This window comes from Bidens hawaiensis, unplaced genomic scaffold (assembly GCF_021521415.1).
Source record: "Bidens hawaiensis isolate Kalapana, Puna unplaced genomic scaffold, B.hawaiensis_p1.1 tig00020892_1, whole genome shotgun sequence".
NCBI lineage: Eukaryota > Viridiplantae > Streptophyta > Magnoliopsida > Asterales > Asteraceae > Bidens > Bidens hawaiensis.
Window position 1 is genome coordinate 278,380 of NW_027493217.1, and position 72,089 is coordinate 350,468.

The following is a 72,089-nucleotide window of genomic DNA, read 5'->3' on the forward strand; positions in this document are numbered from 1 at the left end:
GCCTCGTCTTGTCCGGAAACCCTCTGTAGAAGCAGCTTCCAACACCGGAGACGAAGGAGGCGCAACTGGAAGAAACCCGAGCAACAACGAAGGACATCAACTTGACCCTGCTGTTTTAGCTGCCATTGCCCAAGCTGTGGCAACTACTATGAAGAATGGGAATCCCGAAGGATCTGCTGGACAAACTGCTGAAGGATCAGGAGAGAATGGTAGGAAGGTTGGTGATGGAGGGAAGGGTGACTCAAGTGAAGCTGGACCTATCAAGGTTGATGATGGAAAGAGAGGTCGGGGTGTGTGTAACTACAAGTCCTTCAAAGGATGCGACCCGCCGAAGCTGACCGGTCTAGGAGACGCAGTCGCTTCTCACCAATGGATAACCACTATGGACAAGATTATCCGAATTAGCGAGTGCCGTCCCGACCAAGCAGTGGGCTATGCAACTAAGTCATTTGAAGATGAGGCCATGTACTGGTGGGAAACTGTGGAACAAATGAAGACCCGAGAAGAGATTAGGGCAATGAGGTGGAATGACCTGAAGGAGTTAGTGCTGAAAAGATTCTGTGCTGATGCTGAGGTTGAGAGAACCGAGATGAAGTTTCTGAATCTGAAGGCGGGCAAGATGACACACCGCGAGTACACCACCGAATTCAATCGCATGTCTAGGCTGGTTCCTGACATGGTGAACACCGAGGCGAAACGGATCAAGTGCTACGTCAGAGGACTTCCCCAGAAGGTCCACATGTTAGTCAGGGCCAACAAACCTGTTACCTTTGAGTCTGCGATCGAGTTGGCGGAGATGGTTTATGTTGATGTGGAAGTGGAAGATGAGGAAGAAGGGAAAGGAACCAAAAGAGCTGCGGATGTCGTGGAGCGTGCAGGAAGAAAGACACAGAAGATGGCAGGAAAGGAAGCATGTAAGGTGTGCAGGAAGATGCACTTGGGGGAATGCAAGGCTGGTCCAAATTAGTTCTACCGATGTGGGAGGAAGGGGCACATCTCCCGTGAATGCACCGAGGACCAGAAGTGTTACAAGTGTGGTAAGTCAGGTCACATATCTAGGGAGTGTGGAGAAGCCGTGGCAGTGGGGGAAGGAAGAGGAGATGCGTGAAAGGATGGTCTATTAGTTGCTGAGGAGGTTGCAGGAGAATAAGTGGCATGTCACAGTTGTTTTATGTTTAGTAGTTAAAGAGTTTTTTTGTTACAGTTGAACCTATGTTTGTTTAGCAAGCTTGAATGATTTCCTTTTACGTTATAAAGTACTCGTGACTTCTTGTGATTTTGTATGAACGACCTATGAATTTATCTTGAATGCGTGTTGGTTATGATAAATAGTTGTGTGATGGTAAAGCATCGCCTTAGGAGTTAGCGTTATTATATAAAACAAGGTTCCTCGGGAAGGCGAAACGAGACTTGGTACATCGAGGGCCTCATGGACAAGCTACCTTAATAGCTAAAACACATGATCACCGCTCGATGACTACAAGTCAGGAGTAAGAAGGATAATCCAGAAAGCAAAGGCGATCCAATAAAGTGTGTGAATATAAGAAGTGTTCCTTTTACAAGGAATAAGTTAGGTTTCGGGGACGAAACCTCTTTAAGGTGGGAATACTTGTAACATCCCGAAATTTCCAAAATAATATTAAATATATTATTTAATAATAGAGGAAAAGTTTACTCGGGTTATCGGGAAATAAATATATAGAGTAGGAGTTGGTATGGGCCGGGCTAGTGTTGGGTAATGGATATGAGTTATGGACTTGGGTTATGAAGGAAAGAGGGAAGGACCATGGGCCTAAGCCCATGATCCATAATTATATAAACCTTAAATCACCAATTATCATTCATTTCTTATACTCCATACACCACCAAAACACACACTTAGCTCTCTCTCTCATCTTACTCTCTCTCTCTAAGCCGAAACCAAGAAGAAGAAGAACGAGAACCGAGTTCCGACCCGAGGTAATGTTAGTATGATATTGTAGAGGTCCAAAACCGTTAGATCTAGTTTCGAAACGAGGAGCCGAAACAGTTAAACCGTTAAAGTCACGAGATCCGGTGGAATCGGGTATAAACCGAACCTAAGATGAGCTTAGGGGTCACCCTAGCTCACATCTAGATCGAACGGGACGAAAAACGGTGAAAACGGTGCTGGAATACGTTTTTTCGGCGAATCCGCGGTTTTCCGGCGGCGGCGCCGGAAAAGTTAATACGAGGTAAGGTATGTCAGGGAATGTTCTGACATTCCCTGACCTAACCCTAGTTCGCTAACGGAAGACTAACGAACCAGAGGTGATTCGCTAACTAGTTCGCCTGAGGGAGCGTAACGAATTAGCTCTAGTTCGTGTCTGTTTCGTTAGGGGAAAAGGTAACGAATTAACCTTGATTCGTTATAGCCAGTTCGTTAGAGAAGATAACAAATTAGATGGGCGATTCGTTAGAGGGACTGTTTCGTTATGGACTGATTCGTTAAGGCCCAATTCGTTATGGAAGATGACGAACTAGATTAACGAATCAGCTAAGAATGGATAACGAATCAGAATGTGATCTGGATAGCGAATTAGAGTGTGATCTGATAACGAATTACACTTAATTCGTTATAGAGAATGAGATGGTGAATAAAATAATAATTTCAAATCCTAGTGGAAAACGTGATAAGACAGTTAATAGAAATAAAATTTTTCTAAGCTGACCTGGCAGCTCGACCCCAGCCAGGGGCTCTGCCCCTTGGACCCTGCTAGGGGCTGCCGCCCCTAGAGACCCGCTGTCAGGGGTGCTTCCCCCGGACCCCCGTCCGTTGAGGGTTATAGTTAAACTAGAAGTTTAGCATAATGACAGAATGGTCCCTGTACTTAGAAAGGAATGAGATAATTACATAGTAGCCCTTGGACTTTGATAATTTATGAAAGATGCCATTAAAGGATTAACGAGTAACGATTAACTAACCGGGTAATGATTCAATGAAGTAAAATCGGCTTAGACACGTAAGACTAATTAAGTAGTAATGAGAATGGCTAGAGTAGTATTTGATATTTAATTATTAAACAGTTAGACACGCACAGCTCGAGAAGGAATAACCAGTAGCAGAAGAAGTAACCAAATTCAGGTGAGTTTCTAGCCCCATTTTCCTTGTTATATTTTCGGGGCTGTGTGCATACTCGATGTGAAGTGTGAATACACTTACCTTAAGTGGTAAGTGTATGCTATAGATGTTATACGAGGTAGCTATTATATAATGCGTGTTGGTGCGTGAACGATCTTCGGATATTGCACGTATCGCCAAGGATAGTGATTGCCAAGTGGTTTTTAGTGTGTATGAATGCTATGATGTGACTTGCTTATTATTTAAATGATATGAAGCGTGTTGTAGACAAGTAGAGGTAGATTGTGTTAGAAGTGGCAAGAGTCTAGTAAGAGTGTTAGTGGCATGACTATAGTACGTGGTAGGGTAAGCCTATACGTGACTACGTTATTAAAGTGGCAAAGTGGCATAACGTTAAACGTTATTAAAGTGGCATAACGTTATACGTTATAAAAGTGGCAAAGTGGTAGGTGTAAATAAGAGGCTAAGTGGTAAGGTGAGCAGGTTAGATAGTGGACGACGTGTCTTCGGATACGTATATGTTGTATGTAGTGGTTGTATAAAAATTTCTTGATTAACTAGAACTCACTCAGCGTAGCTGAATTTTAGTATGCACGTAGGTGATCAGGCTGAAGAGTTAGCATGAGGATGGCACATGGCATGGATTGAACGGCTGGCATATGAAGATTGAAGAAAAGATGTTTTAAATATAATGTTTGTGTTATGGTATCAAAGAAAATATTAAATGTTTTGTAACAAATGGTAAAAGTTTTATATTCCACGAAATTTTTAATAAACTCTGATTTGTAGAACTGTGTTTATGAGTAAATCCGACGCTAAAGTAGGGCTACCGGGAACGGGGCCTTACAATACGGTCGAGTGACAAGTAACTTTCGGTAATTTGTAAGCAGGAAGGTGTAAAAACATCTTAATGTTGTAACTGTATAATGTGTCATTTACAAATGAATGTACTCACCAGTATTTGATCAAATATTTTAAACATGTTTCAGGTGACTTTTTAGATACAAAGGAATGATGCATGCGGGCTTCCAGCTTAAATAAGTGGCTTGTCACCAGAATAAAAAAACGTGTTTTGTAAATTAGGGTTAACCCTATAAAACTTATGTTTGTATCAAAAGAGATTAAATTCCCGGTTTATCATAATAATAATAATAATGGTGTTTTTTATAACTCTGATCATTTTTCCTAACTACGGTTCTGATGAAATATTCCACTGCAAAATAATTTAATAAACATCGATAGCACCACTAACGATTGGGGGTCGTTCATGGCTTCCCTCCCAGGGGTATAGGGGTCGGGGGCTGTGACAAGATTTGAATTTCAAAACAAAGAAAAGAAAAAGAATGTTTGTGAAAAGAATTCGCATTGAGAAAATTAATGTTTGGAAAAACATTTCATTAAACACAGGGATATTGGTTTTTAAGACTCCTAGCATTTACTCATTGATTAATAACACTCCCAACTAACGATTTGTCTCCCACCACTCCCAACTTGTAATGTGTTTTCTTTTATCACACCCGAACTTAACGGACCCTAACTCCGTTAGTTTTTTTTTTTCTGACATGGCATGTTTTTGCTTATGTGACATGCTACGTGGAAGATATCATATTTAAAAAAAAACTAAAACAACAACCAAGCAACTCATTTTAACCCATCGCCCATCTTGAACTAACTCTCCTGTTTTGCCAACCTTACTTTAGACCCATTTGATGTAATGTAGCTTGTCATTCCAATAAAATCCACCAAAATTAAATAGAAACTTACGGACTCACAACTTGATTTCGATATCTTATCTTAAAAACAATTTTGCATGATACATGGTGAAATTTTTGTTGCTTCCGCTTAACTACTTGTATCAGTTACCTTGACCTGCAAAATTGGCTTTTACTAATACAAACATGTATTAAGAATAAAGACAATATGTTTAAAACCTGTTAAAAAATTATAGGAGATCGAGACATTGGGTAAATTGACACCCATAATGCACAAAAATATATCTGCTATGATGTGAAATTGAATCTGTAATGCGAACTTACAAGTTACATTGTTAGCAAAAAAATCCAATATACCTTCACATATAAACCAACTCAAGTTGCAGCTTCATTTACACTGAAAAAAGATTAAAAAAAATAAAAATAACCCAAGTGGTATGAAGTAGAGGTGTTATGGATATCCGAATTTTCGAATTAGGATTCGGATTCCGATATTTCGGATATCCGTTTTCCGAAATTTTACATATAATTATTTTTATGTATTGATTATGTTGAAGTATATATCACTTTTAAAAAACCCTAAATCTCATTTACACGCCGCTAACTGTTAAATCTGTATCATATTCAACCACACTTTTGAGAACTCTAAATTATGGTCTCAATTCTTCTACATACTTCTACGACCACCATCTTCCAGCCACCACTACACCATCTTTGATCATCACATATTCACAGCGAAGGGATAGAACAAAGATCTAATGTTTGACCTTCATCTAAAATATAGACGGAGCGCCGGTGGTTCATGGTTGACAGTTGTTCATGGAGAAAACATTTTTTCTTTAAATTTCGAGATGCATATCAAGAGAGAAAAACATATACTTGGTACAAAGATGCTTATTGCAAACACAAACAATTTCTTTTACTTGGTTTCATAAACCAATTAAATTTTAGGAACTTTTTTTTCAATTTCCGATATTTGTTTCACTATCCGAATGGATATCCGGAACTCCGGATATCCGACTTTGAACACCCCTAGTATGAAGTGTTGAAGCCACATGATGTATGAAAAATCCAATTTATATATATTAAAAGGAAATCAAATTCAATCATTCCAGTAATGTTAGCTTCCAAGTTACAATTTCACTATATAGATTAAAAATATTCATTTTATATGGAACAATATTTAACTTGTAGCAATTTCATCCTGGAAGAAGTCAATCACAATTAGTCGATTAAACCCTATACCCTAAATTATTTAAAGCCCACAGTCCATTTTAGAGCACTAAATTGAACTTCTAGCAATATCCAACTTCTCCATTTTAGAACTCTAAATCATTTAAAACCTACTGTTGATTAAACTTAAATTGATGAAGATATTGATTATCTAACAACAGAATAAATTATATATCGTTTAGATATGATAATACCTGAAATATGTGTGAGATTTCACATCCAATCAAAACACACAAAGAATGAATAGATGTAGCATTGATTGAAACTGTGTGACGATAGAATGGTGGAAGATGATAGAGTGTAATGGACGAAATAAAGAAGGAGTAGTTAAAGTTTTGTGTAAATTAATATTGAAATTGCTCTTCCAATTGAAATGGTGAAGAGAGTGTATATCTATTTCAAAATTGGAATTTTTTTATTTTTGATTTATTATAATAGATAGAAATTTTATAGATGAATGATATTTTTGGAAAATAGTCAATTGAACCAATAGAAAGGTGCCTTGTGGACATAAAAAGTCTTGCTTTAATAGTCTAAGTAGATTGGTTCATGATTAATTGGATTTGTTTTTGAATTATTTAATTGGAAAGGAAATCAAAGAAGTGGTTGTTATATATGGAAGAAATAGGGTTGGCCATAAACTTTATTGATTTAATAGTATAGGTAGACTAGCTTTAGAACTCGTGTGATACACGTGGTGCTTAAAAGATATATCATTAAGATATAAAAATTAAATGATTAAATTAAAAAAAAACTATATTTTATCAAATAAAATTGTTTTATAAGTTTTATATTTTCTAATGGAATGTTCATAAAATACGTGGTGTATTCTCATGCAATTTCTCCATAATCACGAAAAAAATACATCTAGAGATTTTATAAGTTGTAATTAACATGAATAAAACACGCTCTTGTATTAGAGTTTCGAAATAGATGGATGAAAACTCCATGGATCCATGGTGGTTTAATGAACATATAAGAGTATAAAATTTTTATTCATTCATAATTTCTTCCTGGCTTTATCATGTTAGACCCATAACTATCGTTCATTGAATTTTACCATATTCATCTCCTACACTCAAACATGTATATAAACTGATTTAATATAAAAAGTAGATCTAATTTAATAAAAGATATAAATAATTGATTATATTGACATAAATAACCGCATATTTTAATTCATATAATTCAGATAATTAGTTATTTAATTGAATAGTTGATTGATATGTTTTGATTAAACTGAAATAAATATGTTTTCATTAAAAATAAAAGATTGTTTGAGCAGAATATTTAGGCTAGGGATGAATCTCCAAGTGATACGTGTCCCTAATTATTTTCTTTTATTAGAATAGGTAGATAGTAGATTTAACTGATTTATTTTTTTACTATCTTTAGAAACTCGTGTATTACACTAAATAAATTAATATATAAATTACAATGAATAATTCAATACAAATAAAAATATATAATTAAGTCTCTTTATATTATGTAAAAAATTTATTACAAATATAGTCGTTTTATATCATCAAATGTATTTGATTTTTAAATAGAGAATGGGTCGTTCTACCATCGGTACACAGCAATGAAGCAATGTCATTGGAAGCAACATTTAAAACAATGAGGCATTTCGATGTGTGTGAAATATGAAGCTAAAGTTTTTCACAAAATTGTTATACATTCCATACCCGGCCATAAACAAAAAAGGACACAATATTTTTTTTATTAAAAAGCTTTCATGTTGTCCTTATAAACACACTATTGTTCAACTATCACAATAGTCTTATAATAAATATAAAAATGATAAATTTGTCTATGATTTTTAAGATCTGAATATTTGTAAAAAAAATTAAAAAAAAATATTATAGTTTTCTTCAATATGAAGATGTCTCAAAAAATTGAATATTAATGTACTCTTTAAATATAAACGTTTTTATATATACATTTCAATTTAAAGAAAATATATTTATGACATTAATTTTATATTAATATTTTTTATATTAAGTATGGTTAGAATATAATTTATGTCATTAATAATTCAATCAATGAGGCAATGGATGAATTTCCAAGTGATACGTGTCCCTAATTATTTTCTTTTATTAGAATAGGTAGATAGTAGATTTAATTGATTTATTTTTTTTACTATCTTTAAAAACCCGTGTATTACACTGAATAAATTAATATATAAATTACAATGAATAATTCAATACAAATAAAAAAATATAATTAAGTCTCTTTATATTATGAAAAAAATGTATTACAAATATAGTCGTTTTATATCATCAAATGTATTTGAATTTTAAATCGAGAATAGGTCGTTCTACCATCGATATACAATAATGAAGCAATGTCACTGGAAGCAACATTTAAAACAATGAGGCATTTCGATGTGAGTGAAATATGAAGCTAAAGTTTTTCATAAAATTGTTATACATTCCATACCCGGCCTTAAAAAAAAGGACACAAGATTTTCCTTTTTAAACAGCTTTCATGTTGTCCTTATAAAAACACTGTTATTCAACTATCACAACAGTCTTATAATAAATATAAAAATGAAAAATTTGTCTATGATTTTTAAGATCTAAATATTTGTAAAAAAATTAAAAAAAATATATCATAGTTTTCTTCAATATGAAGATGTCTCAAAAAACTGAATATTAATGTACTTTTTAAACATAAACTTTTTTATATATACATTTCAATTTTAAAGAAAATATATTTATGACATTAAATTTATATTAATATTTTTTTATATTAGGTATGGTTAGAATACAGTTTATGCCATTAATAATTCAATAAATGGAGATTGACCAATTAATACGGTATGTTGAATTTATAATCAATATTATATTTAGAACCAAGATTTTTTTTCTTTTCCATCAATAGAAGATAAGTGATTTTGACGGAAATTTGATGGTGAAAATTAACTTCAAAATGTCATGTGTCCAGAATTATTTTCTTTTATTAGTATAGGTAGATAATGCTTAAGTTAAATTTATTTAAATTAATGTTGGCCAAAAATAATATTAATATGCAAAGTTACAAATAATTAAAAGGGTAATTTTATTTCAAAAGTCTTTTGTTTATATTTTGGTATTCATAACTTTTAGAATCATCTCCATATATCAAACAAGTAAAGATGTTGATTAACAACCAAACTCTAGTTTTGGTCATTGTTTTTAGCCTCTTTGCCATATGTAAGCTCCCTATCTCTTAATTCTTTGAAAGATTATTGTGTACCGATAGTTTAGTTAAGTCTATGTGCTTAATTTGTGTCGAAGGTACTTGTGGAAACAACGACTACAAAAAAATGGATCTTGCATCAACAAATCTCGATACTCTTAAAGCAAATCAACCAACATCTATAAGTAATCCAGATTATGGTAGTAGTAAGTTTGGTGTATGTTTCCCCAGAATTAACTGTGGAAAGTTCAAAGTTTGCTATTGTTGCATAGGACCACATTTTTTTTGTGTACCGGGCTTTAAATGGTGTGAAACCTTATGTAATCGAGATTAACTATATATGTAAAAGTTTTATCGTACTTAAATAAAAGAATAAAAGGTCTATCTTTGTATGAGGTTTGTTTTTTTTTTCTTTTTGGAAGGGTTGTTTTATGTTAATTATGGTTTCAGGGTCAAATACAAATACTTCTTAACATGAAGATAGTGAAAACCAATTTAATGTAATTAGTAGATTTGTTGTTTAAGTATTTGGTGTTATTTTTTGTTCGCATTTGCTTATTTCCGATCATGAGACGTTATAAGTATTTACTGATTTGTAATTTGTTGTTATTATTCCATTTTTTTTCTTTGTTATTATAAACATTTCTTATGTAGATTGGTAGTGTAGTTTGGTATTGTTTCTCAGTGTCTCATGTTTGATAGATTGGTATTGTTTCCAACGTTCTCATGTTAAGATAATTTTATACATAAACCCTCCCTGCTAATTGTATGCAAATGTTATTCTTTAATTTTATTTTATGGTCTTCTTATTTTATTAATGTCCTTTATCAAAAAGAATATAGATATTTAAATTATCTTTAGCAGAATGGCATAACGTATAGATATTTAAAACCGACGGGTTCATCGAGACCAGTCTTGGTCATACACTATATAAGGGTAGAGGGAGTGGAGAGGGTGTAATCAAGAAGGGGTACAAGTGGAACACCCATTGTATGCATTGTGTCCCACGCAGTGCAGTTTTTCTCAAGTCCATTTTTCTTTTACCTTTTGAATGTCTATCGACTAGTTTAAAAATAAACTATTATATTCAATAAAAACAAAATCCACATAGACCATTTAACATGTTCGTAATTTTAAGTCGATCTTAATCTTTCTCTCTCGGCATTCTTAAATAGATCATTAACTTTAAAACCCTAATTTTGGACATGGACATAATAAAAAAATTATAAAACAAGAATAACACAAAATTAGAAAAACTAAAAAACAAAATGTTAATCAAGTATCCCTCGTTAAAAAAAACTTATATGTTTAGTATTTGGGATTAGTTTAGCTTTTAGAATTTAATTTCGAAGGTTTTTTTTAGGTGGGAGGGGATAGGTTTTTCTTTCTTTTTTTTTTTTGTGGGAGTTAGTTTAGCCTTTTTAGGAAGGGGGTGGGGTTGTTAGGTTTTTGGTTGAAAGTACATAGCAACCAGTTAAAATGGGTAAATAAGTAAAGGATATTGATTTTAATACTCTCAACTTTCACCTGTTGATTAATATCACTCCCAACTTTCATTTTGTCTTCCACCACTCCCAACTTTCAACCTATTTGTTTTTATAACTCCCTCGTTAACCGACGACTAACTTCGTTAGTAAAGATGCTGAAGTGGCTTTTTTTAATTTTTTTAATTAAGCCAGACAAAAGGTGGCATGCATACTTTGAAATTACCTTTTTTTTTATTTATAACAAACATCAATAACACAATCCACATTATCATTCACCTTCAAACCCTAAAAACCATCAGACCCTAAAATCCATATCAAAATTAACACAATCCACATTATCATTCACCTTCAAACCGTCACACCAATCATGATTCAACCCACATAACCCATATGACTCACCACCGGAATCCAATTTCACCGTATTTTCACCCTAGCTTAATAATCCAGTAGAAGACGATGAATTCGGCGATCTGTACTCCAGTCGATGTCGTCCCGCTGTAAAATCATCGACGTGGCTGGATATTCGTCCGATTGATACCGTTAGGGTTCCAAGCTATTATGATGAGATTTTATACGGATCAAAGTTGGATGATAAGAAGTTGAAGTTGGTTGTGAATAAATGTGTAATTGAAACCCATAAGGTGTTTTCGTTGGTGGATACAAGAGTTAGTGTTTTAGATGAAACCCTAATTGGTAAAGGTGAGATTTTGGATGAGAATTTTGGAATTAAAGATGTTGGGAGGTGGGTTTTGTGATTCCATGGCTATCGGAATCCGGAGCTCGGGTTTCAAAACCCGATGGTGACGAGTGGGATGATGATGATGTTGGTGACGGTGAGATAGATTTGCATATTGTTGAATCTCATGCTTTGTTTAAGTATTGTTATTGATGTTTGATATATATAAAAATGTTTGATATAAAAAAAGGTAATTTCAAAGTACGCATGCCACCTCATGTCTGACTTAATTAAAAAAATTTAAAAAGCCACGTCAGCATCTTCACTAACGGCGTTAGTCGTTGGTTAACAGGGGAGTGATAAAACAAACAGGTTGAAAGTTAGGAGTGGTGGGAGATAAAGTGAAAGTTATGAGTGATATTAACCAACGGGTGAAAGTTGAGAGTATTAAAAACCAATATCCCAATAATATTTACAGGTTAGTGAAAGTGAGGGTAAAATGGTTATTACATAAACTAAATTCTTTCTATTTTTATAACTAAGAAACTGGGGGTTGCAATTGGATTTTTGGGTTGGGTAATTATGTATTTAAAGAGTTAGGGATGGAAAAATATGCAATAGCCCCTATAAAATATTATACAGTAAAAATGGTATATAAGAAAAGACAATTATAATTTAAATAAAAACCAATAAAAAGGTTAAACACGTTAAATTCTAATCATATGTCATGTTATTAGACGAACCAGTAATATGTAGGACGTAAATAGATACAACCACCAATATATCAATAAGTATATAATTTTCAAATAATGATAGAACATGTCATCGACTTCCCGCGATGCCAGGCCGGAAAAAAATTGTAACGCTATAAATTAATAAAAACAATGCTCATAGCTAAGCGGAAACTGTTCCTATTTTTCATTTTCATAAAATGCTTCGTATTATATAATTTTATACTTTGTCAAACCTTTTGAAAAAGAACTACAAGAATTAACATTTAACATTGTAAAAAAATCACGTTTACAAAACTTTCTTTGAGTAATATCACACATACATTTGTTTTCAAAATTATATACTTAGACTCAAACAAAAACATCTCCCAAAAATCTTATCCGAGAGCTTGAACACGGGCCTCTTCACTGCGAAACTTTACCTACACATAATTAATCAATATAAGCATTAGTATATTGGTGCATAACATGGAGTTTAAAAAGTATATTTTTAAACACAAAGGACATCGGAGAAAACCAATCCCGACCAATCATACAAGTGGCGAAACATAGACCTGTACAGTGTAACACACCAATCTAGTGCAACCTATGCTAGACTCGGCGTAAGATACGCCATGTCGTCGTCATAACAAGTTCGCCTTACAACTTTGACCTGAACCCAATCGGGCTCATAAGAACCTGCATTGTCTCATTTTAGCCTATTTAGCACATACAACTCATCCCTCAATCAAGCCAGGCAAAGATTTCATAATCTTATAAATTCAACTTCACAATTCAAATTATATGCATGTACGTGTAAAATTTACTTTTACTATCAATGCACTCAAATATAAACGTACCCTCGTAAATCAACATCTATTTATAAGCTATTCAATATCAAGATAGGTATTTATCTTATTGCGCTTTAATTTGCGTTTGTTATAGCAAACTTATTATTTAATTTTGATCTCCATGAATCTTGTTACGTGTCGTTATGACAATATCAAATCCCGTCTCTGACCACCACTTAGAATTCCTGCATGTGGTCTTTCTAATACATAAGATCTCAAACATAAAATTAATGAGATATGATACTCACTATTATATAGTAAGTTCACTTATACTTATAACGGGTCAAGAATACTCATACTCACTTTTTAAGGTTATATTTATTCATATATTTTTCTAGATGAATCAACCTCTCGTACTCACTTTGTAATGTTATGCTATCCAAAATACTCCTATAAATCGGATTTGCAATTTCGAACAAATGTACTTATCATAATGTCACCTACTATATAAAGGATTTAGATGTAAGCTAGACTTACCTTTGCCTGCAGGAGCTTGGTTACAATGCATCTGTTGACCCGTTGACTTCCAAGCGTCATTGTAACTAGCTCGGTAACAAGTCAACTTTCAATGATTTAGAATACATAATGTGGATATTCACATCACTCAACATTATCATTTTTAATAGGAGAATTGGTTTATATTGGTCCCAACTATCGTCTTTTGGTCACTGCCAATCTTAACTAGCGAATTGGCTGCTACGGCCCCAACTTTTAACGTATTTGTTCCTAACGGTCCGCGACTAACAGAATTTTAACGTCTTTAGTTTCAGGTCGTCGGAAAAACGTTTTTGACCGGAAAACACATATTCCTTCCCCAAAACTCAACAATTTTGTCCCAAACATCATGGTAACTATGTATCGTTCCTTTAGGAACCTTTTTCTAGTAAAAGCCCCAATTATTGAGGTCGTCATAACCCTAGAACCGTCGTCAAAATTAGTTGATGATGCCTAAGTGATGGTGGTTGGTTGGCGGTGAGTCAATTGGTGGTGGTGGCGGTAATCAAATGGTGTTTTCCGGCCAAAAAATTTACTTTCCTGGCCAAAAACGTTTTTCCTACGACCTGAAACTAACTGCGTTAGGATTCTGTTAGCCGCGGACCGTTAGGAACAAATACATTAAAATTTGAGACCATCAGTGACCAATTCGTTACCGAAAATGACCAAAAGGCAATAGTTGGGAACAATTTTTTAATAAGAAATCCAACATACCAGGCTCAACAAAGTTCATTTAATATTCAACTCGTTAGTGCAATTCTTGCGTAACCCATTTACTTGTACCTGTAAACCAATAAGACACCCTCCAATAGTGAATACAATCAATTTAATTCAGCAATATGTGTTATAGATCAAGCCTATATAAACATCCACCTTTAACTTATTTTTAAATAACAAATTTTGTTGTGCAGCGCATTCTGCGTAGCTGCATTCATCGACTGATTTGACCCACTAAACGACCTTACTTTTCTCTATTCTAAACTTCTACATAAACTAGACTCCTCAAGGTTTGCAACCATATAAAGAACACTCTAAACAGACACTCGATTAATTTAATATGATTTTTAACAAAGTCAGTACAGAAGCTATCAAAAAGCTGCGGAAATTATAATTAAGGTTCTTCACCAATTCGACCCAAAACTTATTTACATCCCCCAATCATGGGTCAAACCAAAAATAAACACTTCTATTATGCTACAAGCATCAAATGTTACCTAAGATATCCCAAATCTATTCACGAACATCATTAAACACATGCAATGCTACAACTTGTTAAAGCTCCAATTTTGACACATGAACCCTAAATTTTTCATCTTTTAAAATCAAATAAAGCAACAAAACCGATGACACATAACCACATAAAATCAAGCCATATATATGAAATTCTACAATTAAACACCCAATATCATTAAAGATCATCCTAATCCACATATAATTTTTTAAGGTTCATTAATGGAAGAATATGATATGGGACTTACGACAAGCTCTTTTATATACTATAATAGATCAAGTGTTGGTGTTTCTTTAATGAATCTTGCTCCATAGCAACAAAGAGATGGAACACAAATTATTTTCCTCATCTTTCTCTCCTTCCGGTAGTTCTTCACGCCAAAAACACACACAACTCTTCCAATAGAAACCTCTGGATTTTTACTCTTATGAATGTCATTTTATTACCAAACGACCCCTTCCACTTTGGTTATTGACTTATTTCACTAAAGAACTTCAAAATAGTTTTCACATAACTTTTAGGTTTCGTTATTTAAACAAACATATTAAGGTGAATAAAAAGTAGATCGACATAAAATGGTTAAAAAAACCAACAACTCTTTGTTGAGGTCTTCATTTTCAAGTTCAATCATTGCGTAAGTGTGTCCTTTGAGAATAGATGTGAAAATCCCACCTAGTAGTCGAGCCCGATTAATCGCTAGTCGGTACCCATTGACTAGTCATATAACATCCACGTATTGTGACATTAATAAATAAAGAGTATTATTGAGTTTTTATAGAATTATGTATTTTAAATAATTTCTATTGGTTATGGACTTAAGGAGTAGGGTGGAATTATGTAACATTCATCAATTTTTGAATTCGTACTTGTATTTGTTTACCCAAGCCGGGCTTTGTAAATCGGATCTTGATCAGTAGTAAGACTTTCATTTTTCAATATTTGTGTTATGTATATGCATTTTATATTATTGTATTGTTATATACTCGTTAACAACCCTTAAAAGCGCTTACTCTATATCATTATTGCATTTAATCAAAGCCCAGGGGTCCAAAATGTCAAAAATCAAAGTTGTGGAATTTTATGTGTCCTTCGCGCATCGCGACGAGTCTTTCCCCGACCATCATGATACTCGAAGAAACTAGGGTTCCAAGATTTTGTATTTGGGCCGCGCTACGTTACACGTATCTCCATAACCGTCGCGATACGCGACAAACTTGTTAATTTGCCAAAAATAAGTGCGCTTTGCATCGCACAAGTGTTGCTAAAATTGTCGCGATACATGACGCGGTGCCGGTTCCAGAATCTTCTCCTTAGTGTCGGTTTGATCAATTTCGAACCCGATTTCACGAATCTTTTTTTAAGAGATGGGAAACGAATATGAACCTTATTCCTAAGCTAATACATTAACTTTCTCCTCAAGATTAACCTTTAATTCATCAATTTAATTATTTTCTTCCTAAAATTGACAACAACCTTAATCTTTGCAATTAACACGATTTCTTGTTCTCTGAGCCTACTCATCACTATATAAATGCTATCCTTCTACTCAATCGTTACCACTTGTTAATTTACATTAAATTTCGTGTTTGGTGCCATAATTCAAGATTTCGTCCTGGTTTGACTTTCTAAAGTACACTATTTCTTACTAGCTTCTTTTTAACCAATTTACTCGGATAAGTTATGTACTTTTTTTAGTTGGTTATCATCTTTGGTCGAAAGACCTTATCCAATTTCAATGGATTGTGGGATTTCCATATCCAGTTAGATCAAAACCCATTTAGGGTTTATGACATGCTTAATTTGGGGGTTTTCATTTAATTAACGTTATAACTCGATTAACTTCTGGATTTTTTTGATTTCATCTTAATTCTTATATTTTGGTCATGTCAAAACCGAATCCAATCTCATATTGCCATTCGGATCGAACACGAACTAAAAACTCGCTTAAACCTACTTTTCTTGATTTTATATTTACAAACCGCAAATTTTTTATATAATTATTCAAGTTCTATTTATTATGTTTAATTTAGTATTGTTAAACCATTTAGGGTTGTTTCATTGAGTTCGGTTGGTCAGCTCGCTTATTTTAAGTTTAAGTTTATTTTATTCTATTATCTTCACTCGCCTACTTTTAAGGTGAGTTTTACACATACCCTTTTTTCCTATTTGCATTCGGAGTAATATGCGTACAAAACCTAATATTTGTAGCATCGAGTCCTCAACCACAATTCATGTACATGTGTTATGTGTAACTGTTCATTATTGTTGTATGCTTATATGACTATGTTTTTAATTTATGTTTTAGTTTGGCCTCATCCTCGTCCTCTTAGTATGGTCATACATTTTGTCGTAGCATCTTGGCTCATTTCAAGTAGAACATATCTTATTTGTTACATATATTTCCTTAACTTTGTAGTTACCATATCTGCATGAGAATTGTTTCTTTGTTTTATTATAATAAAATAAATCTTATGTATTGCTCACCAACAATTTTTGTTAACAAATACATTATTTTTACATATGTTATAGGTATGCTTATTGGATGAATGATAGATTAAAGACTTAGTTTTAGCTTTTAGGTTATTTAATAATGAGACAATGGTCATGATTATATATTTTGGATGATTTGTTCGGTTTTATTTTGAATTATGTGTACTTGGATGTTATGAAATAAATTAATAATTATTGTCATTTTATAATTAGTGTCTTGAGATTATGAGCAATCTAAATTATGATGCAGCATATTCAGCCGTTGATCAGGGTGTGACAACTTACAATTGGAAGTGGGCTTAAGAGCCCATGTGCATGGGTATATAAGGGACCCTAGAACCTTAAAGTGCTCATTCTCTATCTTTCAGAAACTCCCCAATAAGCACACATTTCCCACCTCTCTATATCTCGGACTCGAGAGGCAAGGATTCAACATTTGTTTGTTTTCTTTGCAACACTTAAATCAAGAAAAGCACCAAGGATGAAGCTCGAGCAAGAGTCAAGTGCAACCGGGTTTTATTAAATGGTATGTTTTACAATAAAAGTTGGTCATTTATGGTTAGTTTGCCTTGAAAATGAATCTGCAGCTAGATCAGGTTGTTTAGATTGTCAAAGTAACAATCTTGTCGATAAAAAATTACATAAAATTGACCTCATTCTCATAGAGAAGTTTATAATGCAAAAAAGGAACAAGATACATGATCAATTCATATTAAAACTCGTTGTAATATTAAAACTCGTTGTAATGTTAGATCGGTGGTGTTGGATTAGTAAAGTTTGAGGCTTGATGATTGTTAAAGCTAGGAATGATATATACAAAGGTGGTGGTTCAGGCAGGAGTATCCGCATGAATAAATCCAGATGGGTTGAATACAATAACCGCATTTGGGCCTGATAATTGAAAGTTAACTTCAAAAACAAAAAGATGTCGTAAGATTGAATAAAAATAAATCATATGCCATTATATACATATGAAAGTTAACTAAATTAGACAAACTAAAACTTACATGTTGTGGCAAGCAAAGTTTAAAGTGATGGAGATGGATATTAAATCAACCGGGCTCATCAATCAAGAATATGGATTAGTGTTTCTTTAGGCTGAATAATTAGATAGGCTTGGAAATTATAATGCAATGGAGCAAAGGCTTTAAAGAGTTCAACATATAACCAATGTTTTCAAACCCAACTCGGATGTCGACCCAGACGCCTTACCGTGACAAAGGTCGGACCGACCTGGGAGAGCGGACCGGGGTTGGGGGGTGACATGTTTGACCCGGATAACGACATATATATATTGTCAAAATGTTCAGAATTTTAGATGATCAATAATTATATAATAACAATTAAAATGTCCTAAACACTTCAATTGTACACTAATAATTTTCCATTTTGTTTCACTGATGTCACCAATTATTGCGACAATATTTTATGGGCTCATTCTCAAATATTTAATATTAAGGCTTTACCTTAAGCATTATTAAAGTCTGGTTGGATGGCATTTAGGGTTTTCCATAAGCTTCATTTTTGTTTGTTGCATGGGTTCAACTCATGTCATGAACAAAATTTTTGATTTAATAAAAACATAGGATTTACCGGTTTAATTGGCGGTTCACCGGATTCGCCCGGACCGTGAACTGTCAAACCCATCCGGGTTGTTAGAGAACGGGCTATATTATGTGAACCAGACTGGAATACCTAGCGGGTCCCTATCGGACCAGTCGGACCGGGTTTCAAAACAATGTATATAACAATACGGAGTCGGCAACAAAATGGTTGACTTTGGCCACAAGAAATTAATTATTGAACAAAGAGTTAGCCAATAAATAATATGACCACAGTCATAAATACGGTCGGATGACAAATACATTTCGGTAATTTGTAAGTAGACAAATGTAAAACATCTTAATTGTAACATCCTACTTTTGATAATATGGTAAAAGAAATTTCGTTTATTCAATAATGTGTCGTGTATCAGTTTAGATAAATAAACGGTTAGAGGGTGGGCTTGGGACATTAAAAGATGGAATAAGGGATGGTAATGGGCCTTAGGTCCATGGGTTTAAGGGAGTATAAATACTTCTTTCCATTTTTCATTCATCTCTACACCATAGCCTACACCTTCAAAAACACACACGAACACCATCCTATATCCCGCGCCAAGATCCGGAGGAAAAGACCCGAACCCGTTGGTGCTAGAACGTTGTGACGAACCAAACCAACATCAAGACTAGATCGTGTTCGTAGATCGACTCGTTTAAAGGTAAATTTATAACGAAACACTTGTCGACTCTTTTAGTATTCCTAGATCTACATAAAAATGATAAAGACTAATCAAACGTGATGAGTCCTGTTAAAATTCGTTAACGTATGATGGGTTAATTATTAGTATAAAGAGGCCTCACCTAACTCGATCAAACGCACCACTTAAAACGCGATGCGTAGATGTTTGTATGATTAGGGTTTGTAGGTGAGGTGAATACGAGCATATGGATACCGAATTTGTGTTGTTTCGTCATGAATTGAGGGTTAATTGCAGATTTAGGGTACGTTGGTTGTTCTTGTTCTTGACGATTTTGACTTTGACAACCAGCGTCAAAGATTGGATAAGAACAAACATTCATTCATCATGCATAGCGAATGATTGATCATTCGTGAAGCAGTTATAACGAATAAGGTCCATCCGTGCGCTCGCATGACGAATGAGCCCCTCAATCGTCTATGAAAATTCACGAATGATCTTACTCATTCTTTATCCGTCCATTCGTCATGAAGAGACAACGAATCAACCCATTCGTTATAGATACATTCGTGTGCTCCTGTAACGAATGAGTCTTACATTCGTCTCAAAGAAAGCACGAATGGCCTTAATCAATTTGTCATAGCGAATGGTATAGCGAATGATACTTAAACCAGAAGGAAGCTTTCATAATGATAGATGTCGAAAGGTCAATCAAAAATACTTATAAAATACCTTTACTAGCTAGGGCAAGTAAGGTGTTGAATCCACAGAGAATCAGTGAAAAGTGCAAGTGGAACTCAATTTCTATTATACAAATACTTAAAAGTGGACAAACAATGTCAAGCGGTTTAAAAGAGGAGTTTGTAAACAATTATGTGAAAATAACCAAACTCCAGGGTTCGGGTTTTGCAGCAAGTTAAGGAATTGATAAACCTCTTTGGACGGTTTCTTATAAAATACGTAAATCAAAGGACTTAACGACTGTGTTGATCGTCAGAACTGAATCCGAACAATTGACACGGCTAAATGAAAATCTATCTGATAATCGGTTTTACTTGCTGAAACACAAAATCAATAATATGGTTAACGATAAACGGGTTAATGACGAAAGAACTTAATCCTAATTGTTGATGACCACAAATCAATTAACTGACAAAAGATTAAGTAATCAATTAATAAAAACCGTTTAAACACAAAAGCAAACACAAAGAATTGATCAACCGAATGATTAATCAATTACAAATCCAAAGTTAAAGTATAGAATGTCAAAACCTAACATGCAACTCAACCTACACCCGGAGATGGTTATGAAGTCCTTAGCCTTGCATCTTGATCTTCATGCTCTTAATTATTGTGTTTGAGAAGGTGTTCATGGATCAATCTTGTGATTAGGATGAGTGTTGGTGGTCTAAGATCTCCTCCAAGAAGTCCCAAAACTGAATAATATTGAACGCCCTCGACCTTAGGGTTTAATAGCTTTATATATGGAAGAAAATCACCAAAATTCCCTTTTTCGACAGTCCAGACCGTAAGCTACAGTCTGGCCACCGTAGCTTACGGTCCTTAACAGTAGCTTTCGGTAAGTGGACCGTAGCTTACAGTCAAGCTGTAAGCTACGGTTTGTATAGTCTGCTTTACGGTATCACCAGATTGTGGAGACCGTAGCTTACGGTTGGTCCTTCTCCAAAACCTTGTTTTCTCGTTCTTAGTGATTCTCGAATGTCCGGTTAAGCTCCTGATCTCCTCTCTTCGTATAATCTCGATTCGTTCATCCTTAAATACTCCAAATGAGGTCCGATTAAGCTCCGTTAAGCTCCGCACACCTGTAACCATAAACGCACTCAAAGTACTCGTGTTGACAATATATAACTAATTAAAACACACGAATTTAAACACTTAACACACATATTTTCACCCACACATCACATAAGGAATCAGACCATTCGTTATAACGAATGAAGTCATTCGCAATAGCGAATAATGCTTAACATGAACCCATTCGTCATAACGAATGAGTTAGTGAATTAAATAATAGTTTAATAATTCCAATGAAATTTGTGTTAAGACAGTTTAAGAATTCCAACTTAACCCCAGCCAGGGGCTCTGCCCCTTGGACCCCACTAGGGGATGCCGCCCCTAGAACCCCGCTTCCAAGGTCGTTGTCCCCGACCCCCGTTAATTGAGGTTATATTAAATTAGAAATTCGATATGGGTAGTGATAGTTAATTGATACATGTAATTGTTATACAGTTAGCCATGCCCAGTTAAAGAAAGGAGTTATCATTAACTCTGAGAGGAACCGAGTTAAGGTGAGTATCTAGCCCCATTTCCTTATTATGTTTTTGGGGCTATGTGCATACTCAATGTGATTAGTTAATACACTTACCCTAAGTGGTAAGTGTATGCCTTATATGATTTATGTGATGGTGATTGAGATTATGAACGAATGCTTGTCGGTACGTGAACGATCTTTGGATATTGCACGTATCGCCAGGAAAGGTGAGTTTTATAACAAATGTATGAATGATTAAAAGTACGTACGAAATTATATAATAATACGTATGTGTATGATAGTATGGAAAGAATGGACCAGACCCTACTAATATCTGAGATGAAAGGGATCAGACCCTAATAATATCTGAGATAGAAAAGAAATGGACCAGACCCTACAAATATCTGATATGGTAAAAATGTTATGTATGTAGTATGAAAGAATGAAAGTGTGATGGTATGAAAACATGTATGAATGAATGTATTAAAGTACGAAATAAAGGTAACATGTAAAGTATATAATATGTATCTTCGGATGTGTATTTAAAAGTAAGTGTATGAATGTATGTTTCCTGATTAACTAGAACTCACTCAGCGTAGCTGACTTTTAGTACACACGCAGGTAAATAGACTGAGACAGCTGGCTTGAGGGGGACACATGGTAGGATTGAAGAGGCTTGCCTCTGGAGATTTTTCATGATGTTTGATACTACATTTTTTGTTATGTTTTAAAAAGGACAAGTTATGGATGTTTGTAATGATTGGTTGACTTTTATTATTATTCCGCGAAAATTTTAATTCACTCTGATATTTAGAACTGTGTTTATGAGTAAATCCAACGCCAACGTAGGGCACTGGGATCGGAGCCTTACATTAATCTTGTAGTATAAAAGTGTGTCATTACTCACCGGTATTTCCTGCTAATATTTCAGGTGATTTGTTGTAAAAGAAATATGTGACTTGTCACCATATAAAGAAATATGGTGTTTTTATAAATTCAGGTTTAACCATATAAAAGTTGTGTTTATATAAATTTGGGTTTTATCTCTTGTTTATGAAATAGAAATCACGGTGTATTCAACTCTGATAGTTTTTCCTAACTACAGTCCTGATGAATTTTCCGCCGCCAAATATTTTAATAAACACCGATACCACTACTCACATTTGCAGCCCCCACCCGAGGTAAGGGATCGAGGGTTGTGAAAGTTACTCATTTGACTGCTTTTGTTTTTTAGGTGTCTATACACAATATGTTTTGAAAAAATGACTAAAGAAACACGAGTTCAACTAGGAGTCAACCGAGTCTTTCCACATGGTTCATTGTTGATGTGGTTTAAGTTACACATATTTTTATATAATTTTTTCTACACTTTGAATAAATCGTAGGTTAGTTTTAGTTAATGTTACTCATAATTGGTTCCTATTTAAAGATTAGAATTTTAATAAGACAACGAACTAATACGAATATATATACTAAGCTTGAGATCAAGGTTTAAATATCTTATTTGATTTTGGTTAAGATAACTCCCTTGGAAAATTTTGGTTCGTTCATGAGAGCAAGTATTTGGACGAGATAATTTGCAATTCAAGTTCATTTAATTGGAAGACTACTTTTGGTTAACAGTTCATCTCGTTACTTATTTGGTTTGAACTCTGTCATTATTTTTCTTTCATTTACTTGTCATGAACTCAAATAATTTTCTTTGTTTATGCTATTATGAGTAGCTAAATATTTGGATTACTTAGGTTTGTGTTGAATAATGATGGTTTTAATGAACGTTTGTTGAATTTCTATTGTCAAGTTCTGGTTTTTATGAATTAGTTATGTGTATGCTCCTGCGATTTATTGTGATTTGGTTAATTAATGTCTCGTATGATTCCTGTTGCATGAGTTGGTTTCGTGTAGTTTAGGGTTTTATGTTTAAATAGTTTACTTGGTGTTTGCGTTTTTGTTATGGCCAGGCCAGCCATAGGACTATTTTTTCATCCACAGTCTATCCCGGTAGTTCACCTCTTAAGAGTCTAACAGGAGGTCTTGAGTTAGATTGTCTTTTTTCCTTAGTGGTTTATTTAGCCGTTGCAAGACATCGATCGGTCATCTAGATTCGCTTAGGATTAATTTGTAATCTAAGTTATCAAAATCATTAAAACTGAATTACCCCTTACTTCCTAGGTTTGTTATATATGAGTACGCGCCAATGAGGAATGTGTGATTATTGTGACCGACAGGAGATTGGTCATTAGCAAACTTAGAAATTCTACTTTCTAGACGTGTTTAGGGTTTTTAGTGAGACCGACAGGAGATCTAGTTACCCTTAGTTATGTTTAGTTAGTTATCTTTAGAAACCGGTTACATGCGTTCGTTAGATTCCCAAATCATGTTAAGTGTCATTAGGATACCTTACCAAGGTGGTGCCTCTTTTATCATTTTAGTTAGATCCTTGTTATTTTTCGTCGCCAGTTCGTTTAAGTTTCGATTTTATGTTGATTAGTAAAAACAATTTCCAAAAGTAGAATAAAATAAACCAATTAAGTTATCAGTCAAATCTTACTTTAGGTTCGTATCTTGGATTCGTAGAACGTGTCCTTGAGTTCGATAGTTGGACTTCCGGTGTCTATGCTATATGCGACCGGTACACTTGCTGATTGTGTGAGCTTAGTTAGGTTTTTCGTTTTTTTAAACTTAGTGTCGAATTGCAGTATATTATGGGTTATATTTTAATTAGCTTTTCACACATCAGTCGTTCATGCCGGAATCCTTATGATGAGATATATGGGTGTCATCCGCAGGTGAACAATAGAAAAGGAACTACAATGCCAGTTGGAAGAAGAGATGCTCTCAACTCAGCAAAGCATCATCGCCTTCATCAAGATTTCTCTGTGCATAAGTGTAAGCATCTAGAAAGTGTGGTGTAATGAGGATTTTGAGTGTACCTTGTTTCGTGGTGTGAGGCTCTATTTACAGTCGAGCTTGTCTGGTAGCGACGAACCATCATTCGTCCATGTGCGAGGGTTGGGTCGGCAAGTTCTACTACTGCAATCATGGTGGATATGGTGGGTGCCCATTTGCAACGTCCCCACCCGTTGTACCTTTTGTATCCAGTGCGGGTATCTTGTTGAGCTCATGTGTACATCACATATACGTGTCACTATCTCATTGATGTTTCAACTAACCTTCTTTCTCGTTCCCCCTTTTGTGCCCTTCCCCACGTGTTTCGGGTCTAGGTTCGGGTTTGGCACCATACCTCATCAATGATAAAACCTAAAAATCATAAGAATGCATGAAAGCTGATAATTATTTGTAAGCTATGGTGAAACATAAGAAGTTATGCCTCATGGTTGATCTCAAGAAGCATCAAATCTATGGGTCGATGTGTGTTTATGCACATATGTGTTGCAACTTAAGTCATGTTGAATTAAGAACGAGTAGATGTTAGTTGAAGTGTCGAATTATCGTACTAAGAGTTCAAGCATGACAATTTCGTTTAGTTTTGCAAGTTTTTGTTGTATGGACCAGTGTTGTAAATTTCGGATTCCAAGACCTTGGACGATTCCATGGTTCTCGGACATCAACTTTGCCGCATTTTCCCAACTCGACCATCATTACTCGCCAAGGTCTAACTCGGTCAAATGTCAGAGTACTCGAGATTACTCGGCCTCCAAGGTCAACTCGGCCACCATTTTTTAGTGAAAATTTGAAAATAACAACAAAACACGAAATTTTTTGAATTATATTTTTTTACATATAAATTATGCTTATTTTGAGTGAATTATGTTTGTCTTAACATATATATAATATCCAATAATTATTTTATGTTATATTTATTATGTCCGAGTACTTCCCGAGTACTCCCTACAAGGGGGTCGGCCGCCTAGAGACCGCCTAGCGAGTATTACAACACTGGTATTGACGTGTGTCCGGTAGTAATTGGGTGTATGGCCCTTATATTTTATCCAATAATGTTTAAAGGACATCTACAACGAGCCATGGATCCAAACCTTTGCCTGACCCTCATGAAACCCGTGAACAACTTGGGTCCTATTTGCCCTTCCGGCTAGCAACTACATTCACAGCCATCAAAGTTCAAACAACCATTTAATTGCTACTAATTATATTGTTTTGATATATGTTTGTTTATGTCCTATAAGCATTGTTTGAATTATTGGGTTCAACTTACAAAATGTAAAGTGTTTTAAGACTTCAAATGAATTTAGCAAATCATGTAATTTCGATTTGATTCGAACCTTTAAGTAAGTCGATTTCAAATAGCTAAATATTACTAATAGTTCGACTCATTCATGCCCCTAAATTTGAGTTATATAAAATTTTGGCCAAAACTTTTATGATTTTCTTTGAAATATAAAATATGTATTGAACAATTAAATGTTTACAACAAAAGGTAAAAAAGTTCTGTCTTTTGAGGTGACAATGGTTTGTAACCATAACTACAACATTCACTACTAGTGTGGTTCGGAGTTATTCTTGTATTTTCATGATTGCCATAATGATTCCAAATCTCGTGAACTTGAAAATGTCGCCTACAAACTCAACTGTTTCTTCAACCGAAAGAGCGAACCAAACTGAATTTCCAAAATGTGTTCATGGGTTTCATTCATAATGCTTGCCCTGTGTTTCCCCTTGATCATTGGAGTCTCTGATTCGAGACACCGGAAACAGCTGCACTCTGCAGCCACTCTTGTTGGAACCGTCTACTGTGATACTTGCTTCCGTCAACCAACGCCCAAATCCGCCCACTTCATTTCAGGTTCATAGTGTGACACTTGTTTTGTCCTACTTCACTATGTTGTGTGTTCGTTTATATATTTGGCAACTATACACACAAGTGTGTCTAAGTTTCAAATGGCAGTCTAGACATAGGTTGGACGACGTTTTGAATAAAAATTTTCAATGTTTGACCGTATATGGTCAGAGCGGCCGTTCAAGTATTGATTAAACGACCATTCTGAACAATAATTTCCAAAGTTTTACCTTTTTCTGTGTGAGTGACTTGTGGACCATTATAATTCCACACTGGCTTAAATGAACGTCCGGATATAGGTCGGACAACTGTTTTGACCAAAATTTTCAAAGTTGACTGTCTATGGTCAGAATGGTCGTTAGAAATGTCCTTACTGCCGTTCCCGGCACTTAATATTTAAAGTTTGTTTATGGTCAGAACGGCTGTCCGGATATTGTTCAAATACCATTCTAACCAATTATTTACACGGTTTTGACTTTTTTATTAAAACGACCATCTAAGTGTTTTGTGAATGACCGTTTGATGATGTGAAATCAAACGGGGTGGTGGAGTTATAGCATGACCCTTCTTGAATTGTCTGTGTAGGTGCCAAGGTGGCGGTGGAGTGTGGCGACAATGACAATGACAATCCGAAACAGAGGTTCCGGCAAGAAGTGAAGACGAATGAGAACGGGGAGTTCGAAGTTAAACTACCAGTTTCCATCAGTAAACATGTAGAGAAAATCAAAGGCTGTTCAGTCAGATTAATCAGCAGCGGCAAACCTTATTGCTCGGTAGCTGCCACGGCCACCTCATCACAAATTCAGTTCAAATCAAAGAAAGCCGGAGTTCATATCTTCTTCGCCGGGTTTTTCACATTCAAACCGGAACTCTGCGACCAGAAAGACTTCACAGAAAAAGGTTTCCCACCATCACTTCCTGATCCTCCAGCACCATTCTTACCACCTGTTCCGATTCTTGATCCCCTTCCAGTTCCACTCCCAGATCTACCAGTTCCAGTTCCAGTTCCACCGCTCCCACGGCTCCCTGGAGTTCCACTCCCACCCATAATTACCCGCCAGAAAGTAAAACCATCGGAATCTGATAAACTGTCTGATCAAAAAACGTTCGGGTTGCCTCCGAACCCGTTTAAACCACCAGCACTGACTCCGCCGCTGCCTTTGATGCCTCCACTTCTTCCGTCGCTGCCACCGGTATCAATATCGTTGTTTCCACCTGTGCCTGGTTTGATTTCATCTCCACCGCCGCCTGCGTTTCCAGTTCCGTTACCAGGATTCCCTTCGGTCCCGCCGGCATCCACTTCTACCGATTTGAAGAAAACCACACCTTGATCAGAAGATTATGTGTTATTATTATTAATATTAAATGGCATTATGACTTATGTAACTTTTCAAGTAGCCTTCCCAGATATGCTCATATGCATGCATGTACGTATGTCGTGTTTCTTTAACATTGTATAATGTATTTGATGTGTTATATGTATATTGTAAATTTGTAATCTTCATGAACATGACATAATATAAAAGTTTTATTTCTTTAAATTAAAATCTCTAGTTAATTACTTTATTTCATTATTTGTAACGTTTTCGTGACTGGATGTGACTGTACCCACCATTCCACCTAGGCCATCAGCTCGGTATAAAGTTAAAAGTACATGTGAACCATTATGTGTTGGTATGTCCGGGTTAAATAATATGGTGTTTGAGTCTAGTGTGATATGTCCAATGCTTTTTTTATTTTTTTCTAAATTCCTTACTTTCATTAGAAATTTAGAGTTAGTTGTGGAAGTCAAGACCGCAAGAGGCATTATGCTAGGTTTATATCACCGATTCATCGCTGCAATTATTTGAACATCGGTTGTGAGCTCGACGTCATCAATCTAATCCCAACGGCAGGCCCGGTTCCGAAAACCATTAAAAAAATTTAAAAAATTTGGGCCGAAGGCGAGTATAAATTCTGGCCTTAAGACTTAAGTAAAATATAAAATTCGATAACTCAAATAAAAGTAAATCATACGATAATAATTGTAATTTCAATACACAAAACATAAATATTGTAGCAAAAATAATCTAATTACATACTCAATACTTTTTTACTGTCACCCCAATCGAAGGGTAAGGCCAGCACATGTCAGCAGTGGAGTACCGAGCCATTCTTAAATATCGTTTAATGATCCCACTGTTCCCAGTTGATGAGCCATGCCCCGTCTGTCGTAAGGTTTGTTTAGATAATTTTGGTGAACACGCGATTCATTGCAAAGAACTCCCTGGGTTCAAATATAGACATGATTTGGTCAGAGATGTCCTTTGTGATGTGTTAAAACAGGCGGGAATCTCGGCAAGAAAAGAGGCTCCTGTGAATTTCTTGTCGGATCCACGTGAAGGAAGGTCTACTCTCCGACCGGCGGACATTCTTGTGTTTGGATGGGCGGGGGGGAAGCATGCTTGTGTGGACCTTACTGGGGTGTCCCCTCTTGTCGGGCTTAGGGATACCGGGTTTGTTGCTAGGCATGACGTGCTAAAGGCAGAAGCAGGAAAAATTGCTAAGCACGAGAAGGCGTGTGTGGAGAATCAACACGCCTTCATTCCTTTTGCTTTTGACACATTTGGGTCTCTTGCCCCCGATGCTGTTGCGTTTCTAAAAAGAGTTCAGCGGGTCGTGCACAGTAACTCATCGACGCCGAAGAACGATAACTTTGTTTTCAGTAGGATCGGTTTTGCCATTCAAAAGGGGGGTGGCGGCGCAGCTTGTTGCCCGCTTACCTGCCTCTTTATTGTAATTGGAACTATTTTTAATATAAAGTTATCGTAACTCATCATTACATACCTAAACGAAACGTGATGCTCTCCTAACATTTTTTGAAGCAAAAGCGATCAAGTCTTGATAATTTATGTTTTCCAATACATCGCTCTCAAAAGATATCAACGCCAAGCCGTTAAGTCTTTCTTGGGACATTGTGGCCGCATGTAAGTCTTCAACAACTTCAATTTTGAAAAACTTCTTTCAGCCGAAGCCACGGTTACCGGAATAGTCAATAACACTCGATACGCATTTACCACATTAGGGAAAACCCCATGTTGCACCACATTGTTTAAAGCATCCAAAGGTGTGACAATATCACTAGATAAAAATGTCTCAAATAACTTCAAATCCAAATAAAGCTCCTCGGCATCAACATCGGACTTGTCTCCATGCTTTAATGCTTCTTGAAGAGTATAACAACACGACTTAAGTTTTGTTTCATCAAGCGTCTTCAACCTTTTAGGAAACAAAAAACCAAATAGTTTTCTGTATTGTTCTATTGTTCAAATATTGTTTCAAGAGAAGCAATCGTTTGGTCAACAATACATAAAAAGTAATTGACGTTAAAGTTCTCCTCGGGTGAAAATAAGACTTCTTGCTCATGAGACTCGTCAAATTGTTTTTTCCTAATAATCGGACGCTTTTGAGAGAATACCGGATCAACACCTATTTCAATGGCAATTTTTGTAGCTTCATCAATAGCCTTAGAGAAGCCCACTTCTCTATAATTCTTGAAGAATTTAATCAATTTTTTCACTTGTTTAATAGCAACATCGAGAATCATATTCTTGTATTGCAATCTTTTGCTCACAAAATTCACCGTTGATAAAATTTCATACCATATGACAGTCGCTAAATAAAATTCAAACTCACAAACTTTATTCTTTGATAGCGAACGAGCATCGCTTTGAGTTTTAGTATCGATATTGGTATTGAGGTCCCTAACTTCAAGCAAAGCTTCTCTTAGATCCATAAGTTGAAATCTAATCGGTTTAACACTATCCACACAACTTTCCCAACGAGTGGGACACATTGACTTAAGAGTCAATTCTTTAACATTGTCTTTTAAAATCGCCCACCTCTTAGTAGAATTAGCAAAGATGGAATAAATCCATTGTATGACACCAAAGAATTCTCTATATTTAGTGCAAGTATTAGCCATGTCACATAATACAAGGTTAAAACTATAACTGTCACACCTCGAAAATCATAATTTAAACTGCGGAAGACTTTGACCAAGTCTTTCGGGTGGTGACAGACGCCGTCTCAGCCAATCACATTTAACAATAGATTTCCAACAAAAGTTGAACTTTATTTGACCATCAGAGTTATTACACGTGTCATATTACACGATTTTTATTCAAATTACAAGTTCAAAATAAAGTCAACATTTTTCATTCAAACACACGCCACTATTTTCCCGCGCTCTTCGCGAAGCTTCCATACTTAATTTAATTACCTGAAAAGTGTTTTGGATAAAAATCTTCTAAGGATAATGTATCCAAATTCGTTTAGTGAAGATTAGTGCTATGGAGATGAAAACAAGTATGTATCGATTGCAAACACAAACACACGGATTTGTTACGGGGAAAAGCCCTTGATCTGGTTCGGATCGCCGGCACAAAAACCCCGTTGATGACAATTGTCTATCACCACTTTATTAATATAAAAATGAGGATACACGGTTTGGAGAATATGATTAGTGTTACAACAAAAGCTAGTGTGTGTGTATGCTGCTGAATTCGTAGTGAGCAGAGTGTGTTGTTGTGTGTTTTCCTAACTAATCATAGCCTCTATTTATACATCAAAGATGATAACTCAATGGAGTTATGAATAATAAAGACTATTAACTAATAATCCCTAAAAATCCGCCATTGCCTTCAATATAATCGTAACTGCCACTTTGACCATGTGCTCCATTACTCGGGCTGCGAAATAGGGGGTAGACCAGGTCTTGGAGCCGTTACACTTGATAAATATCAGCTTTCATATAAGAAACAACCGTTAATAGCACCAAATACCGAGGATCCATGATCCTGACATAACTCTGGAACTCTTTAGAAAGATAATTGATCCAGACACGTCAATATCTTCTTGACTGCAAGTTAGTGGATAGACTGAGTCTTCTAACCGTTATACCTACTAAATATAAGACTACACATGAGAACAACCGTTAATTTGTAATAAGTACTGAGGATCCTTGATCCTGATACTATCTGGAATACATGCTAAGGATAACTGATTCAGACATATGTCAGGATAACGTATCCACAGTGTCAAATTTTCGTGCACTAACAATTGCCTCCAAAATGGCGGTTGTGATAAGATCACAGCTGTCATTTTTCCTTTGAATTCAAACTTCCTACAAAAACATATGAGAATTGACAAGTTGGATATAATTGTCATATTTCAATGGAGTTTCTTTGGGAACTTCCCTTCTGGCTGTATATCCTTCTCCCTGCAAATCATGAACAACTAGTAACACCTGTTTAACCCGGGTGGATGGTCCCTTTTTTGAAATGGTGAAATCCGGGTTAAGATTTTTGGTAATTGCAAGTAAGTTTAATAAATAGTATCTTTTAACTATCTGTTGATTGTCTATTATTTTGAAAGTTTGTGTAAGGCCCCGTTACCGGTAGCCCTACTTTCGTGTTAGATTTACTCATAAACACAGTTCTAAATATCAGAGTTAATTAAAATATTTACGCGGAATATAAAACTTTCATAAAACATTACATAATTCATAACTTGTCTCAAAACATCCTTTGTCTTTCAACATTAAAGCATTAAAATTAAAACATCATAAGTCTTCAGATGCCAGACTCTTGTTCAATGCCACGTGTCTCCTCAAGCGAGCTGCCTCATCCTACTCACCTGCGTGCATACTAAAAGTCAGCTACGCTAAGTGAGTTCTAGTTAATCATACACTATACAATACACATATACTTATATTCTTTCATTCGTACTTTCATACTTTCATACTTTCATTCTTTCATACTTTCATTCTTTCTTTTGTATTAACTTACCTTCATATCTTACGTTATAAAGAGCATTACGCCCTACATTCCTCGAGTATTATTAGGGCTCGGTACCCTCCTCCCTCGAGTATTATTAGGGCTCGGTACCCTCCTTCCTCGAGTATTATTAGGGCTCGGTACCCTCCTTCCTCGAGTATTATTAGGGCTCGGTACCCTCTTTCCACGAGTATTATTAGGGCTCGGTTTCCCTCTTTCCACGAGTATTATTAGGGCTCGGTTTCCCTCTTTCCTCGAATATTAGTAGGGTTCGGTTCCCTAGTTCTCGAATATTAGTAGGGTTCGATTCCCTCTTCGTTACCATACAACCATACATCATACCTCGAGTATTATTAGGGCTCGGTACCCTTTTCGTAACCATACAACCGTCATTTCCTTCTTTTATTAACTTTATCACGTTCATACACATAAGCATACATATCATACTTACCTTATACTTAGCGTTACAACCTGACAGTACGTGCAATATCCGAAGATCGTTCACGTACCGTCAAGCCATCATTCATACATTTCACATTATTCACATAAGGCATACACTTATCTCTTAGGATAAGCGTATTAACAAACATATTGAGTATGCACACAGCCCCGAAAACATAACACATAAATGGGGCTAGAAACTCACCTGAACACGGTTACGTTCACCGTTAATCGTAATCCCTTTCTTCAGTTGTGCACAGCTGACTGTATAACAAGTACACGTATCAAACAACTATCACTACTCATATCATCTTTCCAGTCTTAACTACTACCCACAACGAACGGGGGTCCGGGGGCAGCGCCCCTGGCAGCGGGGTCTAGGGGCGGCAGCCCCTAGCAGGGTCCAAGGGGCAGAGCCCCTGGCTGGGGTCGAAGTCAACATTTTCCATTAACTGTCTTAACACATTTTTCATTAGATTTTTAATTTATTTTCTAATCGAACTTGACTTTAGGCGAAGTTAAACCTTAGGCAAACTTAGCTTTAGGCGAAGTTGTCATCAGGCGAACTTAGCTTTAGGCGAAGTTGTCATCAGGCGAACTTAGCTTTAGGCGAAGTTGTCATCAGGCGAACTTGGCTTTAGGCGAAGTTGTCATCAGGCGAACTTGGCTTTAGGCGAAGTTACCAGTTAGGCGAACTTAGCCGTAAGCGAAGTTATCGCTTTGAAGGAGAAGTTATCGCTTTGAAGGCGAAGTTATCGCTTTGAAGGCGAAGTTGCCCAGATGCAGGCGAAGTTGCCCAGATCAGCCGCTGTTTTAGCTTCTGACCAGCATTTCGAGCGATTTTAACACCCTTGCTATGGTTCGACATCACCCCCTACGTTCCCCAACCGTTTCCGGTCGTATATACGCTATAAAGCTCGGATCTTTAAACTTCAAAGATCAAGAATCATACCTTTTTGAGCTCGTTTGGATCTCGTTTACTTGTTTAATCACAACCAACGCTCTCTCTCTCTCTCTCTCTCGCGGATCTGCCCGGTTCTTCCCTCGGCCGGCGGCGAAGTTGTGTGGTGTGTGTGTGTTATGGAGTGTGTTAGAAAAGTGATAGAATGAAAGATAGTTTGGGGTTTTAGGGGATATTTATATCCCTTAAATCCCATGGACCTAAGGCCCCTTTCTCATTTAACCCATCTCAATTAATCTAAGTCCATGATCCGCTCCTTACTCGATATTTAATAATTAATAACGCGAAATCACTATACATAAGTTTCTTTATTCAACATTATAAATTTTAGGATGTTACAGTTTGTCTGATATAGCTTTAGACTTGTTGAAAGTTTTGAGAAATATTCTTTAGTAAAAAGTTTTTAGGATAAAATATCCTTGAAAAAATAAACCAGGATCTTAAATCCTTATAAAAATAGATTGAGAATAATGAATCCTTATATCTAAAATTGAAATCAAATAGGTGTAAACCGATAAACAGAAATCATACCGTAATGTATGGTTAGACCTAAGTTACCATAAGTATTGATCCTTTTGCAATCCTTATAAAACTGATGCAAATAACTTATGATATTATCCGGGATTAAACCCAATAAACCGGGGACAAGCCCATATAATAAACTGGGGACAAGCCTGTGTAATCTGGGGACAAGCCCAAACTGGTGTTAAACTGGTGACAAGCCCAAAAACTGGGGACAAGCCCAAACTGGGGACTGGACCAAGGATACGGATGTCAACTGGGGACTCGCCCAAACCGGGATTTAGCCCAAATGTGAGTGACGTGAAAACGCCAAAACCTTAGCTAACATGAAAATGTTAGAAACCTTTGTCTTGAGATAACGTGAAAGCGTTATAAACCGGTGGTATGGTACGTCTACCATAAATCGTAGAATCCTCCATATAGCCGAAGACAACGAAACTGTCAGCCACTAAGCGTGTACTGGTCCCGCTACCCCGGACTATACGTTGGATAGCGCGCGCTCCAGGCGAGAGTGTAGAAACTCTAATTTATAAGAAAGGTGAAAATCTTTAAACCTTGGAGGGTATGACCATCGGGGGTCATACCCAATCGTGGGCTAGGCCAAGGAAAATAGCGATGTACCTTAAGCGTGGGGGAGAGGTGGCCAACCTCTTAGACATTGAACCTCTTATTGAAACCTGCATTGTTACTTAAAAACTTGGAAAAGACAAACGTTAAAAATATATTATCCTTAAATTAATAAGAATCTGAAAAGGATAAATGATCAGCCCAAAGAACATAAGGTAGCTCTTCGGCCCACTTGCCTTTCTTGGATCCTAGCTTCTTTTTCAGGTTGTTGATGATGATCTTGTTGCTTGACTCTGCTTGGCCATTAGCTTGAGGATGCACTGGAGTAGATGTAATCATCTTGATGCCCCAGCTGTCACAAAAGTTAGTGGTTCTTTTCCCGATAAACTGGGAACCATTGTCACAAATAATTTCAAATGAGATACCAAATCTAGTTATAATGTTTCTTTTAGTAAAGGATATAACTTCCCTTTCTCGGACTTGAACGAATGCTTCAGCCTTAATCCACTTTGAAAAGTAATCAGTCATTGCAAGCATGAACACTTTTCCTCCTGGTGCCTTAGGTAGCTTACCCACGATATCCATGCCCCACTTCAAGAAAGGTCATGATGAGGATATAGGATACATAGGTTCTGCTGGTTGGTGTAGGATGTTTCCATGCCTTTGGCAAGCATCACACTTCTTTGAATACTCCATTGCATCCTTCTTCATTGTTAGCCAGAAGTATCCAGTCCTAAGTATCCTGGAGAATAATGTTCTTCCCCCTGTGTGGTTGCCGCAATCGCCCTTGTGGAAGTCTTGGAGTACCTCTTGTATTTCAGGATCCTCGATGCATCTCAAATAGGGACCTGCAAGAGATTTCTATATACAATATCTTGTAAAATAATGAATTGTGATACCTTCAATCTGAAACCTTTAGGATTTTCCCCTGTAGGGATTTCTCCATCTTGAAGGAACTTCCTAATTGGAAGGATCCAAGATCCTTCTTTTTGAGAGGATGAAGGATCCTTAAGTTCTTCTGTGCAATCCACTGTTTCCTCCACAGCTTCCTGTTTTCCAATTGCTGGAGACAATATATGAATGATAGGTATCTTTACATCATCTGGGATCTTCAATGATGATGCTAAGTTTGCTAAGGCATCTGCCCCAATATTTTCTTCTCTTGGTACCTGCGTGATACTAAACAACTCGAAGGATTTTGCTAATTCCTTCACAATTTCTAAATATTTGATTAGTTTTTCTCTTTTAACAGCATATGAGCCATTAAAGTGGTTAGCAATCAACAATGAAACTATATATACTTGAAGATACCTGATCCACATGCACTTAGCTAATTGCAAACCTGCAATCAGAGCTTCATACTCTGCCTCATTATTCGTTGCTTGAAATTCACAGGCTATAGACTGGGGTAATATGTCCCCCTGTGGCGATTTCAGTAGGATACCTAATCTCGTTACTCTTACGTTGGAAGCTCCATCAGTGAAGAGTATCCAATGATCCTTGGTCTCTTCTAGTTGTTGAACCTCCAAATCAACTTCTTTCTACATGTTACTACTGAAATCAGCCACAAAGTCTGTGAGTGCTTGTGACTTAATGGCTGTTCTTGGCTCATACTGAATATCATATGCACTTAGTTTCACAGCCCATTTGGCCATCCTTCCTGACAATTCTGGTTTTCTAAGCACATTCTTAACAGGATAATTAGTTCTTAAAATAATAGTATGTGTTTCAAAATAGTGTCTCAACTTGGGTGAGGCCATAATCAAAGCAAGAATTAATTTTTCAAGGTGGGAATACCTGACCTCTGCGTCTAAGAGGCTTTTACTTACATAATATACCGGATGTTGTTGACCTTCATGATCCTTCACAAGGACAACACTTACAGCATTTCCTGATACAGCTAGGTATAGGTATAAGGATTCTCTATCCACAGGCTTTATCGGAGCTGGAGCTGAGGATAAGTAATCCTTCAAGGCTTTGAGTACAGCCTCATGCTTCTCGGTCCATTCGAACTTCTTATTTTTCCTAAGGATGTCGTAGAAATCTTTGCACTTCTCCGAGGATATGGAGATGAATCTGTTGAGAGCAGCTATTCTTCCCGTTAATCTTTGGACATCCTTAGCGTTCACAGGAGACTTCAAGTTGATGATGGCTTCAATTTGCTCAGGGCTTGCCTCTATTCCTCTTTTAGTCACAATGTATCCTAGAAACTTTCCAGCCTTAACACCAAAATGGCATTTTGACGGATTAAGTTTCATGTTATATTTGTCGAGGATATTAAATGCTTCTTTAAGATCTCTGAGATGATCCTCAGCCCTCTTTAACTTTACCACCATGTCGTCTATGTAGACCTCCATAGTCTTGCCTAACTAATCCTTGAACATCATGTTGACTAACCTTTGATATGTCCCCTGCATTTCTTAGTCCGAATGGCATAGCAATATAACAATATATGCCGGTGGGAGTCATGAATGCTGTATCCTCTTAATCAGATGGTTCCATCTGAATTTGTTGAAATACAGAGGAAGCGTCCATAAAGGTGAGCATCTCATGTCCTGCCGTTGCATCCACCATGGAATCTATATGTGGTAATGGAAAAGGATCCTTGGGGCATGCCTTGTTTAAATCAGTAAAATCGACACACACCTTCCACTTTCCATTCTTTTTTGAAACAACAACCACATTAGCCAACCATCGAGGATACTTAACCTCTCTGATCATACCGGCCTTAAGAAGTTTTTCAACTTCTTCTGTATGATCGCTTTCCTCTCAGGAGCGAATTTCCTTCGCTTCTGATGGACGGGTTTAATAGAATGATCAAGGCCCAATTTATGAGTAATTACCTCCTTAGAAATACCTGTCATGTCTGAATGTCTGAAGGCAAACGTGGATTTTCGTCGCTTTAGGAAGGATATTATATCCTCCTCGATCTCGTCAGGGATACAAGATCCTAGGAACACCTTCATGTCTGGATCTTCAGGATCTAAAGATACTTCTTTTAGGTCCTGCTCTCGAGCTTCCAGTACATTCCTAGGATTTTGCTGCAATTGCTATGTTATCGTCTGTTTAGCTGTCGGCTTCATGGTTGAAGAATAATAATTCTTAGCTTCCGCTTGGTCACCATCTATCCTTAATACTCCCCAAGGAGTTGGTAGTTTGATGCACTGATGGTAAGTAGAGGCTACAGCCTTCATTCCGTGTATCCAAGGCCTGCCAAGAATAACGTTGCAACAAGAAAGTTTGTCAATAACATAAAACTTTTTGTAGGAATTTAACCCTTCAATGTATATTGGAAGTTTAATCTCCCCTAATGTTTTCTTGGTTTCACCACTGAAACCCACTAGTACCGACGTTCTCGGGATGATTTCCGAGTTTGGGATGTTCATTTTCTGCAGTACATCATGTTGGATGATGTTGACCGAGCTTCCATGATCGACTAGGATCCTGCGCACATAATGGTTAGCAATAAATAAAGTTACAATCAAACCGTCGTGGTGAGGATCCTGGATGCTTGTCTTATCTTCTTCATCAAAGAAGATTCTTTTGTCAGTCGTCAAAGTAGTGAATATGACTGGTCATTCCCCGTTCTCCATCTTGGTTTCTTTGGCCAGTCTCTTAGCTACGGAGAAGGAAGTACCAAATATATCCGAGCCACCGGAGATGAAGTTGATTACCTGTGCATCTGGTGGGGGCGGAGTTGCTTTTTGCGGGATATCCTCAGGAACCTCGACTTTTTTCTTCCCAACAGTACCTTAAAATGGCCCTTACTCAGGAGGTATCCAATTTCCCTCCTTAAACCGATGCAATCATCCGTCATGTGGCCAAAATCCTCATGGAAAGCACACCATTTGGATTTGTCTCTGAAGGTGGTTGACTTGTCGTTCTTTCGGGGCCACCTTGCCTTCTCTCCTAGATCCTTCATGGCATAAATCAAGCCATGTGTATCTACAGAGAAGCAATATTCTGAGATGCTGGGGTAATCTTCCTCATCATCTCCTTCTTCAACTGCTCGAACTTTTTGATTGTTGAATTTGGAATACGTCTTCGAGTTGTTGTTCTTGAACGAGAACCCTTGCTTCTTGTCGGAGGATTCTTGCTTTTTTTGACTCCCCAGACGATCCTGGATCCTCTTGTCATCTTCCAACCGTATGAATCTGAGTGCCTTGTTTCCGACTTCATCTAAGGTCCTGCAAGGAGTCATCACAAGATCATCATAAAAGGGGGAGCCCCTCTTAAGTCCCATATTGAATGCTTCAACAACAGTAGCCATATCAAGATTAGGTATTTCTAGGGCTTCCCTGCCAAACCTTGTAACAAAATCCCTTAAGGATTCATCATAAGGTTGGACAACTCTATATAAATCACTAGTTAACTTCTCAAATTTCCTACTACAAGAAAACTGGTTGTTGAACAAGTTAACTAAATGTGAAAAAGATGTAACAGAATAAGGAAGAAGACTTAGCAGCCATTTAAGTGCAGATCCTGTTAGTGTGGATCCGAAACCCTTGCATAGACAAGCTTCCTTGATTCTTTCAGGAATTGGATTGATCTCCATCCTTTCCCTATACTGTGCCACGTGTTCTTCCGGATCAGTGGTCCCATCATACACCTTCATGTTGGGAGTTTGAAAGCGTTTCGCGATCTCCGCATTGCATATCGGTGGAGCAAATCTGGACAGCTTGTGGCTCCCTTCTGGTATTTCAGGAATTGGACGAACCACTCCTGGCACGCTGGATTCATATCCCTAACCTTCTGAAGTTCCCTAGCCATAGCCTGATTGATACCTGTATCCTGCATAGAGCCAAGGTTAGTGTCTGAGGATATGTGATTATAGGCGTTACCTCTTGGTTGGTTGAACGTTGGCATCCTAGAAGTGTAGTTAAGATAAGAGGCATCTGCTACAGTAGCAGGTCCACCAGAGGCAATGGTCTGCATGGGGATGATGTCTCCTTCATGGACCTCAGAAGACCTTTGATGGTGAATTCCCTGAGGATCCTTGATTCTGCCAGAAGGATCCTTGAGGATACAACCCAGAGGATCCTGGTTGAAGGATGGATGGTCCTTGTTGAAGGAACGAGGATCCTTGAGTTGGTTGACCCACGGACCCTTGTTGAAGGATAGATGATCCTGGCTGAACGAACGAGGATCCTTTAGTTTGTTGACCAGTGGACCCCTGTTGAAGGATAGATGATCCTGGCTGAAAGAACGAGGATCCTTGAGTTTGTTGACCCACAGACCCTGGTTGAAGGATGGATGATCCTTGCTGAAGGATCGAGGATCCTTGAGTATGTTGAGCCACGGATCCTGGAGTAGTGAAATCCAACACCCTAGGCATCAAGGGAGTCTGATCCTCCGCTGGCCTCTTTCTTTTCTTGAGATCTTCAATTTCATGTAGGATCCTCTGGTTGGTTTTGTTCTGCTGCTCCATGTATGCCTTAACCTGTGAAAACATTACAGAAACATCATTGTTAGATTTAACCACCGAAGTGGCAGCAGTGGTTTTTGAGCTCTATAAGACTAGAATTTGTGTCTTGTTTCCAGCCGTGGTGGTCCTTGGTGCTCCCGTAATTGGAGGAGGCATCGGCGGAAAAGTTCTTGATGAGAGAGAAACCGAGGATGGCATGGTTGATGAAGCAAAGGTTGATTGAGAGGCCATTGATAGTGATATTGGTATAAAAAAATTGAAAATTGATAGGAATGATATGGATTATAGAACCAATTGCCCCACGGTGGGCGCCAAATTGTTTTGGATAAAAATCTGCTAAGGATAATGTATCCAAATTCGTTTAGTGAGGATTAGTGCTATGGTGATGAAAACAAGTATGTATCGATTGCAAACACAAACACACAGATTTGTTACGGGGAAAATCCCTTGATCTGGTTCGGTTCGCCGGCACAAAAACCCCGGGTGATGACAATTGTCTATCACCACTTTATTAATATAAAAATGAGGATACACGGTTTGGAGAATATGATCAGTGTTACAACGAAAGCTATGTGTGTGTGTGTATGCTGCTGAATTCGTAGTGAGCAGAGGGTGTTGTTGTGTATTTTCCTAACTTATCATAGCCTCTATTTTTACATCAAAGATAATAACTCAATGGAGTTATGAATAATAAAGACTATTAACTAATAATCTCTAAAAGTCCGCCATTGCCTTCAATATAGTCGTAACTGGCACTTTGACCACGTGCTCCATCACTCAGGCTGCGAAATAGGGGGTAGACCAGGTCTTGGAGCCGTTACACTTGATAAATATCTGCCTTCATATAAGAAACAACCGTTAATAGCACCAAATACCGAGGATCCATGATCCTGACATAACTCTGGAACTCTTCAGAAGGATAATTGATCCAAACACGTCAATATCTTCTTACCTGCAAGTTAGTGGATAGACTGAGTCTTTTAACTGTTATACTTGCTAAATATAAGACTACACATGAAAACAACCGTTAATTAGTAATAAGTACTGAGGATCCTTGATCCTGATACGATCTGGAATACATGCTAAGGATAACTGATTCAGACATATGTCAGGATAACGTATCCACAGGGTCAAATTTTCGTGCACTAACAAAAAGCATATTAAAATATCGATCAACACAATGTGTTGGTGATTTTCCCTTTTATAACAAAATAGTCCATATATATATATATATATATATATATATATATATATATATATATATATATATGAGTCGAAAACACAATCCATTTAATAATCAAATCCGATATCAATTCGTGTGTAATCGTCACTACACCCCGAATTATATCATAATATTCCGTGTATAATGGTCTACTGCCATTATATCACAAATCCGTGTGTAATGATCCACCGCCATTACATCACAAAACAATAGGCATTTTATTTCTTAAACAAATTGAGTTGTTGTAGACTAGCTAAGAATACAACATTACGTATGACTATCATAGTTGATAACCCGATACATACCATACTTAAAATATTCACACTTTTAACCCAACGCGATTGGAAGTGGGGGGGGGGGGCGTCACGCCAATAGATCTACTAATATTTCTGTGCCCCTTTCTAGGGTTAAATGTTATTTAGCCAACTAGACTCATCCCGCATTATACACTAATTTGTGAAACAAAATGCCTTTTAAAGAAAAATATTAATGAAAATAATACGTAATAAAGAATATGCTTTTTCCCCAAAACACAATTAAATATTGTTTTAAAAACATTTCTAGTTAAAAATCGAGGGGGTTCGATAGAGAAACTCACGGCTTGTAGCTTTTTGTTCCAGGAATTGCGTGTCCTATATTAGTACACGTTTTGTTAATAAAAACTTGGTTTTAGTTTTTATATAAAGCCCTTTTTAGTTTATTAATCCTAGTTTAGTGTACACATAAGAACATAAGCAAATAAGCGAGTACACACAGTTCGGCTTTGCGTTAGCTATTATTTAAATAACCATGTCAAATAAATAAACAACTAAAATATATAATATATTTTAAGTTTCAGTTGCTGGAAATTTTTAAGAAAATATTAATCTTTTATTTTTCATAATTCTTGTCGGTTTCGTCGGTTTTATGCTTAAATTGCGTTATTTCGGTTGTTCGTTTATAATGTAACTTATAAATTATAGAAAACACTTGTTACATAAATATTAGTAAAGTTTTACAATTTAAATTTTGAAAATATATTATTTTATTTTTGTTAATATTTTCTTAAAATAGCAACTTTTGTGTTGGTTTTCGCGACACGAACTGTTTAGGACTAAGTTTTATCATTTTGTCCTTTTCTCATGTATTAACTTATGTTATACATTAGTGTTTTACCACATTAGGGGCTGCTCTAAAACATTCCCTAATAGTCGTGTCGGTTTCGTTCAAAAAGCCGATTTTTCGACTATTAACGTTACCGACAAGTCAAATAAGTTGAACAAGTCTACACCAATCATCTTATGGACTAATCACACATATAATAACATATAATTCACCATAAATTCAAGTTTTGATCAAATCATTTCACAAGACACGTTTAACCCAATTTTCACATTTCTAGGTCATATTCTAAGTTTATTAATAATGTTACTAATCAAGTTTTGTTATTTTTATGTGAAAAAATATCATATTAATACCTAAATGTCCAGGTTCAAATAATCATTTCATTTACGTATAAGTTTTAGTAATTCATTAACCAATCAAATTATGAATTTCCTAAGTGTTTAACTAGCAAAGTTTCCTATTATAGTAACTTTTATTTTTTTGATAATTCTATCTAATTCAATCTTTCATATTTGATTAAGTATGGATATAAGTTTATATCATCCAACTTGTTTTATATAGTTTCATGCACTCTAATGCTCTATTCAAGTTTTGATCTTTCAATTAGTTAAGCAACAAATTTTCTATTTTTAGTAAGTTGTTGTCCATTTTAACCAAGGTGTTAACTAATCCATGCTTCTAATCATGCACCCTATCTTAGTTCAAAGTTGTTATTAATCACATATTGATTTCATCTATTATAATTATTCACATTAAAATCCAAAATTCAACTTTTCTTAAATTAAAGTTTCCTTATTTAGTAACTTTTACAATCTTTGTTAATCTTCAAGTTCCAACTATTAATTCTAGCATACAACCTATCTTACTTTCAATTAGGTTATCCAATATCACTTTTTGATTCAACAATCCATCCAAAATCTATTCTAATATCAAATCCTAATATCAAGTTTATTCAAGTTTATAACAAACATTCAAGAGATCCAACAATACTTTTAATCAAACTTAGCAATCAATGTATGATCTTTAAGATGAATGTATGCATGTGTAAGTGGGTTTAATCTTTCCACCAACACATACGTACATACCTACAGTTCATACATACACACATACCACATCCATAATTTCAAACTTTCAAGCTCAATCTTAACTCAAGAACACCTAATTTAACATAGGTAACCCGAGAAATCAACTTATAAACAAAACTTACTTGTGTTCTTGAAGATCTAAAGATAAGATTGAGAGTGTAGTGGGTGTGAGAATGGTGTTCTTGTTCCTTAATTTCTTCCTAGTTTTCTTGATCTTATTCTTGATTTTAAACCTCCATGATTTCTTGATTATGATTATGTATGTGTGTGTTTAATATTTGAATTTTGAGTGTGTGTGTGTGTGTGTATGTGTGTTTGTGCCATGTATATATAGGGAGAAAGAATGAGTGGGTGTGAAAAATGAATAGTGTAGGTGATGACAACACATAAGGGTAATGATTAGGGTAATCATTGGGGTGAAAGGTGTGTGGATGAGAATGTTACAACACATTGCTTCTAGAAGATGCAATCATTGGATGGGTGTGTTGTCAACAAATGAAGCCTTCCAAGTGTTATGGTAATGATTATGTAATCATTACAATTGACATGTGTGGGTGTTGGTTTTGAAAAAACAATGGGTGTGGCACATGGTTTTGGGTTAGTAAGGAGGTGTTTAAACAATAATCTTAAGTTTCCGTTTTAACGTCTAACGAATTTTAGCTAATCAAACGAATCCCGTTTCTAATAATTTTTGTCAGACTTTGAAGGAAATTGGATTCTTGATACTACAACACTACGAAACTAATTTTTGGAAATAGTTGACGTTGAGTCCTCACCGGGTCGTCCACCGAGACTTGGTCACTTATTTTGAAGTATTTTGTGATTCGAGCCTTCTAACATTAAGCTTATACATTGTCTCGACTACTTTAATATGTATTTTAATTTTTCGAGATCATTTATCTTCTTTAAGGATTTATTTACTTTTTGACTCGTTACCCGAGGTTATTCCACGTCTGGCTCGTTACGTGGCGATTTTTGCACTTTTTGTTGACTTTGAAACGTCTAGATCACTAATAAAGAATATTTTTCTCATAATGACGAAACTTTATTGCTAATCGAGATTATATTAGTCGTGATTTAGGCTAATTTTTAGCCGGGTGTCACATTCTCCCCTCCTTTAAGAATTTTCTTCCCGAAAATTTAGGAGGTAATACTCGAGTCTGATCTTACCAGAGATAGATGAAGGTATATTATTTTCATCTGCTGTAGACATTCTTAAGTGAATTCAGGACCAAGTCTTGAATTCCACTCGACTGAGACTAACTTGATTCAATTTCACCTAAGCTTATGAATGTTCTTCTATGAATCGAATCATGATGTCCACACGGACTCTTGTTAATAGGAATGATTAGCTATTTTTCATATAAACATTTCCTTAAATTTAATACATGGAACGTGTCACTTATTCTATTAACTATTGGAGGTAATTCGAGCCTACACACAACTGGACAAGCTCGATTGGCGATTTCGAAAGAGACCAATATAATGAAGGCTCAACTTCCCTCTAGCTTAGCGGGTGGGGTTAGAATAAGAAGTGAGTTATTTATAAGAAGTGTGAGAAGTAATATTGGGCGTTGGATGTGATCATCTGATGGTGGATATTGTTTGTGTGTTTTTTGTTCAGTGTGTTTTATTTTGTTAGTTCGATGTGTTTTTTGTTCGGTGTGTTTTATTTTTTAAGGGTAAAAACCACTTCTTACACTTCTTAGGATAGTTTTACTTCTTATTTTAACCTTGCTCCTTGTCACACCCCGACCGAAGGCGGCGGAACGTGCCGGGGTGCAACCGATTGCTCAAAACACAAGACACTATTTAAAGTGACAATATTTATTCAACTCATTTTATTTCAACAAATCAATAAACAACACATCTCGTTCACACAAACAAGTTGAATACAAGTAGCAATTATATTGTTCGTTTTACAAATACCCTAATTGGTCTTGGTAACGTTTTTCATCAAGTCCTCAAGTCAACAAAAGTTAAACCTGTAACATTTCATAAAATAAAGTTTGTCAACACAAAGGTTGGTGAGCAATTCATAAGTTTGAGCATATAAGTATATAGTAGTAAAAAGCCACAAAACTTGTAAACAAAACAATAAATAAAAGCTATAAACTTGGATAAAATAGTTATCGCTAAACAAGTTAGCGACACCTAGCTATAAGGGGATGCCAAATAGTCTAGGATTTTATTGACAATTGCTAAACACATTAGCACCACCTAGCTACAAGGGGTTGCCAAGTAGTCTAGGATTTTATAGTTATCGTTAATTGCATTACGTTAACGACACCTTGCCATGAGGGGTTGCCAAATGGTCTAGGATTTATAGTTCCACCATCCAAAAGCGATAGACACATAAGCATGTAAGCATAGAACACCGAATCGAGCAATTATTCAAGTAAGGTATACAATCACGTTTGTGGGTTTAAGATTCAAGTAAATAAAGCATTTAGTTTGATAAGTATGAAATGTCACCCCAAAACGAAAGATGGAAAACGGGGTATGAAAGTACTCACCTCGATTGACGAATTGAGAAACTAATAAGTGATCGACATATAGAAAGCTTGTAAACGAAACGAACGAATCCAACTTGAAAGGTAATTGAAAACGAATAAATAAAATATATTAATGAACTTGAACTTAGTTGAAATTACATTTGAAACATAGGACAAGGAGGTTCAGTTGTTAGTCAGGTTACCGGTTAATTTATAAATGATTAAGGACTCACACTTAATCGATAATTTAAAATAATATAATATTATTTTATTGGGCTTTTAAATAACAATAAACCAATATTAAATAGAAGCGAGACGGGTTTTAAATCAAGAGCTCGATTGTATAAAAATGAACTGATAATAAAGTTTATAATAATATTATTCATGTTAAAGATAGAAATGATATTATAACTAAATAAAATGAAACCGAAGTCAAATCAATAATGGGTTGAACCAACGTTAATTCGACTTATTAATTATGATTATATATAAATTTTAACAATGTTAAGGTTAATAATAATAATAACATTATTATTAATTATATAGCTTGATTATTTTATAGATTTTAATAATAATCTTAATAGTAATAGAGATTTTAATAATAACACCTAATAATAATAATAATAATAACTTAAAAAAATATGTCTTATATATATATATATGTATGTACATATCTAATGATAATAATAATAATAATGGTAATAATAGTAATATATAATAGTAATAATATGAATTACATCTATAATAATAATATAACATTTATATATATTTATTTTATATATATATATAAATCCAAGACCGTTTCTAAAGATGTTTGTAACCCGGGTGTATTCCGTCTTAACTAACCAAACCCGATTTGAATACATTTGCTAACAAACCATTTTTCCCCAAAATCATTTCAACCAAAACTAAAACTCAAATCGATCAAACTAAATCCGGTTCGGATAACAATTTAAGACCGCGAACTCGATTATGACAACAAAATGAACCAAAATCCAAAACTAGTTTACCTATTATGTCCACGAGTCGTCGGAGAAAGGTTGCTGGAGACGTGGTGGGTCACCACCACCGTGTTTCATACCGCGTCGCCGGAAAAACAAAACAAAGAGTGAGAGACCGAGAGAGAACAGAGAGAGCCTAGAGAGGTGAGGGAGCCGAGAGGGTGTGAGAATAGAGAGAGAGACGGCGGTGAGGCCACGGCGGCCGGAATTCCGGTCGCCGGAAAAACGAAAACTGAGGGGAAGGGAACGAGGGGGAGGTTCGGTGGTGTTACCGGGCCATGGGGGAGAGGTGGGGTTAGTGGTGGTGGTGCGTCGGAAAACGGGGGAGGTGGGTGGTGCTCGCCGGATGCCGGAAAACGGCGCTGGAAGTGCCGAGAGGAAGAGGAGGAGTGGCGGCTATGTTGTGTGTGTGTGTGTGTGTGTGTGTGTTAGGGCTCGCCAGCAGTGGCGGCGGCGGCCAGAAGTTGGAGAGAAGAAGATGGAGGCTTGTTTGTTTAAGATGGTTAGGGTTAGGGTTAGGGTTAGGGTTTGGGTATTTATATATGTATGCATATTTTCATAACAGGCCCTCCAAGTTTCAGACAACGTTTAAAATGAGTTTAAAGATTCTAAAAGCTTATAACAACCTAACGAAAATTAGTTTGAACCCCTTATGTTTTTTTAACGACACTATAATATGACAAAACGTCGATTTCTTGATGATCGAGGTATATAATAATATTATGTAATAATAAAGTAAGTTTCTAAAATGTTGAGTTGGGTTTACGTATTAAAAGTTTACAAAAACGAATATAATTCGAGATCTGAATTTGACGAATGTCACAGTATCCCCAACTTTTTGAAAATTTCGTCCCGAAATTGAAATAGACTTAAAGAAAGGTAATTATTAATGAATGTTGTCTTTAGTAAGATAATTGCATGAACAAATTTTAAGCAGATGAATAACGTCAAATCCTTGCATGATTTGAAAAACGTTACAAATGAGCAACATAATAAAGGCGCTTATATATAGGATGTACCAGCGGCGTATCTACCATGACCTTATCTTGACATCGTTTTTCTGCCATCATCCTCGGGTCTGAGTTATCGCACACAAGCGTACTTACCATGACTTTCATACGGGGATTTCGATAATTAAGTGTGCACCCATAATTATTTCGATCGTCGTATGGTCCACATGGTTCGTTCCATTGCGTGGTTTAAGAGACATGTTTATTTTGAAATCTTTGACTATTAAATGTGTAAATAAATTTGTTGGATTTTACCAATATTGACAAAACAGTACTAGAGGTTGAGAATTTCGGGATTGACTTTTTAATAAGTAGGAAAATGAGATACATAAATGAAACAATTTAAAGTCTTAGAATATAAACCAAGGCGAAAATAACAATTCGGCTTAAATTAAGTAAGGACGATCAAATAAATAATAAAAATAAAAAAATTTAGGGTAAACAATATGAAATAAGATCTGAAGTCAGAAGTCATCAAGATAATTACCAAAGTTTATAAATCGAGGTACTAAATAAAATTGATAAGATGAATCTCGATAAATAGAAATGAAAAGTCCAATAAATGATCACATAAAGTTGGGATAAACGATTATACAACTTGCAATAACATCGTACGGTGAGTTTCACACGTGAACAAACTTGAGGTTATAAGTATTTGAGGATATGATTACATGAAATGTGATAACATGAGAATGAGGTGAGTTTCTTTGGGGTGACGCATACGCGTATCAATATAATTAAAATAATATTTAGTTAACAACCAAAATCATCAATGAAATGTGATAAAACATGAATACGGCCACTATTGTGAAACCATTTATATAATCGTCGTTATAATAACGGTTTCTAATAGCGCCAAAACTTGTAGATAGCCACACATGGGCCGTTAATAGATTAGATGAAATGATATTGAGTAATGTATAGAATCGTGCTTACATAAATGCTCAAATATAAATAACATAGCTATGAAAATATCGTTTAAAAGATAAACGTTTTATCTTTTAAAACACACTTACTTTCCTTATCATTTTATCGTGATTTAATTGCTTAATTAGTATAATTATTAATATTTATGGCTTGTTTATGCTTGATTTTACAAAGATGATTGTTTACTTGTAGGTTTGAGCTTTAATGAAAAAAAGAGTTAAGTTTGAAGACTTTAGGGGCTTATTTGGTCAAGTTTTAATACTACAACTCAAGGCCCGACCCAAGCCCACAAGTTAGAAGCCTTACATGCTTAATATATCAAGAGAATTAAAAAAAATAAAAACCCTAACAAGGGCAGAAGTTGCGATCGGCCAGAAGATAAAGAATGAAAGAAAAAAAGGTGCCGGCTGTTCTTGGTGGCTATTGGTGGCTGGAAAAGGAAGAAGAACATCAAGGAGATTTGTTACAACAGCTAAGGACGTTAAACATTCATAATCTCAGCTCATAACCCTAAGTAATCATCCATAAACTTTGTCTTTTGTTCAAGAACCCTAACTAGTTGAACTTGAGCTCTTTTGTTGGATTGTTTTGCAAGTAATTTGAAGTTTGACTTGTGCTTGATTGTTCTTGATCATTGAATGAGTTTACTTATGTTTATTTTAATGTTTATGATGTTTATCTTAACTATATGCTGTTGTCCAAAATTAATGTGTAGCTAAACTTGTTAGTTCTACCTAGGTTAGATGATTATTGTTAGGTTTTAGTAAGTAGTTTGGATTGTTGATGATCATGGCTTGTATTGTTAATGAAAAGTTTGTTTTAACATCGAATTAGGTTGTGTTTAGTGGCTGTGAATTTGTTAATTACACTCTTATACCTTTTGCTTTGATTAATTGAATGAGTTTTGATTGATTGTTGCTTGTTAGAACTCTTTACTTGGTGTTTAGGGTTTGTTTGCGGGAAGTACAATCGTAGGGTTTAAGTGAGTGTATTAATTGAATATAATCAGCATGTAGGCACCTTCTTAGAGACCGAGAGGTGATAGGAAGTAAACTCGTCTCATAGCTTTTACTTGTTAGGATTAGGATCGCGCGAGAGCGGGTTCGGTTCTTGTCGGGTTTGGGTTTGTGAGTTATTAGTTAACCTAGTTTAAGTTAAACTAAATTGTTCCTCTATCCTTGGTTGCGTAGTATTCGTCTCCATTAGGGTAGTGTGTCGATGAGACTGAGAGGAGAGTCGACATTAGAGCACTTTAACAATTCATTACCCGGTTTTGTTCTTAAAATCAACTAAGTGTAGGTTAGGGTTTGTTAGTGAGACCGAGAGGTGATCTAGCTTCCTGAGTGAACCTTAGTTGTGTCATTCCTTAGGAACCGGTGTCGTGAGATTCTACAATCCATTAGCTTATTATACCTTCAATAGGATTCTTGCCTAGGTAGACGTTTTTCCCATTGATAAATCTTACTTTCAAAGTTTTGTCTAGTTTTCTTAATTTAAGTCTTTTAAGGTAATTTAAGTTAGGTTAAGTAGTTAATAATTATAAAACAGTTAAAATATATTATCCTTAGGTGAGTCTTCGTTAGGGTTAAGTATTAAGTACGTTTTCACGTGTCCTTGTGTTCGATACTCGGACTTCATTAGTGATATACTATTAGTGATCGGTACACTTGTCGGTTTTGTGTGGTTTCTTTAGGAGTCTTGTTTAATAAATTTAAAGCTTAGTTGTGAGAGCATCATTATACACACATCAAGTTTTTGGCGCCGTTGTCGGGGACACGGTTAGAGGCGTATTAAGAATGACTCGAGTTAGGACTTGCCTTGTTTACTACTTGTTTTTCTTATTTGTTTTGTTTGTTAGTTTAAAATAGTTTAGCTAATTTTAGTTTATTTTGTTTATTTTAATAGTTGTATGCGACGTACTCGATCTCTAGGACCACCAGAAACCGAAGGATTTTCCGAACCAGAAAGAGAGCTTCGTGAGAGACGTCGTACAAAACCGTCTTCTAGTTCATCTACGTCTGTCGGTAATACATTCTCTTCTTCTACTTTTTCTGAACCCGTCATTAGGGATAGGATTATGGGCGACGATAATCCACCACTGAGGAGGACAGTTGCAGATCGGGCCCATCCGGTCGACGCTGGCGCGAAATCCAGCATTGCTCCACTAGCTATCGGAGTTCTCACGACTTGGTACATTCCATCTAATATTCTGAACACGATTGCTCATTCTGCTCAATTTCACGGGTTGCTCCATGAGAACCCACATTCTCATCTCACTCGCATTACACGAATTTGCGACACGTTTCATCTTGCTGGCGTATCCAAAGACGCCATCAAACTCCGCATCTTTCCTTTCTCACTTGTTGATCATGCGAGTCTGTGGCTTGAGTCCCTCCCACAGGGATCCATTGCTACTTGGGCTACCATGCAGACCCAATTTCTCGAAAAATACGATCCTCCGGCTAAGGCCGCTCGTTTGCGTAACCTGATTCATTCATTCCACACGGAGGACACCGAGAGCTTCTACGAGGCGTGGGAGAGATTCAAAAATCTACTTGCTTTATGTCCGAACCACGGCCTACAAGACTGGGCGGTTGTTCAGAAGTTCAATAACGGAGTGACGTACGCGACTCAGAGTATGCTCGACACAGCTGCAGGAGGTAACTTATTAACGACGAAGGATACTGATGAGTGCATTGATTTGTTTAACGGGTTAGCCATGAGTGGATACCAGCGACCACCCGCTAAGAGCACCAAAACCGTCGACTCCTTATCACGCGACATGCATTCGGTCGACACGAGCACCGCACTTGCAGCACAGGTTGAAACGTTAGCAAAGGTCGTGAAAGACTTGTAGGTGAAAAGTAAGTTATGCGAGATCTGTAGAGGGGGGCATGATACCGTTCAGTACCCCGTAGGTTTCCAGGAGGAGGCAGTCGACTTTGTTAATAATCCAAACCGAAATCAAAACTCTTTCAATTCTTATAATTCGGGGTGGAGAGGTAACCAATATTCCAACTGGAGGAACGGAAATCAGTCCGGCTTCCAGCAGCGTTAGAGCCTATTCCAGGATTCCAGTGAGGGAACGAGTAGTGGGGAGAAGAAGCCCACGTTAGAGGAGATGATGGCACAGCAGACACAGATGCTGTCGCAGATTATGACTCGAGAGGACTCCCGTCACAAAGAGACTCAGAAATTTTGGGAGCACGAGTCATTCATGAGAAATCAAAGAGCATCAATTCAAAATCTTGAACGGCAGTTGGGAGAGATAGCAAGTCATTTGAATGAAAGGTCGCAGGTACACTTCCAAGTAACACCGAACAAAATCCGAAGGCGTTCGCGAAGGTTGTGACGACGAGGAGCGGTGCAGGGGCACGTAGCGATCCCGTGAGTCAAGAGGAGCCTGCAGTAGATGTAGAGGATCAGGTAGACGAGGAGATTCAGTTGGAGTCTCCACCGGCCAAGGTGCATCAGAGGCACAGCCCAGGAAGTACAGCACAGGCCGAGAACCAGCCATTACCCAGCACACCACCGAGAGTCTACAAACCTAGACTCCCATATCTCGGGAGAGTCCGTAGGGACAGAGACGAGGAGCATAACTCCAAATTTCTTGATTTTCTGAAGCAGCTTCATCTTAACATTCCATTCCTTGAGGCACTTACTCAAATGCCCAAATATGCAAAGTTCCTGAAGGATATTCTTTCGAACAAAGAGAAGTTAGCCGAAGTCTCTTCTATTCCTCTGAGTGTTGGTTGCTCTGCAGTCTTGCAGAGAAAGTTACCAAAAAAAAAGGTCCGATCCTAGAAGTTTCACGATTCCCTGCATCTTGAGTGATAGTATGGTTGTTCATGCACTGGCAGATCTTGGTGCCAGTATTAATCTCATGCCGTATTCCGTGTATCGCAAGTTGGGTCTAGTCGAGCCGAGGCCTACCCGTATGAGTATCCAGCTTGCTGATCGTTCTGTGAATTACCCCCGAGGGGTGGTCGAGAACATGCTTGTTTGTGTCGACAAGTTCATCTTCCCGGTGGACTTTGTCATCCTGGACATGAACGATGATGATAGTGTCCCACTTATCTTGGGCCGACCATTCCTTTCCACTACACAGGCGTTGATCGATGTCTGCGAGGGTAAGTTGATCTTAAAAGTTGGGGATGAGAACGTCACCTTTGACGTTCGATAGTCACTGAAGCATCCCAAGTCTGCTGATGACTCCTTATACTTCATTGATACCATCATGGAGCATTTCGGGGAGTTTCTCAGCGAAATCTGTGGACGATTTGCCTCCGACACCCAGATTCTCGATAGGGAGATTCCGGAGATTGAAATGGTTTCCGTAACCAATCAGTCCTTAGATGACGACACCGAGTCGCATATCCCTGAATCTGGCGTGTCTGCTGAGATCGTACGAGACGATCCTATGGACCGACCTTCGGTCGAGAGTCCTCCTTCTTCCTTAGAGCTAAATGATTTGCCCACCCACCTTGAGTACGCATTTTTAGATGAAGAGAGGAAGCTTCCAGTCATCATTGCATCTGCTTTGACGGAGGTCGAGAAGGAGAAGTTGTTGATGGTGCTACGAGAGCACAAAGAGGCTATTGCATGGCAGATTATCGACATCAAGGGTATCAACCCTTCGTTTTGCACTTATAAAATCCTCATGGAGGAAAATTTCAATACTGTCGTTCAGCCGCAACGGCGGCTTAATCCGAAAATGCAAGAGGTCGTTAAGAAGGAGATCATTAAACTCCTTGATACGGGGATCATTTTCCCCATTTCTGATAGTGCTTGGGTGAGCCCAGTCCAAGTGGTTCCTAAAAAGGGTGGCATGACTGTCGTCACCAACGGGAGGAACGAGCTTATTCCCACTAGGACTGTGAGGGGATGGCGAGTCTGCATCAACTATCGCAGACTGAACGATGCCACCAGGAAAGAACACTTTCCTTTACCCTTCATTGATCAGATGTTAGAGCGTTTAGCAGGTCAGCAGTACTACTGCTTCCTAGATGGTTTCTCTGGGTACTTCCAGGTCCCGATAGCTCCCGACGACCAGGAGAAAACCACTTTTACCATCCCTTACGGAACGTTTGCTTACAAACGTATGCCGTTTGGACTTTGTAACGCTCCGGCCACATTACATAGGTGTATGGTGGTCATTTTCAATGATATGATCGAGGACTCCATGGAAGTGTTCATGGACGATTTTTCCGTATTTGGGAGTTCCTTCGATCATTGTTTATCAAATCTCGAAAGGATGATGTCCCGCTGCGTTGACACCAACCTAGTCCTTAACTGGGAGAAGTGTCATTTCATGGTTCGCGAGGGCATTGTTCTGGGTCATCGGATCTCAAGTGTGGGGATAGAGGTTGAGCGAGCAAAGGTCGAGACCAATTCTAATCTTCCCCCACCTACTTCTGTGAGATCCATTCGTAGCTTTCTAGGTCATGACGGGTTCTACCGCCGATTCATCAAAGATTTTTCTAAGATCGCGAGACCCATGACCAAACTTTTGGAGAAGGATACTCCATTTGTTTTTTCTGAGCAGTGTATCAAGGCGTTTGATCTTCTGAAAGACAAACTCATTAACGCCCCGATCATGGTTGCTCCCGACTGGTCGTTACCATTCGAGTTGATGTGTGACGCAATCGACTTCCCAGTCGGAGCGGTTCTTGGAAAGCGGAAGGATAAACACTTCCATCCGATCTACTATGCTAGCCGGACCTTAAATGGCGCACAGGAGAGCTATACTACCACCGAAAATGAGCTTTTAGCTGTGGTGTTCGCTTTTGACAAATTTAGATCCTATCTGGTCCTGTCCAAGATGATTGTTTACACGGATCATGTCGTTATTCGATATCTCTTCAGCAAGCAGATTGCTAAGCCTCGTCTTATCCGATGGATCCTATTGCTTCAAGAGTTTTATATAGAGATCCGTGAGAAAAAGGGGGCCAAGAATGTGGCGGTCGATCATCTTTCACGTCTAGAGGGAGTTGAGTTAGGAGATTCGGGGGGAAGGATCGACGATCGTTTTCCGATGGAGAGTCTGATGTTTGTTACTGCACAAGAGGAAGGTTTTCCATGGTTCGCTGATTTCGCGAACTATCTTGCTGACGGATACCTCCCGAAGATGCCTTACCAGCAAAAGAAGAAATTCTTTGCTGACATCAAATTTTAACTTTGGGACGACCCGTATCTTTTCCGCATTGGTGCTGATCAGCTTATTAAGAGGTGTGTAGATGTCAAGGAAGGATGGCAAATTCTGAGCCATTGTCATGTGGGACCGACAGAACGTCACCACAGTGTGAGTTCTTGTAACATCCCGAAAATCCCAAAATAATATTAGTTATATTACTTAATAATAGAGGGAAAGTTACTCGGGTTATCAGGAATTAAATAAAAGAATAGAGGTTGGTATGGGTCGGGCTAGTGTCGGGTAATGGACGTGAGTTATGGACTAGGATTAATAGAGATGGGTTAAATGAGAATGGGCCTTAGGTCCATGGGATTTCAGGGGTATAAATATCCCCTAAACCCAAAATATCTTTCATTTCCACCAAACTCCCTAACACACACACACACCACACACATACCGCCGCCGGACCGAAGGCAGATCCGGGCAGATCCGGCAGACCCGAGTGAGAGAGAGAGAGCGATTAGTGGTGATAAGCAAGTAAACGAGATCCAAACAAGCCCAAAAAGGTATGATTCTTGATCTTTGAGGTTTAAAGATCCAAGCTTTTTAGTGTATAAGCGACCAAAAATGGTTGGGAAGCGTAGTGGGTGATATTGAACCATAGCAAGGGTGTTAAAATCGCTCAAAATGCTGGAAAGTAACCGAACAGCGGCTGTCTGGGCAACTTCGCCTTCATCTGGGCAACTTCGCCTTCAACGCGACGAACTTCGCCTGCAAGCTAAGTTCGCCTGATGAACTTCGCCTGCAAGCTAAGTTCGCCTGATGGCAACTTCGCTGTAAAGTTAAGTTCGCCTGATGGCAACTTCGCTGTAAAGTTAAGTTCGCCTGATGATAACTTCGCCTGAAGCCAAGTTCGCCTAAGGTTTAACTTCGCCTGAAGCTAAGTTCGCCTGAGGTTTAACTTCGCCTAAAGCCAAGTTCGCCTGAGGTTTAACTTCGCCTGAAGCTAATTTCGCCTGAGGTTTAACTTCGCCTAAAGCCAAGTTCGCCTGAGGTTTAACTTCGCCTAAAGCCAAGTTCGATTAGAAAATGAATTAAAAGCGATAAGTTAAAGTAAGCTAATACTAGGCCACCAGATTAGATCAGACGAGTATTGATACGTGTAACTTGTACAGTCAGCCGAGCTCAGTTAAGGAAGGGATTTACAGCTATCAGAAAAAGAAGCAGAGTTCAGGTGAGTTTCTAGCCCCATTTATGTGTTACGTTTTCGGGGCTGTGTGCATACTCGATATGTTTGTCAATACACTTATCCTAAGAGATAAGTGTATGCCTTATACGGATAATGTGAAATATATGAATGATTGCTTGATGGTACGTGAACGATCTTCGGATATTGCACGTACTGTCAGGTTGCAGCGCTAAGAATAAGGTAAGTATGTCATGTATGTTTATGTGTATGAACATGATAGAGATAATAGAAGAAAGAAATGATAACGTATGGTTGTATGGTTACGAAGAGGGTACCGAGCCCTAGTGATACTCGAGGAATGTAGGGCGTAATGCTCTTTATAACGTAAGATATGAAAGTAAGATAATACTAAAGAAAGTAAGAAAGTATGAACGAAAGGATATAATTTTATGTGTATGCCTTATATGGATAATGTGAAATATATGAATGATTGCTTGATGGTACGTGAACGATCTTCGGATATTGCACGTATCGTCAAGGGAAGTGACTAGCTCCTTACATGGATATTAAATAATAAAGTATAGTGTTCCTTTTATGGAAGGTATAGTGTTCCTTTTATGGAAGGTATAGTGTTCCTTTTATGGAAGATATAGTGTTCCTTTTATGGAAGGTATAGTGTTCCTTTTATGGATAGTAAAGTGTTCCTTCTATGGATAGTATAGTGTTCCTCCTATGGAAATTATATATATGGTAGGGTTCTTTTAATAGATATTACGTGACGATCCTCCTATGGATATTTATACAAGGTTAAGGTAGTAATATGTGTCTTCGGATACGGGAAGTAATATATGGGAATAAATTGTATGATACCTGATTAACTAGAACTCACTCAGCGTAGCTGACTTTTAGTATGCACGCAGGTGAGCTGATTATAGAGTTAGCATGAGGATGACACACGGCATGGATTGAACGGCTGGCATCTGAAGAAAGAAGTAAAGATGTTTTGAATATAAAGTTTTGTGTTATGGTATCAAAGAAAAGATTTAATGTTTTGTAACAAATGATTGATGTTTTATATTCCGCGAAAAGTTTTAATAAACTCTGATTTGAAGGACTGTGTTTATGAGTAAATCCGACGCTAAGGTAGGGCTACTGGGTTCGGGGCCTTACAAGTTGGTATCAGAGCATAAGTTCGAGAGATTTAAGCATCCTACATGCTTAGACTCGAACAGAGAATGGGATTTAAGTAAGAAAAGAAAGAAGATGCCAGTTCAAGAATGCCATGTGTCGCTCAAGCAAAAATCAGTAAAGGTAAGGTGTACGATTAAATGATATATGTTAATGAGAAAGGAAAGATATGTGAACGTTAAGGATAGAGGTAATTGATTGTTGATTTGACTAACTGCCTAAGTAGAACCAGCACAAATAGACTCATAAAGGGAAGCGAATAGGACACGGAAAGCAACGTGATCAGCTAGTCACAGCTGGCCACTGTTATTACCTGTTAGCCTTGCTATCCTTATACTAAATAGTTCCTTGAGTGATGATGTTTGTGTTGTCCCTTTAAGAATACTGATGGCTGGAGCTGGAGAATTTGTGGGAACTGGGGGTCGCACTGGACGTCGTGGCAGGCCTCGTCTTGTCCGGCAACCCTCGGTAGAAGAAGCTTCCCACACCGAAGATGAAGGGAGCGCCGCTGGAGGAGACCAGAACAACAACGAAGAAGTTCAACTTAGCCCTGCAGTTTAAGCAGCCATTGTTCAAGCTGTAGTTGCTGCTGTGAAGAACCTGAATCCTGAAGGATCTGCTGGAAGCCGTGAACGAACCGTTGAAGGGGCAGGTGGTAATAATAGAAAGGATAACGAGAGGGAAAGGGGTGACTCGAGTGAGGTAAAGTCTGTGAAAGATGATGATAGGAAGAGGGGCCGAGGCGGTTGCAACTATAAGTCCTTCAAAGGTTGTGACCCGCCTAAGATGACTGGTTTAGGAGATGCAATCGCTACTCTTCAGTGGATAACCGCCATGGATAAGGTTATCCGCATTAGCGAGTGCCGTCCTGACCAAGCTGTCGGTTATGCCACTCAATCTTTTGAAGATGAGGCTATGTATTGGTGGGAGAGTGTGGAGCAGAGGAAGACCCGTGAAGAGATCAAGGCGATGAGTTGGAATGACCTAAAGGACATGGTGATGAAGAGGTTCTGCGCTGATACAGAAGTTAAAAGAGTGGAGATGAAGTTTCTAAATTTGAAAGCGGGAGGGATGACACAACGGGAGTATACTACTGAATTCAACCGCATGTCTAGGTTGGTACCTGACATGGTGAACACCGAAGCTAAAAGGATCAAGTGTTACGTAAGGGGACTTCCACGGAATGTTCGCACTTTGGTTAAGTCTAGTAAGCCCGCAACATTTGACTCGGCCGTGGAATTGGCCGAGATGATTTATGAGGACCTTGCCAACTGTGAAGGGGAGAAGATGGAACCGAAGAAAAAGAACCCAACCCCAGAACCAGAGGAAGCCAATGAGGTGGATCCACGCAAAAAGAAGGCAAGGCAAGAGGGGTTCACTGCTTGTGAAAAATGTGGGAAGAGACACCCCGGAGAGTGCAGAAAGGGATTAGGTGTTTGCTACAGGTGTGGAAGAGCAGGACATTCCTCTTGGGAATGTGATGATTACCATAGGTGTCACAACTGTGGAGGACGTGGGCACCTAGCAAGGGATTGCAAGAAGCCAAAGGGAGGACATGAAGGAGAAAATAGTGCTTGAGGTCTAACATATTCCTCCGTATGCTTAGAGAAGCCATTCAAGAAGGCTAGATGCTAGCCATAAGTATTAAATCTATGTGTAACTTATTGATGACTCGATGCGTGTTGTTTTATGTTGAAATTTAGACTGGTGTTTATTAATTATGGTACAAATTGTCTGAATGCATGTTAGTCATGATAAATTGACGTGTTGTGATAGAGTGTCGACTTAGGCTTTAGCATTAATATGATTTAGGACAAAGCCTCTTGAAAATCGAAACGAGACTTGGTACATAGAGGGCCTCATGGACAAGCTACCTTAAATAGCTAAAACACATGACCACCATTCGATGACTGCAAAGTCGGAAGTAAGAGGGATAACTCGGAAAGCGAAGGCGATTCAATAAAGCGTGTAAATATAAGAAGTTTTCCTTTTATAGGGAATAAGTTAGGTTTCGGGGACGAAACCTCTTTAAGGAGGGAAGACTTGTAACATCCCGAAAATCCCAAAATAATATTAATTATATTACTTAATAATAGAGGGAAAGTTACTCGGGTTATCAGGAATTAAATAAAAGAATAGAGGTTGGTATGGGTCGGGCTAGTGTCGGGTAATGGACGTGGGTTATGGACTAGGATTAATAGAGATGGGTTAAATGAGAATGGGCCTTAGGTCCATGGGATTTCAGGGGTATAAATATCCCCTAAACCCAAAATATCTTTCATTTCCACCAAACTCCCTAACACACACACACACCACACACATACCGCCGCCGGACCGAAGGCAGATCCGGCAGACCCGAGTGAGAGAGAGAGCGATTAGTGGTGATAAGCAAGTAAACGAGATCCAAACAAGCCCAAAAAGGTATGATTCTTGATCTTTGAGGTTTAAAGATCCAAGCTTTTTAGTGTATAAGCGACCAAAAATGGTTGGGAAGCGTAGTGGGTGATATTGAACCATAGCAAGGGTGTTAAAATCGCTCAAAATGCTGGAAAGTAACCGAACAGCGGCTGTCTGGGCAACTTCGCCTTCATCTGGGCAACTTCGCCTTCAACGCGACGAACTTCGCCTGCAAGCTAAGTTCGCCTGATGAACTTCGCCTGCAAGCTAAGTTCGCCTGATGGCAACTTCGCTGTAAAGTTAAGTTCGCCTGATGGCAACTTCGCTGTAAAGTTAAGTTCGCCTGATGATAACTTCGCCTGAAGCCAAGTTCGCCTAAGGTTTAACTTCGCCTGAAGCTAAGTTCGCCTGAGGTTTAACTTCGCCTAAAGCCAAGTTCGCCTGAGGTTTAACTTCGCCTGAAGCTAAGTTCGCCTGAGGTTTAACTTCGCCTAAAGCCAAGTTCGCCTGAGGTTTAACTTCGCCTAAAGCCAAGTTCGCCTGAGGTTTAACTTCGCCTAAAGCCAAGTTCGATTAGAAAATGAATTAAAAGCGATAAGTTAAAGTAAGCTAATACTAGGCCACCAGATTAGATCAGACGAGTATTGATACGTGTAACTTGTACAGTCAGCCGAGCTCAGTTAAGGAAGGGATTTACAGCTATCAGAAAAAGAAGCAGAGTTCAGGTGAGTTTCTAGCCCCATTTATGTGTTACGTTTTCGGGGCTGTGTGCATACTCGATATGTTTGTCAATACACTTATCCTAAGAGATAAGTGTATGCCTTATATGGATAATGTGAAATATATGAATGATTGCTTGATGGTACGTGAACGATCTTCGGATATTGCACGTACTGTCAGGTTGCAGCGCTAAGAATAAGGTAAGTATGTCATGTATGTTTATGTGTATGAACATGATAGAGATAATAGAAGAAAGAAATGATAACGTATGGTTGTATGGTTACGAAGAGGGTACCGAGCCCTAGTGATACTCGAGGAATGTAGGGCGTAATGCTCTTTATAACGTAAGATATGAAAGTAAGATAATACTAAAGAAAGTAAGAAAGTATGAACGAAAGGATATAATTTTATGTGTATGCCTTATATGGATAATGTGAAATATATGAATGATTGCTTGATGGTACGTGAACGATCTTCGGATATTGCACGTATCGTCAAGGGAAGTGACTAGCTCCTTACATGGATATTAAATAATAAAGTATAATGTTCCTTTTATGGAAGGTATAGTGTTCCTTTTATGGAAGGTATAGTGTTCCTTTTATGGAAGATATAGTGTTCCTTTTATGGAAGGTATAGTGTTCCTTTTATGGATAGTAAAGTGTTCCTTCTATGGATAGTATAGTGTTCCTCCTATGGAAATTATATATATGGTAGGGTTCTTTTAATAGATATTACGTGACGATCCTCCTATGGATATTTATACAAGGTTAAGGTAGTAATATGTGTCTTCGGATACGGGAAGTAATATATGGGAATAAATTGTATGATACCTGATTAACTAGAACTCACTCAGCGTAGCTGACTTTTAGTATGCACGCAGGTGAGCTGATTATAGAGTTAGCATGAGGATGACACACGGCATGGATTGAACGGCTGGCATCTGAAGAAAGAAGTAAAGATGTTTTGAATATAAAGTTTTGTGTTATGGTATCAAAGAAAAGATTTAATGTTTTGTAACAAATGATTGATGTTTTATATTCCGCGAAAAGTTTTAATAAACTCTGATTTGAAGGACTGTGTTTATGAGTAAATCCGACGCTAAGGTAGGGCTACCGGGTTCGGGGCCTTACAGTTCTACGGCGAAGAAAGTCTTTGATTCTGGTTTTTACTGGCCGTCTATCTTTAAGGATGCTCATTTGTTCGTTAAGAGTTGTGATCGTAGCCAGCATGTCGGCAACATTTCTTCGTGAAACGAAATGCCCCAAATGCTATTCAAGTTTGTGAGGTTTTCGATGTGTAGGGAATTGATTTCATGGGACCGTTTCCATCTTCGCGTGGGAACAAGTACATACTCGTGGCCGTCGATTATGTGTCTAAGTGGGTTGAGGCCAAAGCTCTACCCACGAATGATGCCCGAGTGATAGTCCGTTTTCTAAAAAGTCTATTTGCTCGTTTTGGAGTCCCGAAAGCCTTGATCAGTGATCGAGGTACTCACTTCTGCAACTTGCAGATGGATAAGGCGTTGCAGCGCTATGGGGTCACCCATCGGCTTACGACCGCCTACCACCCACAGACTAGTGGGCAAGTAGAATGAGTAATCGGGTAATCAAACGTATTCTCGAGAAAACGGTTGGTTCAAATCGTCGAGATTGGTCCGACAAATTAGATGACACTCTGTGGGCCTTCCGTACAGCCTACAAGACTACTACTGGTTCCACACCATTTCGGATGATTTATGGGAAGGCCTGTCATCTTCCAGTTGAGTTGGAACACCGCGCTTCATGGGCCCTTCAGAGGGTTAATCTTGATTTATCCGCCGCGGAGGGTAATCGTTTCCATCAGTTACACGAGTTAGAGGAGCTCCGGGATCATGCATATGCACAATCATTTAGGTATAAGGAGCATACGAAGGAACTGCATGATAAGAAATTGAAGGGAAATAAGCAGTTCAAGTGTGGAGATAAGGTCTTACTATATAACTCCCGGTTGAGGTTGTTCCCGGGAAAGTTGAAATCCCGATGGTCAGGACCGTTCACGGTCACTGAGGTTTTCCCGTATGGCACGATTGAGATACAAGATCATAGCGGGAAGTTTAAGGTGAACGGTCATAGATTGAAGCACTACATAGGAGAGCCGATAACTAATCAGACAGTCGAGGTGTTCTACCTTGACTCATTCACCGAAGCATATACGTGATGGATGCATCACTCGGGAGACAATCCGATTTGTAGAGTTTGTATTTTGATTTTCTTTATTATCTCATTTACTTTTGTTATTTATAAAAATATTAAAAATACAAAAAAATTATCAAAAAATTATAAAAATCAAAAAAATTAAAAAATACAAAAACACAAAAATATATTTATTTCTTATGTTTTTGTTTTCTGTGTTGTACGCCGCCACATGCGAGCGAGTTTGAGTTTTTATAGGTATTATTATGCGCATGGTAGCTCTGATGGCGTTTTGGAACTGGTTCACCCGAGGTTGCGGCCGCAAATGAAATGCTATATGGTCGTTCGATTCATACACAACTGATGAAGAATCTGCATCTAAACCAGGGGAGTAACCCGTTCTCTATTTTACTTTTTGCTATTTTAAGTTTTAATTTTATGCTTTAAGTTTTATTTTTATTTTATTTTATTTCTTTTCCTTGTTCTCATCGAGGACGATTCGTTCTAAGTGTGGGGATGGGAATTTATTTTACTTAGATGTTGAAAAAAAAAGTTTAAAAATTTATATAAAAAGTTTTAAAAGAAAAATGTCCCTTTAAAAAATGTTTTTTTCTACGTTAAGAAGAAGATAATATTATTACCAATGTGAACTCTCGGAAATTTTGAAATATATAATATAACAATAAAAGGGATGGTTTGCATATCTGATTTGGGATGTGTCGGTAGGTCCAACTAGCTTTGATAGTCCTCTTTAGCATGTTTTTTATATATATAATAATTTAAAAAAGGTGAAACCGAATTTCGATGCTTAGGGAGGATTACCATAATCTAAAAACTTTGAGATGGTAAGAATTAAATGCACTCAAATCAGCACACACCACATGTCCATCTTTTACGAGCTTAGAAATAGTTATATATTTTAGGGTGATATAAAAGATTGAAAAAAAGGGGAAAAAAGAAAAAAAAAAGTATGTTTTGAAAGTTTGTTATGTATTGTATTATCCAAAGTTGTTCAAGACAAGCAAAATGCTTATGAAGAAAGTTATGTATTGTAAAATGCCAAATGAGCATTGTTTAAAGTTAGAAAAAGAGGCCAATGATGCACATACTAGACGGGACTTAGAGTTTACGTGTTACCTTGGGGATGGTGACTCTGAGGATACACTATTGGGGCTCGAAGGTTCTTAGTCAATAAATATGAAATTAGGAATTTATAGGACAAAATCCAATAATATTTAGGAATAGCCCGTATGACCTCCACCTGACCATTCATCCATCCAAATTTCACCGAGTGCATCTAATTAGTACCATCAACGAGTCCTTCGCTTATGGTGATTTGTCGAACCAGTTTGCTTCGACTCTAGTTTTTTCTAGCTCTCTTTGTCTGAGATGGGGTAGGTGTAGCCCTAATTTTTTAACTTAAAATGTTTAATGCAAAAGGGGGGCTTGATTGGTTGGTGCTGGGCTTAAGTGGACAACAATATCGGCAATCGCGGTCAATATGTCAGGCTGTTTCTTGTGTTTTGAAAATGATAATAATCTGATAGTTTGTTGTTTTTCACTTGGTTATGATCCTGTGTATATTACTTTTTCAGGGACGAAAAAGACTTAAGTATGGGGATGTTTGATGTGTTGTAAAATACACTTACTTTCCTTATCATTTTATCGTGATTTAATTGCTTAATTAGTATAATTATTAATATTTATGGCTTGTTTATGCTTGATTTTACAAAGATGATTGTTTACTTGTAGGTTTGAGCTTTAATGAAAAAAAGAGTTAAGTTTGAAGACTTTAGGGGCTTATTTGGTCAAGTTTTAATACTACAACTCAAGGCCCGACCCAAGCCCACAAGTTAGAACCCTTACATGCTTAATATATCAAGAGAATTAAAAAAAATAAAAACCCTAACAAGGGCAGAAGTTGCGATCGGCCAGAAGATAAAGAAGGAAAGAAAAAAAGGTGGCGGCTGTTCTTGGTGGCTATTGGTGGCTGGAAAAGGAAGAAGAACATCAAGGAGATTTGTTACAGCTACTAAGGACGTTAAACATTCATAATCTCAGCTCATAACCCTAAGTAATCATCCATAAACTTTGTCTTTTGTTCAAGAACCCTAACTAGTTGAACTTGAGCTCTTTTGTTGGATTGTTTTGCAAGTAATTTGAAGTTTGACTTGTGCTTGATTGTTCTTGATCATTGAATGAGTTTACTTATGTTTATTTAATGTTTATGATGTTTATCTTAACTATATGCTGTTGTCCAAAATTAATGTGTAGCTAAACTTGTTAGTTCTACCAAGGTTAGATGATTATTGTTAGGTTTTAGTAAGTAGTTTGGATTGTTGATGATCATGGCTTGTATTGTTAATGAAAAGTTTGTTTTAACATCGAATTAGGTTGTGTTTAGTGGCTGTGAATTTGTTAATTACACTCTTATACCTTTTGCTTTGATTAATTGAATGAGTTTTGATTGATTGTTGCTTGTTAGAACTCTTTACCTGGTGTTTAGGGTTTGTTTGCGGGAAGTACAACCGTAGGGTTTAAGTGAGTGTATTAATTGAATATAATCAGCATGTAGACACCTTCTTAGAGACCGAGAGGTGATAGGAAGTAAACTCCTCTCATAACTTTTACTTGTTAGGATTAGGATCGCGCGAGAGCGGGTTCGGTTCTTGTCGGGTTTGGGTTTGTGAGTTATTAGTTAACCTAGTTTAAGTTGAACTAAATTGTTCCTCTATCCTTGGTTGCGTAGTATTCTTCTCCATTAGGGTAGTGTGTCGGTGAGACCGAGAGGAGAGTCGACATTAGAGCACTTTAACAATTCGTTACCCGGTTTTGTTCTTAAAATCAACTAAGTGTAGGTTAGGGTTTGTTAGTGAGACCGAGAGGTGATCTAGCTTCCTGAGTGAACCTTAGTTGTGTCATTCCTTAGGAACCGGTGTCGTGAGATTCTACAATCCATTAGCTTATTATACCTTCAATAGGATTCTTGCCTAGGTAGACGTTTTTCCCATTGATAAATCTTACTTTCAAAGTTTCGTCTAGTTTTCTTAATTTAAGTCTTTTAAGGTAATTTAAGTTAGGTTAAGTAGTTAATAATTAAAAAAAAATTTAACTATATTATCCTTAGGTGAGTCTTGGTTAAGGTTAAGTATTAAGTACGTTTTCACGTGTCCTTGTGTTCGATACTCGGACTTCATTAGTGCTATACTATTAGTGATCAGTACACTTGCCGGTTTTGTGTGGTTTCTTTAGGAGTCTTGTTTAATAAATTTAAAGCTTAGTTGTGAGAGCATCATTATACACACATCAATTATGAAAAGTAAAAGTTTACATATAAATGTTATAGTCAAAATAGTGTTTCTTTATGATTAAGAAACATAAGATTTTGTATACAAAGGTTATAGACAAATGACGTTACTTCTAGAAGAAGGAACACATCATAGACATTTCTTCTTGAAGAAGAAACATTGTACATGATTGGCAAATAAAGAGAAAGAATTCATGTCCAAAATGTTTTATTCAAACAAACAATCAATCAAGGTTTAAGCTATCAAAACCAGACTAAAGGTTTGTAGCCGGATTAAAAGACAATCTGGGTATTTATATAAACCTATTTTATTATAGGTCAATCATTTTATCATTCATTCATTCACAAAGGTTTTCAAACGAGATCACCACATCATTCAGAACAGACAGTCACAGGTGAATACGTTAAACCTTTTTCAGTCAAGATAAACGTGTTGTTTTTCTAAACAAAGACAGTCAAATAAAGATTCATGGGATTACGTGATCCCTATTAAAAATACAAGATAGAAAATAAAAGCAACTCAGACCGAGTACACATGTGTCTGGATCCAAACATAATCAATCTAGTCTATCAGTCAAGGCTACGTGGCCGCAGACTAGAGGTCATAATAAAAGTTCTCCAATGGGCATCAGTTCCCAATGGGCATCAGTTCCCGGAGAACCGTAATTGTGTGTGTATGGCAGTGGCACAATCCCAGAAATAAGAGACGTTTCTGCTAAGGTTGTTTCATGAAAACTATCTTGTCAGTCAAAGAAAGATTAATAAAATGTTTTTAGAGTCAACGATTCACCAGCATATCGTTGGCGTATTTTCCCCCTCATGGTTACAGGAAATAAAAGTTAGTACATGTAGCAAGGAATTAGAGCCATTCAAGGAGATAGACGCTCGTAAGGTAGAGATGGCTCTGTTTTAAAATTATTAAAATATTACAAACAATATTTAAACAAGTTTTATAAATCAAACGAGGTTTACAAATCAAACTCTCGAATATTTATTATTCGAAAAGCTTTCTAATAAATCAAATATTATTATTGTTATAAATAAAGATTTTACAAATAAACTAATGTTACAAAATATAAATTAATATTTTATTATAAACTAAAGACTTACGCTAAAACTCTGATATATTTACAAAACAGGTACCAACTATTGGTCACACGCCTAGGCCCTAAGTCGGGGTGTGACAGGTTGGTATCAGAGCCATCGATCTTAGCGAATTGGGTATTTAATCATACCTAGGCTTCGATCAGAAATAAGTTTATAATAAACATTAGTATCCAAATATGGATATCAAAGAAATAATTGAATGATTAAAAATTAAATACGAATAAAATATAACAAGTACGGATAAGATAGGAAAAAACGCACTCCAATCCCTAATATAACCTCGTACAGATGTACTATCGTCAATCTAGCGAAGAATCCGTTAAGCTTCGATCAGGTAAAGGAAAAGGCTACATGGGAACATCTTTTCTCCCAATTCCTATATCTAGCGACGAAAGTTCATACCAAACAGCAATGGAGGAAGATTCAGATCCGTTTGATTCTAACATCTCGCTAGCCCAGATTATTCCAAATCAAAACACATATGGAGACGTATCAAGTAGATCTAAGAAACTAATGGTGTCGAAAGGAAAGGAAGTAATGACTTATTTAAAAAAAAATCCTTAGGGACAGGAATATTATAACGATGCAAGATCTATACTTTACCCACACTGAAGGTGAAGGTCAGAACATGGAGATGTATGACATTGAAGATGATCCAACTCACTATGAAGTCAATGTCACCAAACTAACTGAAGCAATGGATGCTGAGGAAAAGCGAAGAGAAAAGGAGAAAGTAGAAAATACCAAGAATGACAACCAGATCAAGAAGTTGATTATTCGATGGAAGAAATAAGAATCTTGGTAGTTGTAAACAATGCAATTGTAATAAATATCATGCAATCATGTAACAACATAAATAAGAGATGTATTTAAATTTCCTCGAAATTTGTAATGTATCTTTTAAAGATTCATGTCAAGAAAAGATTGCACAAACTCTCAAGATAATTCTTCCAAGTACATCTGGAAATAAGAGAGTAATAGCTAGAAATAAAGGAAAGGTCCAGGTGGACAAAGTTTAAAAAAATGATGAAATAAGCAAAGATTAAAAGAAACAGGCCTAGAAAGAGAAGTGTAAAATTCTCATGGTCTAATTGTACACAAGGTTTGTACTAACCACTTCAAGAATACACAACTAGAAAATATAGATGCCTCTCAAAGAACCCCATCAACTATCATCGTAAAAACACTTGGAAAATAATTATCGTTTCATACGATTATCTCAAACATCAAATTCTCAAATAAAGAACAATTATATTGTGTCATTATGAGACGAACAATCTCAAGAAATATTAGAAAGAAATATACTCAAAATGCGATAGACTTAATTAAACATTCTATAACTAAATCAATAAGAATGTCACACTCTAGTAACAAGCATTTTATCATTAGTATATAAATAAGAATTCCGTTCATACTAAAATTTATTCTGTTTACAGAATGTCGAACCTAAACAATCAAGAGAATAATGATGAAGCTTCAACTCATAGAAGCAACAAAGATATGACAAAACCTGCACAGAAGATTCCTGCGCAGTATCTTGTTCAAATTCAAGAAATGATTCACAACGCAATGACTCCTTTCGTCGATGCAATGAAAGGGCAAGCACGTAAAAGTAAATCTGAACATTCAAATAAATCTTCTAAAAGTAATCCATATCGAAAACCTTCTCATTATGAAGAAAGTGTTCATAGATCCAACGCTGAGAGCAAATTCAATCGTAAATTCAAGAAACAACTAGTAATTCAAGGCAGTAGTTTTAAGAACTTCAAGGAATTTGGACCAAAAGAATTCTATGGCGATAAAGTGTCATATCAGCTGTACGATGGCTTGAAGAAATCGAGTCCATTGTTATCATCAGCAATTGTACTGATATTCAAAAGATTCAATACTATTCTCAATACTTTAAAGGTGAGGCTTTGGAATGGTGGAACACACTGATTATGTCAAAGGGTAGAGAAACTATGTACCAATTGAAGTGGGAAGAATTCAAAGAACTGATGTTACGAAAGTTCTCTCCCATGCATGAAATCGATCTTATTCAAACTAAGTTTTTGACCCTTAAGGTGGAAGGCGCTAATCTCAGAGAATACAATACTAAGTTTCATGAGTATTATAGATTGGTACCACATTTGGTAATACCCGAATCCAACAAAGTAACCCGCTACATTTGGGGTTTACCTCGGGAAATTAGAGATATGGTAAGATCTCATTTGCCTCAAACCACTGATTTAGCCATGGAATTAGCCGGTTATCTTATGAATGGTCTTATCATAAATCAAGAAGAGGATAAGAATGACAAAGTAAAGAGAGAAGAAATCGAGGAAAAGAAAACAAAGAAAGGTAAAGAAACAAGAAGAAGGGTCTTTTAAATATACAAGACTAATCTGCCAAAGCTGTGGCAAGAGACATCACGGAAAATGTTTAAGACCAACAAACTTCCCCAAAAATATTCCATTAATCACATGCAACTTTTGCAATAAACTCGGTCATTCGAAAGACGATTGCAAAAGGAAAACAGTTGTATGTTTTAGCTGTGGAGAAAACGGACACTTCAGCTCAGAATGTCTGAATAAGACAAACAACGTTATTGAAAGTGGTGCTAAGAAAGGAAAGGCTAATATGTTAAACATACAAGATGCATCCAACCAAGAATAGAAGTAGACAAGAGTATGCCAACGAAAGTCAAGATCTAAAGGCATTAGAAATAACTAATAGTTTAGTTAGCTCTTGTAAAGTGTTTGTAATCTCGTTTTAAACGAGAAATTTTGTAATCATATAAGGGGTATTTAAATCCCTAATGTATATAAAAAAATATTAGCATACATATCGTGTCTTTACATAAGAATGCTAATACCTATGAAAAGAGAGTTAAATTTAGACTATATTATACTTCAACATCAATAGAAAGATGAACTAAATATGAAACGAATGAATTAAATTAAGACATAAGAACATGTCTACTCAAGGAAAATCAGTTATCCGAACATTTAAAGTTCAAGAGTATAATTGATAGAAATAAATGGAAGAAATCCGTCAAGATCAAGAAGTAAAGGAATATTATTACTCAAGTATGAATATCTTGAAAGGTATCAAGATGAGTAAGTTAAAAGGATTCGATAGACTGAATCCAATAAACAATCTTGTTAACATCAATAAATATTTAGAATACAAAAGGTAAGGTAAATAGTTAAACACAACTGGCCACCGGGCTTAACAATTTACAGTTACTTATGATATTCTGAACTATTGACTGAATATGTCATCCAAAGATATTGTGAGGCCCCGTTACCGGTGCCTCACTTTAACGCTGGATTTACTCATAAACACGGTTCTAAATATCAGAGTTAATTAAAACATTCGCAGAACATTAAAACATTCAAACCATTATATTACATAACCATCCTTTCTTGTCATAACTGGCATCCAAATTATTTAAAAATAAAACATTGTTTTAAAAATAACATAACATTTCTTGAGATGCCAGCTTCTTCAAATTCATGCCATGTGCTTCCTCCTATGCAAGCTGCCTCAAACTACTCACCTGCGTGCATACTAAAAGTCAGCTATGCTGAGTGAGTTCTAGTTAAACATACAACATACAATTTGTTCTCATACTTGCACACGTGCCCGAAGGGGTGTTAATCATACTTACTCTTCATATATAACTATCCATCCTATTTAAAGAGCCTTCTGCCCTATAGCCTCATAGATATTATAAGGGTCTGGTCCCTAACATCACAGATATTATAAAGGGTTTGGTCCCCAACATCACAGATATTATAAAGGGTCTAGTCCCTAACATCACAGATATTATCAGGGTCTGGTCCCTACCATCACAGATATTATTAGGGTGGTCCCTTTGTTTCATGCAACTGTACCATACTTGTTCTTACATTCCTTCCTTGACAATACGTGCAATCTCCGAAGAGCGTTCACGTACCATCAACATATCATACATACATTATGCATACATCATATATATTCATACATACATCATATCTTACATCATACATATCAATCATATATTTAACTACCACCTGACGGTACATGCAATATCCGAAGATCGTTCACGCACCGTCAAGAAATCATCATACATAAATCATACAAGGCATACACTTACCACTTAAGGTAAGTGTATTAGCTATCACATCGAGTATGCACACAGCCCCAACAACATAACAAGGAAGTGGGGCTAGAAACTCACCTCAATGCGGTTGCGTTCACCGTTTACGGTTATTCCCCTCTTTAGTTGTGCACGACTAACTGTATAATAATTACGCATATTAATTACTATCACTATCCATATCGTATTTCTAATCCAATTATAACCCTCAACGAACGGGGGTCCGGGGGCAGCGCCCCTGGCAGCGGGGTCTAGGGGCGGCAGCCCCTAGGAGGGCAAAGCCCCTGGCTGGGGTCGAGCTTTCAGGTCAGCTTGGAAAAATTTTATTTCTATTAACTGTCTTATCACATTTTCCATTAGCATTTTGAATCGTCAATTAATTTTGCTAATTAAAAGTTCAAGGGCTTCTTTGTAATTAAATCATTCTTTTTCTAAGTCCAAGGACTATTCTGTCATTTTATCAAACTTCTAGTTCGTTACATTGTCTAAACGAATTGGCTTATCTTAGTGAACTGGTTCTTGTAGAGAATTGAACCCTTTAACGAACTGGACCCTTAACGAATCAATCCATATAGCGAACCAGTCTAAGTATGGAACTGGACCTTCTAATTCGTTATTTCTTTTAACGAATAATCAACGCGAATTGGGAGCTAGTTAGTTAACTTAGCTTTAACGAATTTGAACACGAATTAAATCTGGTTCGTTAGGTTTTCCTTTAACGAATCGCTTGACGAATTGCTTCC

The 72,089-nt window shown here is 37.0% G+C and overlaps 2 protein-coding genes across 2 annotated transcripts; one reads left to right on the forward strand and one right to left on the reverse strand.

Moving 5' to 3' along the window:
• Positions 1 to 25,978: 25,978 nt before the first annotated feature.
• Positions 25,979 to 27,871, forward strand: LOC143561983 (uncharacterized). The gene is made up of 2 exons (XM_077049918.1): positions 25,979 to 26,441; positions 27,021 to 27,871. Exons 1-2 carry the CDS (start codon positions 26,270 to 26,272, stop codon positions 27,764 to 27,766), a joined length of 918 nt encoding a protein of 305 aa, XP_076906033.1. The 5' UTR covers positions 25,979 to 26,269; the 3' UTR covers positions 27,767 to 27,871.
• Positions 27,872 to 29,356: 1,485 nt separating this feature from the next.
• LOC143561998 (uncharacterized) lies at positions 29,357 to 30,399 on the reverse strand. Its single transcript, XM_077049929.1, has 2 exons — positions 29,846 to 30,399; positions 29,357 to 29,693 (listed from the first exon to the last, which is right to left on the reverse strand). The coding sequence occupies exons 1-2, from the start codon at positions 30,397 to 30,399 to the stop codon at positions 29,357 to 29,359; spliced, it is 891 nt and encodes a 296-aa protein (XP_076906044.1).
• Positions 30,400 to 72,089: the final 41,690 nt, after the last annotated feature.

Coding starts and splice junctions, on each gene's coding strand:
- LOC143561983 (XM_077049918.1), top strand. CDS start 26,270: ATGTGTTCATGGGTTTCATTCATAATGCTTGCCCTGTGTTTCCCCTTG. Junction 26,442..27,020: donor ATCCGCCCACTTCATTTCAG/GTTCATAGTGTG, acceptor TTGTCTGTGTAG/GTGCCAAGGTGGCGGTGGAG.
- LOC143561998 (XM_077049929.1), bottom strand. CDS start 30,399: ATGGCTAATACTTGCACTAAATATAGAGAATTCTTTGGTGTCATACAA. Junction 29,694..29,845: donor AGGAAAAAACAATTTGACGA/GTCTCATGAGCA, acceptor GTTTCCTAAAAG/GTTGAAGACGCTTGATGAAA.